Genomic DNA, 72,089 nt, shown 5'->3' with positions numbered 1-72,089 from the left:
TTTTTGTTTTCCTCTGGTTGAAAGCAGAACAAACTCCATGCAGGCTTTGTTTACATGGCCAAGGATATCAAGGTTATTGCGACTCATTTGACATGGCTATAGCGAAACTTTTGCTTATTGTCTGTCCTCGGGTCATTTGGGGGTCATGTACAGGAACATAGGAAGCTGCCTATATCATGCAGTTCAGTATGCACTGGCTGGCAGCAGGCCTCCAAGAATTCAGAAGGGAGCCTTTTCCATCCATTTAAAATAGAGGTCCCCTTCATGAATCACTGCCTTGTAAAAGCTATGGTTTTCCCAGTAGTGATGTATGGAAATGAGAGCTGGACCATAAAGAAGGCTGATCGCCGAAGAATGGATGGTTTTGAATTATGGTGCTGGAGGAGACTCTTGAGAGTCCCATGGACTGCAAGAAGATCAAACCTATCCATTCTTAAGGAAATCAGCCCTGAGTGCTCACTGGAAGGACAGATCCTGAAGCTGAGGCTCCAAGACTTTGGCCACCTCATGAGAAGAGAAGACTCCCTGGAAAAGACCCTGATGTTGGGAAAGATGGAGGGCACAAGGAGAAGGGGACGACAGAGGATGAGATGGTTGGATAGTGTTCTCGAAGCTACCAGCATGAGTTTGACCAAACTGCGGGAGGCAGTGGAAGACAGGAGTGCCTGGCGTGCTCTGGTCCATGGGGTCACGAAGAGTCGGACACGACTAAACGACTAAACAACAATGACAAAATAGAGGTAGTCTGAAGAGACAAAGCCCCACGCAGAGCCATTCAACTAGGCTGGACCACACACAAAAACACATCACATTTTTATTGTTAGGAGTGGGGAGAATGGGCACTCTTATTTCACGATAGCAAGCATTTAAACCTAACTTGGGGTGGGGTTCAACCAATTTTTAGTTGGCTTTGTTTTATGAAACCCACGTCAAAAGAAATTAATTTATTTATCCTATTACACTTAGGGACGCGGGTGGCGCTGTGGTCTAAACCACTAAGCCTAGGACTTGCTGATCAGAAGGTCGGCGGTTTGAATCCCTGCGACGGGGAGAGCTCCCGTTGCTTGGTCCCAGCTCCTGCCAACCTAGCAGTTCGAAAGCATGAAGTGCAAGTAGATAAATAGGTACTGCTCCGGCGGGAAGGTAAATGGCGTTTCCGTGCTCTGTTTTGCCAGAAGCGGCTTAGTTATGCTGGCCACATGACCCAGAAGCTGTCTGCGGACAAACGCCGGCTCCTTCAGCCTATAGAGCGAGATGAGTGCCGCAACCCGAGAGTCGTCCACCTTTACCTATTACACTTGGGGCAGCCTTGAGAATACTACTAATCTGATAAATGAAGGAAATGGTCTCTGCCTTTATATTGTTTTTACATCTATCTTTAGTGGCTGGGGCTCTTTGCAGTTTTAAACTACTTTTAAAGCATAAATGCCAATCCATCCCTCAATTAAGAATAAATACATAAATATGCTAGCCTTTAAAATATTTTACTTTGTTGTACCTTACCTCACGTGTTATTTTCGGGAATGGGGGTTTATTTTTGGAACTGCATCAGGACCCCCAACCACCTTAACCCGGCCTTGTATGAAACAGAAACAACTGAGAACAAATTGGAGGGCTTAAAAAAGCAGAAGTTTTTGCAGAGTATTCACCTGCACAGGTGAGGCGTTCTCAGGTGAGGAACAAACAAATCTGGTATACAGTGACTCTGGTTGCTAGGCTACACACTTTGGGAAGGGAGGGGGGCTATTTTGAAAATTTTAAAGAAGAACAGCTCTTTTTTTAAAAAAAATCTTTATTGTGTTTTCATTTTATTGCATTGTAAGCCAACTTGGAGAGCTGTTAGGCAGGAAAAACATACCGTATTTTTTGCTCTATAAGACTCACTTTTTCCCTCCTAACAAGTAAGGGGAAATGTGTGTGCGTCTTATGGAGCGAATGCAGGCTGCACAGCTATCCCAGAAGCCAGAACAGCAAGAAGGATTGCTGCTTTCACTGCACTGCGATCCCTCTTGCTGTTCTGGCTTCTGAGATTCAGAATATTTTTTTTCTTGTTTTCCTCCTCCAAAAACTAGGTGCATCTTGTGGTCTGGTGCGTCTTATAGAGCGAAAAATACGGTAAATACTAGGAAAAAAGCATCTGAAGGAGCACAAGAAAGAAAAAATGGGAGGAGTCCCTTTGATCACTTGTATTTTCGACATGAGAAAGTGGTACAGAATTGTGACTTGTGACTTGGCTGGGAAATCGCAGGTCTAGACTTTGTTACATCCAAACCTACAAGCATGTAGATGGTTATCTACAGATATCCTACTAAATTTAGTATCTTTTGCTGGAGTCAATACATGCATTCATTATGAATATACGTTTGCCCTTAACCCTTTGTGGCCATTAAAAAAGTTCGCACACCAGAGAAATAAAGAAAGTTTGGTTTATTACATGAAGTGAAAGAGACAGGTCCCAAATACTGTATGTGGGCAGCAAACCATACAGTTAGGCAGGAAGACTGTAACGGGCCCAAGGTCACCCCAAAATCCATGTGATCCAGAGATTTGATCCCTGGTCTCCTAGGCCTGTGAATAGCTACTACACAAACACACTTTGCGTACATCTGTGAGCATTGTTAAAGTGATATATGCAAACGTGAGACAGAAGTTCAGAATCAACTGCGAAAGAATATGGCAGGGGAAACACTGGAGTAAAAATAGTTCTGAAGAAGAAGAAAGAAATCCAGAAATAACCCTCAAGGTATGGTAAACACAGGATTTCATCTTTTCAAAGCAGGAGTCACAGCTTTGGTGTCCCTCCTGCAGGCAAGGAAGCGTTGGCAGCTAGTGGGAACATGAGAATATTTATTGTTGGAAGATGGGGATGTGCTGAAAGTCATCCAAGACTCCAATCAAAGCTCCAAGCTATTGGCAGCACCCGCCTCGTGTCAATAACTTGAACGCACAGCAATCGGAAATGGGATCCTGAGGCAAGGGCACTGGGCGGCAGACCAAGCCGTGTGGGTTCTGTGTTCAGTGAAGTGCTGGGAGACAGATAAGCCACTTCGGCTGTTACATCTTCTGCTCGGGCCTTGAGCAGAGCGGGGAGAGGGGTCAAGCCATCGCAGCTGCTACAGGAGCTGTCGTTGGGCCAAAACGCTTGAATCCACCACGCCACACGTCTCCTGCAAATGTGCATGTGGGGTTGCATTAGAAGAAGAAGAAGAGTTTGGATTTGATATCCCGCTTTATCACTCCCCAAAGGAGTCTCAAAGCGGCTCACATTCTCCTTTCCCTTCCTCCCCCACAACAAACACTCTGTGAGGTGAGTGGGGCTGAGAGACTTCAGAGAAGTGTGACTAGCCCAGCGTCACCCAGCAGCTGCATGTGGAGGAGCGGGGAAGCGAACCCGGTTCACCAGATTACGAGTCTACCGCTCTTAACCACTACACCACTCTGGAGAAGCGGAGACACGAACCTGGTTCACCAGATTATGAGTCTACCTCTCTTCACCACTACACCACACTGGCACGGAAAGAAGTCATCCTGCAACCTATCTTTGAGCATCTGCAATATGGCTTTCCCGCACAAGTGGGTCACCCATTTGCATACTCTGGGATCTGCAGAGGGGCTTGCCAAATAAGACTTGATCCACAAAACCAACTGTGGCGATCACACAGGGTCCCCGGACGTTTGACGGTCTATTGATCCCTGTGCCACCACTGTGATCGCTTCCCTGCTGCCACCAACCCGTTTCTCTCGGCTACACACGGAGTCCAGACAGTTGTTAACATTAAACCAAATAAACAAGTTTATTTTATAAGCATCAACAAGTTTATGGTTTCAGATAATTTTTCTTGTCAGTTTCTTAATCTTAGTTTCTTTACCGGCCTATACCTTCCTAATAACTTCTAACTAATTATCCCAACTGTCTATCTGACTCCTCTTAACAGATTCTCCCACACTCTCACATCAAACTATCCCAACCCACAGACTTATCCCCACCAGATATCAGAAGGGCACTCCCAGTTGTTCCTTGGCAAGCACCCCCATCCCAATAACACACACTTCACACAGAATTTTTGCTTAAGGTTTTTGTCATAATTTTGGCCACAACTTTATTAACATACATGGATGTGAGTGGTTGCTTAGGCATTGGTTAGGACTATCTGTCCCCCTGCCTGGGGACAGAACTGACTTCCAGATTCCAGCGAAAGTCAGTGAGGGGAAACAATGTTGGGGAGAACTGGAGCTGCGCCACAGGCCCTCAGCTTCTCCCTGCATGCTCCCAGGGGCTTACGCGGCCCAAACCCGATTCCAGGGGTTTGGATGAAAGGATGGCAAGCCCCTGAATTCCTTTAACGGAATTCCCTTGCAGCAGCAGCAGCATTGGAGGGGCAGGCCCAGCCAATCCTTACCCCTCCTCCAACCAATTTGAACCAATGCCTAACCGCAACCTTACAAGTTGTGACAATTTGCTGCGCAGTAGGCAAAAACCAAATGGCACCAGCCAATCAGCCAAATGGACAAAATTCCTACCAGGCCCCTGCCGACGCCATGACAGGCATAGCAAGGTCAACGCACAAGACCCAAATTAAGGGGGGAAGGGCGGGTGATCTGGTGCACGCAGCGAAAGAGAAAGCAGATCGCTGCGAGCACTGTTTAAAAAACCTCTGTCCCCCCCCCCCAAATTGGCAACATCAAAATTACCCCAGCAACTCAGGCTACCAATCTCTGCCAGAGCCATACCATCCCAAACTGCCTGGCAACAGAGGGGTGTCTTGGCTGGCCCCCACCGCAACACGTGCTCTCTTTTAATGAGAACACGCTCTATCAGTGCCCATCAGTGGACCAGCGCGGACAGTAACCCAGCTAGAGACGGGGAGGAGAAGGACGTGTTGCTAAATCATTTTAGAAACAGCACCAGGGCCTCTGTTATGCATAGCTGTCGATTCTGCTCTCATGGGCTTTAGCCATGTTCCTCTGCTGGCTCCAGGATTTGGAGGCATACAAACTGAGATTTCTCTTCGGCTGCTTCTGAACTTTGTAGGCACTTCGTGAAAAGTGAACATGGTAGCCCTGTTAAGGCAGTTCTCCCCACTCTCTGGAGCCGATCCATTTCCAGTGTCACCACCCCATTCCTTACCAAAAAGATTACACACATTGTAAAAGCTGCTCTAGGGATGCAGGTGGCACTGTGGGTTAAACCACTGAGCCTAGGGTTCTTGATTCAACAGAATGCAATAAAAAAGAGATCTCAAAATGAGAAAAAAGGAAAGATTTTGGAGAAAATAAAAGAAGGAGAGAAGAAGTTAAGATCAAAACCAAACTCAAAAGAGATTTTAAGAGAAATTAAACTATATCAGGTACAATATATGAAATTGATTAATCAGGAAATAGAGTGGAAAATTAAACAAATGAGACAAAAGACTTTTGAGTCAGCTAATAAATGTGGAAAATTATTAGCGTGGCAGCTGAAAAAAAGACAGAAGTTAAATACGATTACAAATCTTGAGATTGAAGGGAAAAATATACAGAACCCAGTGGAGATCAGAAGGTGTTTCCAGAGATATTTTAAACAACTTTACACGCAAGGGCCACAGAAAGAGACTGATATAGATCAATTTTTAAGAACAAATGGATTACAAAAAATATCTCAAGAAAATAAGATAACATTAAACTATAAAATTACAGAACTTGAGATTGAAGGTGCCATTCAGAATATGCAACTGGGCAAGTCTCCAGGGCCGGACGGGCTAACCTCCAAGTATTATAGGACCTTGAAAGACTACTTAATTCAACCATTAAAGGAGGTTTGCAATGAGATTATGGAGGGGAAGAAGGCGCCAGAGTCGTGGAAGGAAGCATACATCACATTGATACCGAAGACAGAATCTGAGAAGACACAACTAAAGAACTACCGTCCCATCTCCCTTTTAAATGTGGATTACAAAATTTTTGCAGATATTTTAGCTAATAGACTTAAAAAAGTGTTAGCTGAAGTAATACATAAGGATCAGGCAGGCTTTCTCCCAGGCAGACATTTATCTGACAATACAAGGAATATAATTGATATTTTGGAGTTGTTGCAAACGAATATTAATACAAAAGCAGCATTAATTTTTATTGATGCGGAGAAGGCCTTTGATAATATTTCTTGGAACTTTATGAAGAAAAATCTTAAAGGGATGGGAGTGGGACAGGGGTTCGAAAATGGTATAGAAGCAATTTATTCAGAACAAAAAGCAAAATTGATAGTAAACAATGTGGTGACTGAAGAATTTAAGATAGAAAAAGGAACACGTCAGGGCTGCCCTATCTCTCCACTATTATTTATTTCGGTCCTGGAGGTGCTGTTGAACATGATCAGAAGGGACCGGTCTATTAAAGGAATTCAGGTCGGAGCCAAACAATATAAATTGAAAGCTTTTGCAGATGACCTGGTTTTGACAGTACAGGAGCCAGAATCTAGTACAAAAAGAGCTTTGGAATTGATTAAAGAATTTGGTCATGTGGCAGGATTTAGATTAAATAAGTTTAAAACTAAAGTATTAGAGAAGAATTTAACATCAGTGGAAAAGGAAAGGTTTCAGAATGAAACAGGTTTAACTGTGGTTAAGAAAGTGAAATACCTAGGGATTAATATGACTGCGAAAAATTTGAATTTATTTAAAGACAATTATGAGAAATGTTGGTTAGAAGTTAAAAAAAATTTAGAAATTTGGTCTAATTTGAAGCTTTCCTTGATGGGTCGAATTGCAGCTATAAAGATGAATGTTTTGCCAAAAATGTTATTTTTGTTTCAATCATTGCAAATCTTGGACAAGATGGATTGTTTCAAGAAGTGGCAGAGAGATATCTCTAGATTTGTCTGGCAGGGCAAGAAGCCCAGAATAAAGTTTAAAATACTAACTGATGTAAAGGAAAGAGGTGGATTTGCCCTGCCAGACCTTAAATTGTACTATGAATCAGCAGCTTTCTGCTGGTTAAAAGACTGGCTGCTTCTTGAGAACACAGACATTTTGGATTTAGAAGGTTTTAATAATGTTTTTGGGTGGCATGCATATTTGTGGTACGACAAGGTTAAAGCACATAAAGTATTTAAAAACCATATTGTCAGGAAAGCATTGTTCAATGTCTGGATAAGATATAAAGACTTGTTGGAAAGTAAAACCCCAAGGTGGCTGTCGCCAATGGAAGCTAAGGCTCAGAAAAAGCTCAATATGGAGGCCAAATGGCCAAAATATTGGGAAATTTTGGAGCAAGAAGGTGATAAATTGAAATTGCAGAGTTTTGAGAAACTAAAAGATAAAGTGCGAGATTGGCTTCATTATTATCAAATAAGAGAGGCCTATAATTTGGATAAAAAAATTGGCTTCCAGGTGGAGAAATCAAAATTGGAAATAGAATTGTTAGAACCCAAAACCAAGATATTGTCAAGAATGTATAACTTGCTGTTAAAATGGAATACACAGGATGAAACGGTCAAATCAGCTATGATTAAATGGGCGCAGGACATAGGTCATAACATTATGTTTGCTGACTGGGAGCAGTTGTGGACCACTGGTATGAAGTTTACGGCATGTAATGCCTTAAAGGAGAATATTATGAAAATGATTTACAGGTGGTACATGACCCCAGTTAAGCTTGCAAAAATTTATCACCTGCCTGACAACAAGTGTTGGAAATGTAAAGAAGCTGAGGGAACATTCTTTCATCTTTGGTGGACTTGCCCAAGGGTTAAGGCTTACTGGGAAATGATCTATAATGAACTGAAGAAGGTATTTAAATTTACCTTTGCAAAGAAACCAGAGGCCTTCCTTTTGGGCATAGTCGGCCAATTGGTGCCAAAGAAAGACAGAACATTTTTTATGTACGCAACAACAGCAGCAAGAATACTTCTCGCTAAATATTGGAAGACACAAGATTTACCCACCGTGGAAGAGTGGCAGATGCAAGTGATTGACTATATGGAGATGGCAGAAATGACCGGCAGAATCCGTGACCAGGGAGAAGAGTTGATGGAAGAGGATTGGAAAAAGTTCAAGGATTATCTACAGAAATATTGTAAAATGTTTGAATGTTAAAATGATGTGGGATGTGAAGGTAACATGGCATTTGGGACATGGTTAAAAGAGCTATGAAAAAAGAATCTTAAAAAAGAGAAGGGGGGTATGACTAGAATAATATTATGTTAAAGTATATAAGGTGGAGTAAAGGACCAAGATAAGGGAAATTAAAGACATAATAAGTGGGAACACATAATTATAAATGAGGTTTGAAAGAGGGTTAGAATTTGCTGAATTTGACGGAATAAAGAGGAATACAAAAAAGGGAGATGTGAGGAGGTCAGGAAAGAGGGATATAGAACCTTGAAACTTAAAAGTGGATTCTTTTTTTTTCTTTTCTTTATTAAGTGTGTATTTTCTGTTTTCTGTTTTGATTTATGTGATTGTTTGATTTCTATGTTTTGTAAAATCCTAATAAACATTTATTTAAAAAAAACAAACCACTGAGCCTAGGACTTGCCGATCAGAAGGTCAGCGGTTCGAATCCCCGCAACGGGGTGAGCTCCCATTGCTCGGTCCCTGCTCCTGCCCACCTAGCAGTTCGAAAGCACAAAGTGCAAGTAGATAAATAGGTACCACTCCGGCGGGAAGGTAAACGGCATTTCCGTGTGCTGCTCTGGTTCGCCAGAAGTGGCTTAGTCATGCTGGCCACATGACCCAGAAGCTGTACGCCGGCTCCCTCAGCCAATAAAGCGAGATGAGCGCCGCAACCCCAGAGTCGGCCATGACTGGATCTAATGGTCAGGGGTCCCCTTACCTTTTTAAAAGTGGCTCTAGATCAGGTTCAGAACAAGGTGGTAACACGCTTGCATGCAGGAAACATGTTTCCGCCATTTATTTTGAGGACGGAATTCGAGCTTCCTCCATGCAGAATATGGGGCATTTTCTTCTTTCTTTCTGGCTCGTGTCCATGGCTGGAATATCAACAGCTCTGTCTATGGGCTATAATAAATCCGTTCTGTTTATTTAATAAAAGCCAGTCAGTGCCCAAGGATGTCAGTTCAGCATCTTTTCACAACCACAAATTCAGCAATAATATTAATAAAACAGGAGACACTTTCTGTCTGGCAAGAAATGGGATGATTACAGGCTACAGAGCTTAAATAACAGAAACAGCATTAGCACGCCTATTCAAGAAGTGACAGTTGAAAGTACCATTTTCCTTCTCATGCTGCCACTCATTTGAAATTCCTCATTGCAGGACTATTTTCCAATCTCTCTCTCTCTCTCTCTCTCTCTCTCTCTCTCTCTCTCTCTCTCTCTCTCTCTCTCTCTCACACACACACACACACACACACACACACACACACACACAAAAATATACAAACTTCTAGGGATGCCGTTTCTTGTCAAGCGCAATGTTGTGGCTTTCCTATCAGTAGGGATGGGGGGAAAGTTCGATTCAGTTTGTTTTTGATGGCGAACCTACATTAATTCAAACATTCCCAAAACAATAAGCAAACCAAAACACAGCTACCATTCAAACTTAGCATTTCTACGGATTTTGCAATGCAGTTTTCCAGTCAGACAATGCAAGTGAAACTGTGCATGGAAATGCATATATTAGTGGAAATAACGTACGTTTGGGATGTTTAAGGGGAAAGCAGGGAAGCTTGCTTGACAGAAATGCATATATGTACCTATATATGTAAAGCAAAATTGTGAATAAAATTGTGCATGTTGGAATAAAATTCACTCTAAGATGCTGGTGAATTTTCACAAGGCTTGGCTTGTTTGTTTTAATTGCAAACTGATGTGGAGATGAGGATAACTGAATTTAAGCCTGGAAAACTGAGAAACCGAGAGAAACGAAAACTGATAAATTCAGCCCTATCTGTGGTAAGGACTGTTTGGCATGGACTATCCTAAATCCCAGTTCTGGGAAATTCACAACTGGATTTATGGTCTCTCCCATTCTGTCTTTTTGAGCACCGGGGGAAGCAGGGTTAACCTTCCCTCCCCACTGCTGTCTCCGCAACCTAAATAACCTCGCTGGAGATACAATAGTCCTACTGTATTTTTATGTTTTGTGTTATTTCTGTGCACTTTCCGGGGAGCCACTGTGATAGCACTAAAGCAGGTTATAAACATAAACCTGCTTGGCTCCTTGCTGGGAGCAGCTACGAAACAGATGAATGCAGCCCAAAGGCACATACCACAGGTTTCACTTCAAACGTTAAAAGGTTTAACAGGTACCAGTCAAAATTCAGCATGCGAAGAGCTTCGATGCCAAAGTAAAAAAAACAAAAACATGCCTCCTCCTTCAGCATTTTCTCCCCTTTGTTTGGCCTGACCAGGGGTAGGCAAACTAAGGCCCGGGGGCCGGATCTGGCCCAATCGCCTTCTAAATCTGGCCCACGGATGGTCTGGGAATCAACGTGTTTTTACATGAGTAGAATGTGTGCTTTTATTTTAAATGCATCTCTGGGTTGTTTGTGGGGCACTGGAATTCGTTCATTTCCCCCCCAAAAATATTGTCCGGCCGCCCACAAGGTCTGAGGGATAGTGGACCGGCCCCCTGCTGAAAAAGTCTGCTGGCCCCTGAGCCTGACAATAACAATAGGACTTGCATCTAATCTGAGCCCTCAGTTAAATAGTTTCTTAGGCTGCAATCCTATTTATACTTCAGTGGAAGTCAGCCCCACTGAACTCAATGGGTCTTTGGAGTTTAGGCAGGCACAGGCTTGTGCTTTTAACTTTGGGCTGCATTCGGTCCACAGCTACAGTCAGCTACACCGGCAGCCATTGAAATTCCTCGTCATAAATACAGTGGTACCTCGGTTTACAAACTTAATCCATTCCAGAAGTCCGTTCTTAAACCGAAACCGTTCTTAAACCAAGGAGTGCTTTCCCTATAGCCACTTCCAAGCTTGGGAGGAGGTGGGGTTGTGGGCTTCACGCCCACCCCACGTGCACGGGGGCTAGTCCTAGCCCCCGCGAGATCGGGGGAATCCTTGGCCGCGTCATCCACCCAGCCAGCCAATCGGGTGGCTGGGGAGGTGTGGCCAGGCCTATTTAGGGCCAGCACGGCCGAGGCTCGCCCTCTTTTCACCCCTTCTGGACGTTGCTGCTTGTCTCTGAGCAAGCACTACAGCATGACATATATTTGAGAGGAGACTCCCATTCATCAGAACATAAGAAGAGCCTGCCGGATCAGGTCCACCTCCTTCACCTCCTTCCACCTCCTTCAGCATCCTATTCTCACAGCGGTCAGCTAGATGCCGGTGGGAAACCAGGGAAACAAAAAAGATCCCCTGTGTTGCAAACAGAACCATCTGACAATCTGAAAGCAACATGGTAGGCTAATAATATACTTACGCTACTTTTATATCACTACTGAATTATGTCTCAATTTACAATCAGGTATTTGGATTGTCAGGTGGGAAACCAGAGCCAGCCCAAGACATTTTGACACCTGAGGCAACGGCACCTCCCTCCCTGCCATGGAAGAAGGGGTGAATGAACAAGGGAAGAATAAAGATCTACATTGGGATCTGCTGCCCCTGTGGATCCTGCCGCCTGAGGCGGTCGCCTTACCTTGCCCCATGGGTGGGCCAGCCTGCAGCAGGACCCAAGCACGAGAGCCATCTCCCTTTCTGCAGTTTCCAGCAACTCTTCCAACCCCATAGGCACAGCACAGCCATCACAGCCAATAGTCTCATCATCAAATAACGGGTGCATTGTTTCTGTAGCCGTCCTGTTTCCTCTGTCCTGGGAATGGCTAGAATTCTGGTCCTTCCCACTCTCATCTGCTGCTTATTGCCATCCTAACTCCATCTCTCTCCTCATCTGGCAGGCTGCATATGTACTTTTTCAAGGTGACATGCTTGCCTCCTTGCCTCCATCTTAATTGTTCATCTCCCACCCCTTTTTTCCTGGAATCTCTTAAATTGGGAGTCCTACATGCCGGACTTCAGCAACGGTGTGGTTTGCTCCTATTTGCAGAACACACTCAAAGTGCAATTCAGCAATATATTTAAGAGGGGTGTTTTCTAACATTTGTGCTGGTCTCGGTTCCAGGTGTAGCCTGTGAAACAGAATTTAAGCAGGGAGAGCTTTTTGCACAAAGATTAACATTTGCAAAAGCTGGGACTCAGATACATAGCTTGGACTACTGCAATGCGCTCTACGTGGGGCTACCTTTGAAGGTGACCCGGAAACTACAATTAATCCAGAATGCGGCAGCTAGACAGGTGACTGGGAGCGGCCGCCGAGACCATATAACACCGGTCTTGAAAGACCTACACTGGCTCCCAGTACGTTTCCGAGCACAATTCAAAGTGTTGGTGCTGACCTTTAAAGCCCTAAACGGCCTCGGTCCAGTATACCTGAAGGAGTGTCTCCACCTCCATGGTTCTGCCCAGACACTGAGGTCCAGCGCCGAGGGCCTTCTGGCGCTTCCCTCACTGCGAGAAGCCAAGTTACAGGGAACCAGGCAGAGGGCCTTCTTGGTAGTGGCGCCCGCCCTGCGAAACGCCCTCCCACCAGATGTCAAAGAGAAAAATAACTACCAAACCTTTAGAAGACATCTAAAGGCAGCCCTGTTTAGGGAAGCTTTTAATGTTTAATAGGTTATTGTATTTTAGTGTTTTGTTGGAAGCCGCCCAGAGTGGCTGGGGGGACCCAGCCAAATGGGCGGGGTATAAATAATAAATTATTATTATTATTATTATTATTATTATTATTATTATTATTACTACTACTACTACTACTACTACTATTAACGTGCAATACCAGATGGCTCCAGAGAGCAGGAAAATTTTATACTTTTTTCCCCATAGGGTTTTTAATTTTACTTTGTTATAATTTCTGACTTATTTATAGCTTTTTTTGCCTGTGTGTAGATCCACCTCAGTTTATATTTGCATCTCAGGCTGCCATTAATAACACAGGTTGGGGCTGGCATTATAAATCATCTAATTACCAACTTTATGATGGATTCTGCTTTTGTGTCATTAAGAGCAGCTGGCAGAGAGAAATTTAGCAGGTGAAGTTTTTCCTTCAAAGAGGAAACACCTTCACCTGCTTGCTTTCTGAACATCACACAGCTCTGTACTTACTTCCCATTTGACAAAAAGTTTGTTGATGTCCGCATGAAAAAGAATTTGAAGGTCCTGGTGGATTAATACCACTGTTCCCTCACTTCTGACTACAACTAAACAACAGAACCGGGTAAAAGAAATATCTTCGAATGTTCATTAAGTACCAGATGGAGCAGTGCAGCTTTGAGTGCAGACTGAGGCCTAGAGAAGAAATCCGAAAATGAATCTTCTCACAAATGGCCTCTGGAAATTCTCCATCTTATTTGTGGGCTGAGAATGTGAAGACTGGTTCACTGAATTTATGCAGGGGGAGGCTGTGGCGGCGAGATGGCTGCTCGCGCCCCCGCGAGCCCCCGCGGGGTGACTTCTTGTCACCAGCGCAGACATGGAACCCGGGGCGTACCGCCCCCCACGACCCCCCGTTGCGACGCCACTGGGGGGAGGCAAAACTGTCCAAGTTTCCTAGCGGTGGAATTTGCTATTAGAAGCAGCACAGATTCCCTCCATCGCAAGGTTTGGGTGTTTTTGATGCTGCAAGCATCACCATTTTGCATTCTCCACACTGTCCTGGACCCAGCATCACTCCAGAGCATTCTGGGAAGAAAATGGCAGCTCACTGCCATCCCCCGACAAATGAAATAAATGGTGGAGGCGATTAGGAGAACATTGTGCAAAATGGCTTTTTTCTAAACAGATGGGGGGGGAGAGAACCACACGTTTCCTCAGAAACATTTCTTCTGAGAACTTTCAGATCACCAAACTGAAATCACAAAAGGGACAATCTGGAATGACTGTTGCTACTGCAGCACAATGCACTCTAGTCCCAGGCAGAAATTGAAACATTCAAGATTGCATCATTCAGCAATTTGATTTCCACTCCCCTCAAATTTGATTTGTACCAACACGAGCCCATGATGTTACAGAACGGACTTCGGCAGAGCTAGAAATTTCATTCTAGGAGAACTCATGGAACTCTCAATTGACTTGTATGTCTGAATGACAGAGATAAAGCTATCATTGGTCACCACCCAGTTACCTTTCAGAATAAACAGAGGCAGCGGCTACAGCTATACAGTGGTACCTCTGGTTAAGTACTTAATTCATTCCAGAGGTCTGTTCATAACCTGAAACTGTTCTTAACCTAAAGCACCACTTTAGCTAATGGGGCCTCCCGCTGCCGCCACACGATTTCTGTTCTCATCCTGAGGCAAAGTTCTTAACCTGAGGTACTATTTGTGGGTTAGCGGAGTCTGTAACCTGAAGCGTATGTAACCTGAAGTGTATGTAACCCGAGGTACCACTGTACCAGATACTTGCTATGGCATGTGCAGACATAGAATTATTTATTCTACCAAAAGGCTGTGGGGAGCTGGCAAAATTGCTCTCAAAGTTTTGAAATATGTTGCGGTGAGGATGGCAACTGGGCAACCACTGGAAATTCAAGATCATTTTGAAACTTCAGCTCAGTATCATACCAGAAATCTAGGGCTGCTGAAGTTCTGCAACGGGAAGGAGCTGAGCAAAACAGACAAGTTTGCATAATGTGTATAAATGTTTCAAGTGATTTTATTCACCTGGGTTTTAAAAAGAATGTTCATTTCAGCCTTTTATAATCCCTCATGGAGTAAAAATGCCTCTTGCTTTGAACCACTATAAGCTAATCTGCATTGTATTTCATGCTCCTGAGGTGAGCCCTTTGTGCAAGAACATAAAATTTGCCCATACATTTTCCAGGTTCTTCTCCTGAGGGCTAGAAATTTGGAGAAAAACAAAAGAAAATAATGAAACCCCAAATCCTCAGGATTCTGTGAGGACTCCCTCAAGGGAGTTTGAGGCCACATACATAGGATTCTTTGATATAATCACTTACCAACGCATGCCTTGTACGTTATGCATATTCTGAGCACTGCCATTCCAGAGCAATAGGACTGGCCTTCAAAGTAGCAGCTTATAAATCCTTTAGGTGAGGTTTTCACTCTAATAAAATAAACCAAGGCTACTTCACAGCAAGATTTATTAATACATCCAAAAGAAAGAAAGAAAGAAAAATCATTTTCTCACACTATATACAGATAATACATACCAGTGTTTTATACACATATTACATCCGTTTTTACACAAGAATATACATAAAAATGTAAACTTCTGTATACAAAAACCCTTAAACCAATTAAAACAAGGACCAGATAACCAAAGACCAATCTTATAATTTCATTGATTCTTTTTTTCTTTTCTCTTTTTAATGGTAATACAGTACATTCATTGAGAAGTAAGAGGAACATGTGGGTCTTCCAATTTAAAAGGAACGCGCATAGGGCAGCCTCGTGACCCACCTCTGGAATGCTGCCTTGGAACTTGTGTTAAAATGCGGATTTCTAGCCACGCTGGAATCTTTTCAGGGATACAGGTGTTGTCCTCGATTGTTGTCCCCATCCACTCGTATTTAGATTAGGCATCGTATCTGCGGTTTTTGTGTGTGTGTGTGAATGCGTGCCACCTCAACTGAGTAGGTTCCCTTTAAACGGTTGCTTAAAGGTTTCCGTTGCTAAGAAAAACACAAAACGGCATGTGCTGGGATGGGAACCGATGGGCGTAGGCTGCTAATCCTTGCTACCGTGCAGGAGTAACTCTGGAGGACATGTTAGCGTTAGTAAGCTGCACCACCCACAACCCGCTGCTACCTCTCCTTGCTTTTCCACTGCAATGACTTCCGTATTACAAGTGGCTGCCACAAAGCGGTTGTGTTAGGAGGCTTCTTCTGATATCAAGCTGTTAAGGACATTAGCTTTGAAATGACACAAATGCCCACTTTTTCAAGGACAACCTTAAGAATAGACGAGAGCACGCCATCCCTTAGTTTTCTGGCCGGCCCAATTACCGTATTTTTTGCTCTATAAGACTCACTTTTTCCCTCCTAAAAAGTAAGTTGAAATGTGTGCGCGTTTTATGGAGCGAATGCAGGCTGCACAGCTATCCCAGAAGCCAGAACAGCAAGAGGGATTGCTGCTTTCACTGCGCAGCGATCGCTCTTGCTGTTCTGGCTTCTGAGATTCAGAATATTTTTTTTCTTGTTTTCCTCCTCCAAAAACTAGGTGCGTCTTGTGGTCTGGTGCGTCTTATAGAGCGAAAAATACAGTATTTGATGACTTCCTCCATTCCAGCTTAATCTGGATTGCAAAGGTATTTTGGCTTCGAACGGCTCAAACCGGCCGTGCTTTAAGCATATGTTCTTAAATCCCCACCCCTCCCATTCTGTACCTGAACACACTCGTTCGTTCCGTTTGGACGTAGGGAAAGAGAGCTACATAAGAGGATGGTGTAGAAAACAGGCCCAGAAATTCTTAGAAACAGTTCTCGCCGAAGAACTTTCCGACTGAATAAAAAGTATGACTCATTTCCAGACATTTCTTTGTAAAAAATAAAAAAATCGCACCCTTGAAAGGGTTGTTAATTGCGGTAGAACAATGAGGCAATATTGTTTTCCTGCAGAGGCATCAAAATATACCATCTCCTCAGTGAAACCAATGCTAATAAATGCGAAAGGTATACATTGATGGAAGCATGCCGGTTGTAGGAAAATTGGGAGGGAAACCTCTTAACAGCAAAATGCAAATCTTTACAATTTTAAAAATAGGGTTCAAATGAAAGGCAATTTATTACAATCAACGGGATCCCACACTAAGAAACTGGCACCTTCCCTTTTGACACCAGGCAGCATTTAACAAATCAAATTCCTTGTTAAGAGACAATTTCAAATGGCTTTTGATAATCATAAATATTTTCTTCTTTCATTTATGACATATAACTGCAACTGCAGCTTGGCTACTCCAGAAGGGACAGCATTTTGCTAAATGTCAGAATTGGACCAAAATCCACATAAACATAGCTATAATCTCATGTATTCATGAATTTAGAATGAGACTGGGGGGGGGGCGGGAATTGCATACATATATATTTATGCCCTGAAATAGTGTGTTTTTTATATATACATATACAAATACAGAAACATTTAGCCCTACAATATTGACTCTTTTGTTGCGCATGGACACAAAGGGATGGCGGGGGCCAGAAGTTACTTTTAGTGCTGGGGGGAGAGGATACAGATTATATGGGAAGCCCTGAGCATTGAAGCCCAGCAAATGTAAAGGGGTAATTATACTTCGGAAATGGTTATGAATTTTAGCGAGATTTATGTGCTATGGAAGGGGCTGGATCGTTTATTGAGAACTACAGAAATCCAATTTAGAGGTGATTTTCCCATGACCGTTTGGCTCAACATTTAAAGCTTAAGGTGAATTACATCTGGCTGCATAGGGAAGTGGTCCATTGGACAGCCAACACAACTGAGCTCTCCTTTCTGCATGCATCCTTTGTCATGTGCTGAAAAATAAAAATGGATAAGCCAGGGACCACTAGGATGAGACCCACTGTAATGATGTATTCTGAACCATCCATGTCCTACTTTGTCCTTTTGGCCATGCGAACAGGTCTTTAGTTTAAAACCAACACAAGAGGGTCTAATATGAAGAACATATTTGCAGACAAGCAGCTGTGTAACACTAAACTGAACCATATTAAATATCAATGACCCGGACTTTATACTGCCTCTATTCAAGGTGCAATTTCAGGTCTACTTCCAACATCCCAAGCAATGTATTTAGTAGGTAACTGTAAGAACTGGGTATTTTAAGAGGAAAAAGGCTGCCATCTTGTACGCCCTGAAGAAAATAAAGGGGAATATAGAAACAAAAACATCTGAATATATATATATATTTGGGTTTATTTATGCTTCGGCATAATAAACCAACAAGGCATATGATTTGAAAATAAAAAAAAAGTTGATTGGTTAAAGTGACTGGCTTTAAAATTAGCTGCTTTAAGAAAGGAGTAGCAAGACTGGACTTGCCGTATTTTTTGCTCTATAAGACTTATTTTTTCCCTCCTAAAAAGTAAGGGGAAATATGTGTGCGTCTTATGGAGCGAATGTAGGCTGTGCAGCTATCCCAGAAGCCAGAACAGCAAGAGGGATCACTGCTTTCGCTGCACAGCGATCCCTCTTGCTGTTCTGGCTTCTGGGATTCAGAATATTTTTTTTCTTGTTTTCCTCCTCCAAAAACTAGGTGCGTCTTATGATCTGGTGCGTCTTATAGAGCGAAAAATACGGTAACTTGGGTAACTGAGTGGAAGCTCCTGTCTGGTTTGTCAGGACTGGGACACGGCCAGATGAAAGAGGGGGCAGTGAGGAAAGGGCCAGAACTATGGAAAAGGAGGAGGGAATCTGAAAGATAGCTTAGAGGGCTTTCATATTAGAAACAAAAGCAAATACAAAAAGAGACGTCCATGCTAACAAAAGGAGTGGCCATCAAGCAGTAGTTTTAAGTCATCCCAAACCCCTCAAACAGAACTACAATTTCGGCTTTCTACACGTAGAGCTTTATCCCAGACACATACCCATTGTAACATATCTTGTATATGTGTGCCGCATGTATATCTAGCATGTGGACACAAACCTGCACACATCTATAGAACTAGAAGTCTCACATTCATATTATCTTTTCTATATGGAAAGGGCAATTCCACATTCAGCGAAGTGCTGTCACATCTGATATACAACTCTCTGTACACGTATACACAAAAGGAGTCTACACTTCCCCATAAATAAATTTACTCTGGTACTTCCTGTCTTCCCCAACTCACAGGAAGCAAAGACCATAAACAACCCCACGTTTCCTCTTCTTGCTGCATGCATATGTACAAGGAATATGATGTTCATAAAAATAATTGGGGGGTGGGGTATTGGAAGGGGGCGGGAATCAAGCTTAAGAAATATATATCTCCTGTTTTGCAATGAAATCTGTCCTCAGAAACCCTGTAATATACATGTGTGTATGAAGAGTAATTTGGGTGAATGGAGATGTTTTAATGACATGATTTTCACAGCACCAGAAACTTGCAGCATAGAAGGCATAGCTGTTTTCAGCTTGGGTGTTACAGTTTTGTGTATCCAAATGAGAAAGGGACTGAGCGAAAATGGTTTGGGTCTCTTGCGCACAATTTTTAAGGACCGTGCAGATGCAGTACAGTCATACCTCGTGTTGCGTTAGGTTCATGTTGCGTCTTTTCGGCTTGCGAACGCGGCAAACCCAGAAGTGTATACTTTCGGGTTTCGCTGGGCACGTGTGCACAGAAGCGTTCTGCACGCTTCGCACATGCGCAGAAGTGCTCTATCGCACACGTGCGCAGAAGCGGCGCTCTAGTTATGGACTTTTCAGGGTGCGAACGGCACCCCGGAACGGATCGAGTCCGTAACTAGAGGTACCACTGTATTGGCTGCCTGCTAAGTGAAACTAGCAATGTCAAAAATGGGCCTTGGGACACACTTTCCCTCCCCACAATCTCCCTACTCCCTAGAGCCACCCCCCCCCTCTATATCCTTCTACAGCACTTAAGCTGTCTGTCAGCACCTAAAGAAGCTGTGTTTCCACAAAACACTAGACCATAATTCATTCTTACACGCACGATCCCCAGGCTTCCTTTCCCCCTTCTGGCACAGCTGAGAGAAAATGATCAGAGGTATTTGATTCCACTTTCAACAAACTGTGATTTGTCATCATTTCTGAACCTGGACAAACCATGGTTAGCATATAGTTAATGCTTATTGAAACAAGTCGGTTTCAGACAATGTCTGAAGTAGTCAGACATGAACTCTGGAGTTTTAAGAAGGCTGATTTCATAAAGTTTAAGGAACTACAAGGTGAAGTCCTGTGGTCAGAAATACTCAAAGAGAAGGGAGTCCAAGATGGATGGGAGTTTCTTAAAGGTGAAATATTGAAGGCACAAAGGCAGACAGTTCCAACAAGAAGGAAAAGTGGGAGGCAGCTAAAGAAACCAGTGTGGCCACATAAGGAGCTTAGAGATGAGAGGAGATTTAAGAAGGGCATATATAAGAAGCGGAAGAAAGGGGAAATCACAAATAAGGAGCATACATGAGTCGCCAAGAGTTACAGGATGAATGTCATGCAGGCTCAGAATGAGCTCAGGCTTACAAGAGAGGTTAAAAATAACAAAAATAACATTTATTTGGCTATGTTGAAAGTAAGAACAAGCAAGTGGTAGGTCCTCTGCATGGAGAAGGTGGAGAAATGCTGTTGGGTGACAGAGAGAAGGCGGAACTGCTCAACACCTACTTTGCCTGTCTTGACCCAAAAGGAAAGTGATGCCCAACCTGGTGACAACAGAATAAATGATGTAAGGAGGGAGCTGCAGCCCGAGATAGGAAAAGAACAGGTGAGGTCCCTGCAGACTGGAAGCAGGCAAATGTTCTTCAAAAGGGGGGGGGGGAGAAGACTACCAACCTGTGAGCGGGCCATCGATACCAGGAAAGGTTGCAGAACAGATAATTGAACAGTCTTTGAGCACTTAGAAAAGTATTCTGTGATTACTAAGGCCCAGCATGGGTTTCTCAAAAACAAGTCATGCCTGACGGATCTCATTTTTTTTTTATAGAGTTGCATGTTTGGTAGATCAGGGGAATGCTGTGGATGTAGTTTATCTTGACTGCAGTAAGACTTTTGACAATATTCTTGTGGAGCCACTGGTAAAATGTAGACTGGACAAAGTAACTCAGGTGGATTTGTAGCTGGTTGACTGACTGAACCCAAAGCGTGCTCAATAATCGTTTCTCGTCATCAAAAGTGACAAAAGCAGTGCCGCACAGCTCTGTCCTGGGCACACTGCTCTGCAACATCTCTATAAACAACTTGGATGAAGGAATTGAGGGGATGTACAACCAATTTGCAGATGGCATCGAACTGGGAGGGGTAGCCAACGTGCTAGAAGCCAGAATCGGGATTTCAATAGGGACAAAGGTTGGATAGCCATCTGTAGTCGATGCTTTAGCTGAGATTCCGGCATTGCAGGGGGTTGGACTAGATGACCCTTGGGGCAGAGGGGTCCCTTCCAATTCTACAGTTCTGTAATTTGATGGTTCATAATTCTGGTTTGATTAAATAGATGATACTTACTACCATTCCAGATTTGAACATTGGCCATATTTGGATGATCCTATCTTGGCTTAGTAAGTCAAGATATAAGTAAGTTTTTTTTCCCAGGCACATAGCTCCTCCCTTCCAATTTATTGAGGGTTTGTCATTGACCCAGTTCAGATATCTGTATCTGTATAAGCCAAGATATGAATGTTTTTGTCTGCATCCACAGCCCCATTAATTTTTTCTTCAGGAAGACTCTAATTAAACATAGTTTCCTGCTTCATTCAAACTGGAAAACGACGGTTATTAGCTTCAGAACAAGCTAGGATCCTAAACCATTTCCAGACCATGGTTTAACTCCTCATTTGTTCTGAAGCTGCTAACAATAGTTTCTCCGTTTGGACAAAACAGGAAACTGGGGTTAATTAGAACCTTCCTGGTATGGTTGCTTAATCTGTGGAATGAAAAGTCTGTGTACATGGGCAAGAGGCCTGTTCATTTCTTGGCTTATTAAGTCAAGATATGATAATCCCAATCGAATGATTTACAAACTGCAGTTAGTTGAAAATGGAATCAGGTGCTTCCAGCCTTGTTCTTGTGCCTGTGCTGGAGGAGAAGAGAGCTAGATCATGCACAAAATGTTAAATTACAGTTTAGTGTGACACACAAACCACATGTTTGTGTTTAGTGATACGTGCAAACCACATGCTTTTTTGTGGTTAAGGCTATCTGCAGTTTCCTTTAAACTAGAAAGGGTGCCAAGTGAGTTTGAGAACCTGGCTGAAGGCAAATCCTGGATGTGCCTTAACGGTGATCAGTACTGGTGCTGACAAACTGCTTAAATACTATGAAAGGAGGTGAGGCATGCAACTCTTCTCCACTGTGGGATGTGTCGGGGGAAAGAAATGTGCACAGTCTTCTGCAAACCATGGTTAGCAAGGAGCCAGAGTTACACCCACATTGGCCCAAGTAAGAATTCCAGTCCCCTCAAAATATCTTTAACCCAAAGAGTGGGTTTCTTTGGGATTGAAAGTAGCATGCCCCAACCAAGCATTTTTCAGACACTTTATCTCCTTCTGAAATACACTATATAGAGCTTTGATGTGAACATCTACTATGGAGACAAAACATCTACTATGGAGACAAAAACCCATCTACCATGAGGGTTCAAAATAATCTGATAACAAGGACAGTGTTTAAAAACGGGAGGAAGAAAACTCTAGAACTACCCTGAAGTAGTACAGTAGGTTCCCATGGCTGACATTCCCACTAGATATATATCCATTTTAAATTCTCCTTCATCAGCACACGCTTTATTTAATCTATATTTGTAAAAGGCTGTCTTGGAAAAATGGCATTTTCTGTCATTTAAACGGGGCTCAATGCAGTTGGGAGTCAGAGATTAGAAAACAAACCAAGCAAACAAGCAACATGATATCAGAGTTAGCCTTGGAACAGAAAACTGTATGTAGTTTGGTTATTTGAACAACAGTGAGCACGAGAGGAGCCCCAACTAAGTGATCACATTTCCACGATATATTCTATCACCCCTCAACTACTTTTCTCTTTACAAAGCAAAACAAAAACAAAAAAGCCCCGTAACCTACATACAATATACACATTCATGTATCACACATACAGTTCCCCCAATGCATATTTTGTGTGTATACAGTAAACATACGTGCACAAAAGATACCTAAGTTCTATTTATAAGTCACAGTGGGAATTCCTTTGAGAGGAACGGAGGGGGGGAAATTTCCTGAATAAGACACTGTGGATCCCTATATTTTAACATTTCAACCTTTGAACTTCCAACTTGCAGAGCTAACTGGAAATGAATATATTTTTGAAGGTCAAGGGGAAGGGAGTCTTACAAACTTGGTTCGCAATTCCCAGCTGCAGTAATTGGATTTCAAATTTGATCTACTTACCCTGTAACTAAAAGCACCTAACCAGCATAGGTACAAACCACAGATAAATTATTGCAGAATAACAAACGTCCTCAGAGGAAGAATATATGGGTCAAGAAGGGTTTTATGTTTTGTCAATGCGAGAGACCATTTCCCCCCCTTATATGTTTTAGATTTTATTTATATATTTATATCTGCAAGGTAGCAAAGAATAGCTGTACACCTTGACACGGCAAAGATATCCAGTGTAAAAAGGTGCTTCATTGAGGGTAAGGGCAAATTGTTCTTCTTTTTTTTAAAAAATGTGTATAATTTCATAGCTATTAAAACACATATGCAACATAATTCATTACACTCAATAGCTTTTTAGTATAAAACTTATAATTTATGAGGTGATGTTAATAGCATAAATTAATATACCTTTTCTCTTAAAAATCTACAATAAGTATTCTGAACACACGTGGTGCAGGCAGGGAAGAAAGGGAAAGGGGTGTTCTTAAATAAAAGCTTAAAGCTAAGCATTATGGGATGGGGTGGGGGAATATTTTGTACGGTGGACTTGAGCACAGCTTCCACAAGAGAACAGCCACCAGGCCATGAGACCCAGAAACGAATTCACTTTCTGGTGTTCATGCTTTGATGACGCTCTCCTGCAAAAATTTCTTCTTCGCAACTACTTTTATTTTAACTGCCTTTATTTCCACAAGGAATCCCTGAGACATGCCCAAAAGTGGACAGTGATAATCACCATTCAGAGAAACTGGTTCAACCCTCTTCCCTCAACAGAAACGAGATACTCCTTAGCATAACACAACTGACCATCTTTTTCAACCATTTCCTAGTTTGTTTTCTTTTAAGATGCTAAAATCCAGGAGTGAGCTGCACTGTCTTTTTGACAACACAGATTTGGGGACAATGACTGTGGGGTTAAAAAAATTGGGAGCCCACCAACCAACAAGACGGTGAAGACACACCAGCAGACCAAGTTCAATGTATTAATCCAGCTCATACAATTTAAGAGTGTGTGTGTTTATTTGTGTGCGCGCGCGCATGAACACATACATGCATGTGTGTTATAAGGGGTTAGAAAGGAGGAGTTGCACTGAGTTGTTATTTTTCTCTTTTTTTCAGCCCTGAGTTTTCTTGCTCTAGTTCTCACATTCTAGGAAAGATATTTCATAATTATAGACTGTGTGTTATAGACTTTCCTTATGCTGCCCTCTAGTGGCAATGCAAAGCAGATTCCCTTATGCATTACCATGTGTTCTTAGTTCTAAACTGGAAATCTACGATGTACACAACTAAAACAACAGGGTTCAAGCAGCAGATTGTTCACAACAGACATAAAATAAAGCAAGTTAATAAGTTCTTACTTTCAGACCTGGATATCAAGAGGAGAGAACCACCGATTCTACCTCTTTCTTTTTCTTAATGCATAAAATACTAGCTTACACAAACAGTAGGTGTGTTAAACGTTACTATTTGTCTTTGTTCATAAGGCAGGGTTTATTGAGAACCAACAAACAGTTAAGCATCCTGGAATAAAGATTTTGGGGGGGGGGGTTTCATACAAGCACCACACCTTAAGCAGGCATTCTTGTCAAGCGATTTCATTAAACTTTCTGAAATGACGTCCCCGAGGGACATTCCTACTTTACAGGGAAATTACTTTTATAGGATTTTATCCCCGCACATCATCTTGCTTAACCACATATGGAAACATCATGTTCTCTATTAATGAAAACCATGTCATGACACTAGGTACGGTCAAAACTCCTTAAAAGAAAACGAATTCACAAGAACAAGAGATGTGAATTAAAAGCGAAGAGTCATAAACCGAATTTTGCTAGGAACCCTGAAAATTCCAGCCTCTTAACAAGACAGATTATAAAGAAATTATCCATGCAGTACATTTGTGGCCCATAATTTAACTACGAGAGAACAAAAGGGCAATGTTTTGAAAGGGAAGGATTAGTAACGTAAGCAGCATTAGGAAAATGCAATGGAGAAACAGGATCTGCTGCAAGACACTTTTGATACGAACAATGGTGTTTCCTTAAGGGAAATATGAAAACTGTAAAATCCTGCTGTGAGATCAAAACAGGGACCTGCGCTTCCAAAGCTGACTTGATTATAGTCTGTCTTCCGCCTAGATGTGTAGCTGCTGTAGCCTTGCACATTTTCCCACTATGTCACATGCAGAAGGCTGGCGTCTTTGTGTTAAGTTATGCATGCAGGACTTTGCCTTGAATGTGAGCAAGAACCACGCTGGCTTCTTTTTAAAGACAGGCTGTGAACATCACTGAGAAGGAGCAGAAAGGTTTGCTGCAAATTTTGCAACTGATCTGTTTTGCACTCCCAGCCTGTGAATTTTGCCTTCTGGCAGCAACCCCTCAAACTGCATGGAATGTGGTCTTGGAAGGTCCCCCAAACTTTAAGAGGCTGCAACAGGCATGGGGAGGCTGAAAAGCCCTTGCACACGCCCAGAAGATATCAGTCTTCAGATCCCAATCATTCTGCCGTATTTTCAGGTACTGGAATAATATAGCACCAAATGATATTTATAAAGAGGAGTTTTGTAGTTTGCCAAACCAATTTACTTTCCTGTTGGAGCTAATCACTTGTTCAATTTGACTGGAAACAAAAAGAGGGAACTGAACAGGGCTCCCCCCCCCTTTCCTATTTAGCAGAAAAGACAGGGGTTTTTTTGGAGGGGGGGAAATCATTTCACAATACATTGTGCACTAAAGTAGAATAAAGAAAATGCTTTTCTTCATCTCGTTAACTGGCTTAAAACAGATACATTACAAATATAATTTGGAACACACTTAGATGTTTATTATACAGTTCAATTTCAAATGCAGGGAGGGATTTCACAAGGTTAAAAAGCATAAAAATGTTTTCCAGCAACATGTACTTTTATTTCCAGGGGCAAACTCCCTGATCCTCTCAAAATAATAAGCACAGCTTTTTAAAAGAAGGCAATAGTTCAAATTTATGGGATTCAGACAGGCAATTCCTGGAACCCTCTCCTGCCCAAAAGGTCTGGGAGGAGGAGGGCGCCTGTACCAGATTCTCACTTGAGCACCATTTGAAAGCGGAGTAGAAAAGCTAGACAGGAAACAACTGCTTCAGTCACAAAGAGAAAGTTGAACTCCCTCTTCATCCCCCACAGAAGACCAATTAAAATATTCCACTAGAATGTGCCTTCTTCTCTCTTCGTATCTTTTTAAATATATTATAAAAAGTAGATGAAATTATGTACAGTCCAAACCTCTTACCATAAAATATAACGAAGCCCTGCTCTTAGGAGTAGATGGTCGTTCCGTCCATGTCTACTCCAGAAAACAAGAAATGATTGCAAGGATTGGCCTCCACTGAGCAGAACTGGACTTCATGAGAAATAAATGGCATAATCTACTTTTCTTTTGAGAATCAGCACAGCTACAAGCCCTGTTTAAGGGGGGGGGGAGCAGCAGAGACCTTGTAGCTTGCTTGATAAAGAACTTTTTGTGGGGGAAGCAGTCATTATTCTGACAAACTCCTTACAGTTTGATTGCTGTGGATCTTCAGAGGGCATGAAGTGATAACAGTAGAATCTCTGACTTTGAAAATGTATTTATTAGCAAGATCACTGATTAGAGATAGGAGAACGCCAGCACTTTTCTTTTTTTTCTATTAACTTCAGTAGCATGTGTTGTTTAGCATGCCTGTTCTTTCTTCTCAGACCTCACTCTGCACAAAAGATTTCTAAAAATATCTAAATATTCCGAAAGTATTACGGAGCACTGTAAGGGCTCACAGCTGCTGTAGGAATCCCCAGAAGCATTAAGTATCTGGAGACTGCTACAACTTTGTAAGATCATCCAGCAGTTCTGATCTCACATTGGTTTGAGTGGGGAAAGGGGCCCATGACACAATTCTGCCAGTTTCGGTTGAGACTTGGCTATGTTAAAAGTAATGCTCCATTGGAAAATGCCAACCCAACAACACTACTGTAATAATTGATCAGCTTTAGGAATTAGCATATGTTTTATCTGAGCAGGTACACCATTGCAATTAATTACAGTACTCAGTTCTGCTTTCTGTTCTACATACCAATGATATATATATTTTATTTAAAACTCCCCACTGTCATAGATACTCTGAACCAACAAGTACAATCTCATGTCCTACAAATTCATCCTTTCTTCCATCCAACCCAACTTCAAAAACCAAATTAGCTTGCAGTATGAACGGTCGCTGGTTTCAAGATGGTCTTTCAGAACAGGAAAGAAAGGGAGGGAAACAACCTGTCATTTACCCATCAAATACACGCACACACACAAATACACACACAAACCCCTGCGCTCACAGAGGAGGTTAAGAGCCCAGTGTTAAGCTGACAGAATTAACAATTGAACTATGGTGTTGGTTTAAGTCTGCAGTGCCCAGTTACCAAATCAAAATGTTGATCCCCCTTTCATGCCATTTGCATTCTTTGAAATAAATCAACTCCTCACCTCTTGCCCAGGTGCTCACGGGACTGGATACTCTGATTTGAGCCTTAGGAACATGCATTAGTTATATTTGAGGTATCATCTCACTTTTGGGTCTAGAGTCCATTGTATCTAACTTCTCATTTATCAGTCTAAGGCAGGACTAGGGAGTTTGCGGCCCTCCAGAGTTGCTGGGACTCCTCCCAATTTGCACCAGCAGCAGGCAGGAGGGCCAGTGGTCAAGGACTATGGGAACTCGAGTGCGGCAACACCTAGAGAGAGGGTCACAGATTCCTCATCTATGGTCAGTTACATCCGGGACCTGTGCTGTATTCTTTTATCTGGGATATTTAACTGGCTAAGTATAACAAAATCTGAAAGGGGTAAATGAGCACCAATACAGAAACCAGCACATAAGATCAAGAGAGCAGAGCAGAGCAACGGGGAAACCCTGGTCTGCACTGAATCAGGACTTTTTGCCCCCTCTTTTTGTTTTAAATTTAAACGAAGTCTTTAAAAAGGAGATGACAAAAATCAGGAAAAGAGAAGTTGGCCAGGGTGGGGTGAGAGGGAACGTAAGGTCCCCCCAACTGCCTGAATTTTGCAGACAGACGAGCTCAGCTGGAGGTGGTGAAGGGAGCAGATGCGTTATTGGTACTAGTAGCTGTGGCACCTGTTACTGTGAAGCCTGTGGGAGGCGCTATGGAGCTGTGGCTTGGCTGCAGGTCCTTGGGGATGCCGCTGTGGGAGCTCAGCTGGTGGCCAAAGGCGGCGCTGAACTGAGGGAGCTGTTGTTTTGGGGAGGTGGAGGCCATGAGTTCAGAGGACCCAGGGCCCATGCCGCTGAAACTGGTCTGCGGCAACCCCGGGAGCACGCTGGAGCTGTTGGGGGTGACGGTGGCGAAGGCAGGCTGCGTGGTCTCTGAGTGCGACGTGCTGGGTGGCGTGGACAGGGAGGTGGAGAGCAGGTGTCCGTCGGCACCGAGCAGGTTGCTGAACGGAGAAGGGTCGCCCAGGCTGACGGGGAGGCTCCCCCAGTGAGTTCTGGGGTTCACCACGCCACCGAGCGGCACCTCCAGCTGCGAAGGGAGCAGATGTTGTGCTATGATGGGCATCTCTGCGGAGAAGGTAGCTGCCAAGTTATCGCCAGAGAAGGAGGCGGCATGAGGGGACGTGATATGGTCACTGTAGGGCGACGGCACATGCTCGCTGTCGTAATGGCTTCCATGGGGTGAGGAGTGTGAATGGTCACTGCTGTATTGCTGTCGTGAGGTGATTAGGTCGTCTGCCTTGCTTAGCAGCTGGGCAGGGTGTGGCCTCTGGGAGGCATGGCTGCCATCGTGAAGTCCTTGAAATTGTCCGGGGAAGGCTCTCTCCCCAAGCCCACTCTGACTGATCAGAGTGGCAGAAGTAAGGCCAACGTTGGCTGGGGCAGAGAATTGCCCCTGAATCTGCCCTGCCAGGGGCGTAGGTGGGTTGGATAAGGTAGCAGAGCGGAGCAAGCTATCATCCAGGTCCAGGCTAGAGAAATTCTCGTCATGCACTATACGCCCATTCAGCAGCTCACCTAGATCCGCGTTGACTTCCCGGCTCAAGGACTGAATTCCTGAAGTTTCAGCACCCGTGGAGAACACCCCTATGCCTCTGTCCGATAGTTCTTGAACCGGCACGCCGTCTGTCTGTGTGAGCACTCCTATAGTACTCAGGCACTCAAGAGAAGTCACAGCCTGCAAGGCCCGTTCTAGCTCCTCTGCCTCTTCGGTCGTAGGGAGGAGGTCTCCATTTTTACCTGCGTTAAATTAAAGATATGTTAAGCAGTTGGCATACCTCTCGTAGGTGCATTCTTCCACTTCAAAAACAATTCATGCAATGGCTAGTATAACATCCAGTTTGACCTTTAAAGGCAAAGGTAAAGGGACCCCTGACCATTAGGTCCAGTCGTGACCGACTCTGGGGTTGCGGCGCTCATCTCGCTTTACTGGCTGAGGGAGCCGGCATACAGCTTCCGGGTCATGTGGCCAGCATGACTAAGCCACTTCTGGCGAACCAGAGCAGCGCACGGAAACGCCGTTTACCTTCCCGCCGGAGCGGTACCTATTTATCTACTTGCACTTTGACGTGCTTTCAAACTGCTAGGTGGGCAGGAGCAGGGACCGAACAACGGGAGCTCACCCCGTCGAGGGGATTCGAACCGCCGACCTTCTGATCGGCAAGTCCTAGGCTCTGTGGTTTAACCCACAACACCACCTGTGTGCCCTAGTTTGACCTTTAGCTGTTCATTTTTTTAATTAACTTTATATGTGAGTGCATGAATTTATTTCCAGCCCATTGGAAGTGTTACCAGCCTGTTAGAATGAACCTACATGTCATAGGGTGGCTGGAGTGTATGTCTACCAAACAAGGCTATGTTCACACAGACAGGTTGATTACTTGATGACTGCAGCACCAAGTGGCAACTTGCATGTGTGAAAGAGCTGCCAAGGCAGAACTTTCATACCACTTCATTTTGCCTTAACAGCAGGCTCTGTTTCCACCACGTCATGCTGCAAGTCATCAAATGCATAAAACAAAATAAAACTGAGCGGTGCACATGCAAGCCCCTGGTCAGGCCTACCACAGTTCAGAAAGGAAGCTTAAGTGGGTTTAATACAAAGAAGAAAGCTCCCCCCTCCCAATTGACATTAAGATCTTCAGAGAATCATTTTTTTTTAGAGGAGATGACATTCTTTTAACTGAAAATGCAACAGATAAAAACCAAGCAACATACATTGGAACATTATTTGTCAGGGCTATGTTTCTTCCATGGGATTGTTGCAAAAAATATGTAATACACTATCTACTGGAGATAGTATATTTATGTAGTATATTTATATCCTGCTCTTCCAACAATGCCCTTCAGGGCACCTGATAATGAAAAAATAAAAACATGCAATGAAAACCCTCAATAAAAAATACAGAAGGATTAAAAAAGAGCATGTTAAAATTGTATTGATGGTTAAAACGGGCTTGTAAAATGAAAATGGGGTGGTATTGAAGTAATGGGAGAAAAAGAACACGAGGAGCCTCTAGATTTGCAAAGACAGGGCACTGCAGCTAAAAAGTCCTTAGTCACCCCCACCTTAGTTCAGAAAGTGGGCAAGGGAGGAAAATACCCAGATAAAAGACTGTTGTTCAGATATTTGAGTAACGCAGCGTGGAATTGTTATGTTTTTAGGCAGTGGAGCAACATGGACAAACACTCCTGGATTTTTCAGTTCATAATGTAGGAAGCTTGGTCTTTTAAAAGTTAGTTTTTATCTTTTCAAGCTGCACTGGCTCCCGGTGGAGTACAGGGTCAGATTTAAGGTGCTGCTTTTGACCTTTAAAGCTCTTCACGGCCTAGGACCCTCGTACCTACGGGACCACCTTTCCTGGTATGCCCCACGGAGGACCTTAAGGTCCATAAATAGCAACACCCTAGTGGTCCTGGGCCCTAAGGAAGTTAGATTAGCTTCAACCAGAGCCAGGGCCTTTTCAACACTGGCTCCGGCCTGGTGGAACGCTCTGCCTCATGCGACCAGGGCCCTGCAGGATCTGATTTCTTTCCGCAGGGCCTGTAAGACAGAGTTGTTCCGCCTGGCCTTTGGCTTGGAGCCAATTTGATTCCCTCCCCCTCTTTCTTTTTTCTTTTCCTTCTCCTCCTGCGATGAGGCTACATTTTAATATTTTAATGTTTCAATGTTGTATTTTAATCTTGTTTTTAAGTTGTAATCATTCAACTTGATTTTATTATTGCTTGTAAGCTCCCCTGAGCCCGGCCTTGGCTGGGGAGGGCGGGGTATAAATAAAAATTATTATTACTATTATTATTATTATTATTATTATTATTATTATTATTATAGTTGTGCTCTCTCTTTCAAAAGCTGCTCTTCCTAATAGCAAGCTTGTAATCCTTTTCAGTACCCTGGGTTGTATCCAACACTGTCGTTCCACTTGCAGAACAAAGCCTCCCCCTCCAGAGCAGATTTTAGGATTCAGAGAGGAGCAGGAACTCCCATTGCATGAGCAGAACTCCGCCCACGCAGTGTTGGATACTGTCAGGGAACTGCCATCGGAGAAGCAGGAGGTGAAAGGGCTCACAGAGGCTGAGAGAGACTATTCAGCTGAGGAGGGAACCAGCAGGGGGAGAGGAGGAGGAGTTCCAAGGGAAAGTGAGTCGGAGGGAGGGCTCAGAGACACTTCAAGCGAGAACAGTGGGGAGGTTTCAGGACCTCCCATAGGGACACCTACTCCTCGCCGGAAACTGTCACGCCGAGAGTCCAGAAGACGCGTTTCCGTTAAGGAGCTTTTATGCTGGAAGAAGTTCCGTAAACGCCCACTGTCCGATTCTACGAGCGACTGATGGAGCCATGCTTAAGGAGCTCCGTCACAGACAGAGGTTTGTGGACTTAGCCAAACTCTGAGGGACTAGGATTTTACGCACAAGCAGCTCACCATCCCATCACAGATACAATCAGTGGTTAACCTTGTCATAACTGCTTAGGAGGCTGGAGTTTTTTGGGGGGGGGGTTGCCCTTTAAACTTTTTTTTTTTTAAGTCTCTTCAAATTCACAACATTTAAAATTCCCCCACAAACACAAAAATTAATCACCAAGTTCAAATTCTGGTGCTTAGACAAACATAAAACTGGAAGCTACACAGTATTTACATTTATGTATTAAAAAAAAAAATCCTTTCCACAAATGGCTCCGTGGAATAGAAAAGCGTTAAGGGTATATGATCGTGCAATAATTGCACACCTTTGAGTTCTCTGCAAAACAGGATTGAAGCAATTGAAACGAGAAAAGTATCTGCTTGACATTCAGAAATACAACGTACAGTGGTACCTCGGGTTAAGTACTTAATTTGTTCCGGAGGTCCGTACTTAACCTGAAACTGTTCTTAACCTGAAGCACCACTTTAGCTAATGGGGCCTCCTGCTGCCGCCGCGCCGCCGGAGCACGATTTCTGTTCTCATCCTGAAGCAAAGTTCTTAACCTGAAGCATGATTTCTGGGTTAGCAGAATCTGTAACCTGAAGCGTATGTAACCTGAAGCGTATATAACCCGAGGTACCACTGTACAGGCGAAGAGCATTTCGCACAGGGGTTCCGTTCATAACTATGCCCTTCCCTCTGCCGGATCCAAAAGGACCTACATGTTGGCAATCACGTGTCATTTGGACACACCTAAAATGGTCACGTAGAATCCTGGCTGACAGATTGACTAGAAATCTGAACCATCGTTTTTCATCCTTGCACGTTTCAGCATTTTCCTTAATTGTACATTTAAAAAAATAAAAATAAAATGAAGAAGAAGAAGAAGAAGAGTTTGGATTTGATATCCCCCTTTATCACTACCCGAAGGAGTCTCAAAGCGGCTAACATTCTCCTTTCCCTTCCTCCCCCACAACAAACACTCTGTGAGGTGAGTGGGGCTGAGAGACTTCAGAGAAGCGTGACTAGCCCAAGGTCACCCAGCAGCTGCATGTGGAGGAGCGGGGAATCGAACCCCGTTCACCAGATTACGAGTCTATCGCTCTTAACCACTACACCACACTGGCTCTCAATGAATGAATGTCAAAAATGTTGCCATTTCCTGCCACAGCACTGAGTTTTGTCTTTAATCGAGAGAGAAGGTACCTTCAAAGAAATCAAAGTCTTGCAAGTCATCCGGCAGCCGTGGCAGGACGTCAGAGAAGTCCTCCTGATTCAATTCGAGGTCGTGTGGAATGTCTGTGATTTCATTGGCGATGTCATCTGGCAACTCATCTGTACTCAGCTCCGGTGTGGAAGGGCTCCTACATAAACAAGGAAGACATTCATCCCCGCCCTTTGGTCTGGCGCCGTGCTGGGCTCTGATCTATTCTGGGATGCATATGCCCTTTCTCCACTCCACCCCCCTTTTTTATTTTTTAAACTGTTCCCTCACCAAACTCAACTCTGAATGTATGGAGCCGTTGGAGCTGCCATAGATAAAGCTACTACAGGATCTGGTATGGCTACAACTAAGATTTATGTCTCCTTTCTACCTCTGCAGGTGCACAAAAGATAGTACGGGATATTCTTGCTGGTGCAAGAATGCGCATGGCACACAATCCTATGAATGTTGACTCTCACGCAGTGCTGGGTGATGGCTATACCATGACAGAAGAAATCCCTGCACAGATGTGATTTGCAAGAAGGGCTTAAACATGCCTTGAAACTTAAAACTGTTGGCTGTTTGCAGTTTAGTAGCGCAGAGAGCTTGCTGGGGAGACCATGCATTAAAAAAGTAAAGGACTCAAAAATAACTTAAGCAAGGTTTTAATAAGAAAAACAAAGACTCCTTTTACACTAAATACATTAACAACCAAACCAGACCCAACCACCAACCCATCCCCCAGGGTAATGGGAGAGCTAGGTGCTGCTCCTTATATACTACACCCAAATGCTGACACACCTTAATCAAATACAACTCAGCAGCACCTGCTACGTTTCACAGCTGTAAAGCTGGGTCTCGTTATCTTACTCTGGCCCTTGCTCTGGCCCCTTAAAGACATACACATCGGGTGCAACAATGATGAACCTTTACATTTAAATAAACCATTCAACATTTCCCCTGCGGTTCATCATTGTGGAACAAAAACATAAAGCATATTTTGTACATGTCTTTCATGTGTAACCTTTGGAAGTGCTTTAGTAAAAATGTCTGCAATTTGATTGTCACCTGGAACATATTCAAATACAATCATTTCGTCAGCAATTAGTTTCTTTACAAACTGTAAACGTAACCTTAAGACTCTAGTGTGCTGCGTATTGGTCTCTGAACACAGGATAGCAAGTCCGCTCTGGGAATCAAGGTAAACTTTTACTGGTAGTGTTACTTGCATCTGTAGGTCTGCAAATACTTGCAGATACCATTCTACATCACGAGTGGCCTGAACGCATGCACATAATTCACTCTCTGTTGTGGAGAGACAAATAATGGTTTGTGTCTGGGACTTCCATTCAAATGGACAACCGTTATAACAAAACACCATACCAGACACACCCCTGCAATTATTTTGTTCCACTGCATGAGATGCATCGCAGAAAATTTCAAAACCTTTGTCAATACATGTTGTAAACTGCAACCTATAATGTTTGGTGTGTTTAAGGTAATTTCTGAACATCATTGTAGCTTTTTGGCTCAAAAACTGCCTTATTGGCATACACAGTATTAAAATGTTCATCTGCAAAACGTTGTGGCTTCTGTCTCTTTCTATCTGAACGTCTCAGTCCGGAAGGAGAGTCAGACTCCTCAGACTTAATGGGACTAAGTGAACCACTAGTTTCAGGTTGTAAATCATTGTCAGATTGAAGAGATGCCTGTAGGCTAAGCTCACGATCAGAAAACTCAAGAGAATCTAACCTCCCCTCGGGTGCCTGTGACTTTAAATCATCAAACAAATTATCAGATTCAACAGGCTTTTTGTCTTTTTCCATTAATTCAGAAGCACCATTTACTGCTGCTGCTGCTTCCTCTTCTTCCTCAGTATTATCTATACCATCAGTATCTTGGAAGACAGCAACTCCATTCCAATTTACAGTTTGTATCATGCTTCTGGTAATATGAAATTTGCCAGTTGCTGGTATGTAAATTCTGTACGCCCCCTGCTGGTAGCCCATTAATTTTCCCTGGACACTACGTTCACCCAATTTCTGCTTAGCGGGATAATGCATAATTACATCTGAACCCCAAATGCGTAGGTATTTCAGATTACGGCGTTTTTTAAACAGCTTCTCATAGGGGGTGACATCTAAACCAGAATGATAACTGCGATTTCTAACATAACAAAACGCATTAAGCGCTTCAGCCCAAAAGTCTTTGGGCAGATTAGCATCGTGCAGATACGTTTTAACCCCTGCTTGTAGGTCACGCTGCACAACTTCAACAAGCCCATTTTGCCAGGGACTTCGGGGGCAAGATAACTCATGAGTAGTCCCCTGCGCTTCCAGGAATTTCTCAAAATCCTCAGAAACAAATTCCCCACCCCGGTCAGAAAACAGGTTCTTAATTGGTTTGTTAAAGTGCGTTTTTACCCAGTTGCAAAAAACTTTGTACTTCTCAAATGCTTGGGACTTCTCAGCTATTGCATAAGTCCAACAATATCTACTATACTGGTCTATCAGAGTAAGCCAGTACTTAGAACCTCCTAATGATGGTGGGAGTGGCCCAACTAAATCACAATGTACACGCTCAAATGGCTCAGTTACTTTCCTATCTGAGCACCTACCCTTGCGTGCAACCTTAATCTTATTCTTGCAACAGGATAGACATTGCATAAAGAATTTACATGGCTTTAAGTTGAGGCCATTAACAATATTCTTTGTCTTAATTACATCAGCAAAATTCAGGTGTCCCAGAATTCTGTGCGCCTCATGGACACACCCGGAATGTGGCCTTACATTCCTCAACCCCTGGCTTGACTGTGCTGCTCTGCAATTTATAGGCGATTGGGAGTAGGTGCGAAAATACAGTCTATATAAACCATCAGATTCCCGGGCATATAATAGACGTTTGTTCCCATCGAAAAACTCACACATTGACTTTAAGAAACGCACAGTTATGCCTTGACGAGCAAAACACCTTACTGATAATAAATTGTCCACTGACGGGCAGTAAATGCAGTTCGCTATTGTAATGTTTAAAGAGTCAAGTTTAACGGTACCCCTGCCAAGCGACTGCAAGACTTGTGAATTGGCTAAATGTACATTACCAATTTCCTCTTCGAAAGAAATAAACAAGCTTCGATCGTTGCAAATATGCTGAGATGCTCCTGAGTCCACAACAAAAGACTTCCACGTGGCACGTTTAAGTCTTTTACGATCTGTTGTCCTAGCATGGAAAACTCGCGGCTCGTTTCTGTCTCTACTATACGATGTCGGCTGCTGGGCTGATGACTGTGACTGACGAACAGAAACAGGCTTGGGAGTACTTTGCTTTCTTTTGGATCTGCAGTCCTTTGCAAAATGTCCTTGCTTATTGCAGAACCAACAACGCTTGGCAGCTTTAAATGCAGTTGTATCACCACAGGTTTGCATATGGCGTTCCTCATTACTTCTGGAAATAGGAGTGCTTATGGCACAAGCCTCCCTTCTGTCCAACTCGCCCATTAATCTTGCCGTTACCCCTTCCACAGTTAATTGTGCTGGTGGAACAGCAGATATCTGGCTAGCTATACCATCAAAGTCCTCATTAAGGGAACATAGAATGATAAAAACATACTGAATATCAGGTATGTCCATGTCCCTTCGAATTAATTCGCCGCGTATTGCCTCCAGACGTCTCAAGTGTGCTGCCAAATCACCACCAGGCTGCAACTTCGTCTGGTACAACTGCTTGAAAAACGTCAATGCAGATGCTGACTCTTTTCTAACATGCACTGCTGCAAGACTGTCCCACATTTCTTTGGCAGTTTTCTTATTTCTTATATACACTACTTGCTGGTCGCTGACTGCCAAATTAATTATCGCCCTGGCTTTTGCATCTCCTTTCGACCAAGCATTAGTCACAGGGTCAGGAGGGTCATCAGTTACATAGGTCCATACTTCTCTAGAGGTCAAAAGCGCCTCCACCCGAAAAGACCATAAACTATAGTTCTCATCTGTTAGCTGTGGGAAGACCAGAGCCTTCTCAGCTTCAGGAACCCGGTCAACCATTCTGGAACTCTTCCAGACCCACAGAACTACGCTAACAGGAGAAGGAGTTTTCAAACCTTTCTCAGAGTCCAAAAATATGCAGTCATCCACTCAGCAGCTGGGCCCATAACCAAAGATGTTGGCTGTTTGCAGTTTAGTAGCGCAGAGAGCTTGCTGGGGAGACCATGCATTAAAAAAGTAAAGGACTCAAAAATAACTTAAGCAAGGTTTTAATAAGAAAAACAAAGACTCCTTTTACACTAAATACATTAACAACCAAACCAGACCCAACCACCGACCCATCCCCCAGGGTAATGGGAGAGCTAGGTGCTGCTCCTTATATACTACACCCAAATGCTGACACACCTTAATCAAATACAACTCAGCAGCACCTGCTACGTTTCACAGCTGTAAAGCTGGGTCTCGTTATCTTACTCTGGCCCTTGCTCTGGCCCCTTAAAGACATACACATCGGGTGCAACAATGATGAACCTTTACATTTAAATAAACCATTCAACAAAAACAAGTTGCATGCTTCCGATCCTCAATGTTCTTTGGAAAACAGGGAACCCAGGCAGCAGGGATTCCTCCCCCCTGCTTTATCCACTTTTGGCTAACATATGAGCAGCAAGTGATGATCTGCTGGGATTCCCCAACTCAGGTCCTTGAAACGTCTGCATTGCTCTGAAAGCATAGCTCCATCCCAGGGCCCCAATGGTCTTAGTGGTAGTATTGGTTCCAAGGCAGTTCCCTCATTGCGAGAAGTGAGGTTACAGGGAACCAGACAGAGGGTCTTCTCGGTAGTGGCGCCCACCCTGTGGAACACCCTCCCTTCAGATGTGAAGGAAATAAGCAGCTATCATCTTTTTAAAAGACATCTGAAGGCAGCCCTGCTTAGGGAAGTTTTTAATATTTAATGCTGTATTGTTTTTAACACTTGATTGGAAGCCGCCCAGAGTGGCTGGGGAAACTCAGCCAGATGGGCGGGGTATAAATAATAAATTATTATTATATAAGAAGGATGTCTGACCCAAGGTTCTGGGAGTTGACCTAGAAAATGCACACACACCTCTCGATCGTAAGAATTAATTGTTATCTCCAGTTTTGAAACCCAGGATATAGTTTTCCCCTGGATTAAAAGTCTGAGAGACCCACTTTTAAACAATCTTCCTTCAAACCATAGTTTGCAGACAAGTGTGAATACATCCACTGACTTGCATAATGCTCCTCCAGCTACTATTTAGACTGGCTTATTAAAGTACTAGAATGGAGCCATTAAGCCGAGTTCTTTCACACTAATTTGTTCTACAGACTCTTCTGGAAAGATGTGAATCTGTCACCTATTTTGGCTTTTTCAGTAATCTGAGACAGTTAAGGGCTGTAAAAAATGCACCATTCTGGAGCAAAAGTCTTCTTACTTGGTATGTCAATTTATTACAGTAGAAGAGAGCTCTAATGCATGAAAAGCGCCGTTACATCAGTAGCAGAGTATATTACGTCAGGTCATAAAGACTGGCCAAAAATGTCTACAAGTTGGCATGATAAATGCCCCCTGGGGACCTGGCCAGGCAGCAAGGCAGAGCAAACTGGAAAACAAACAAGTGATCGCTCTGCAAGTGTGCAGAATGAGTGCGCGCAACCTTTCCCCCTCTCTGCCGCCAGCCATAACCCAGCACTTGTGTGAGCATAAATGTTCATAGGATTATGTGCCATGTAAGACCCACTGTCCTCAAGAGGGCTTGTTTTCAAGCAAGTATGTACAGAACATCAGAGTTGGTTCTCCTATTCCTCATACAGGTAGCGTAGACTATGGCTGGAATTCGAGCTAAGGCAATAGTTCTATCAGCGCAAGTGTTTTTGCTTGCCAGACAGAATTATATACCCTCTCCTCATCGCCATATGCTGTTCAGCCGGGGGGGGGGGTCCCAATCCTGCAGAGCCAATTTAGTGGGGAGTGCAAGGGGAGGAAAGCCCTGTTGTGTGAGCATCACTCGTTCTGGATCTTGCTAGCACAACTATTTAGCTGAATCTGGACCAATACTCATTTACGTGGCCTATTTTTTTCCAACCATATAGTTAAAGCCATGGTTTTCCCAGTAGTGATGTATGGAAGTGAGAGCTGGATCATAAAGAAGGCTGATCGCCGAAAAATTGATGCTTTTGAATTATGGTGCTGGAGGAGACTCTTGAGAGTCCCATGGACTGCAAGAAGATCAAACGCATCCATTCTCAAGGAAGTCAGCCCTGAGTGCTCACTGGAGGGACAGATCCTGAAGCTGAGGCTCCAATACTTTGGCCACCTCATGAGAAGAGAAGACTCCCTGGAAAAGACTCTGATGTTGGGAAAGGTTGAGGGCACAAGGAGAAGGGGACGACAGAGGACGAGATGCTTGGACAGTGTTCTCGAAGCTACCAGCATGAGTCTGACCAAACTGCAGGAGGCAGTGGAAGACAGGAGTTCCTGGCGTGCTCTGGTCCATGGGGTCACGAAGAGTCGGACACGACTAAACGACTAAACAAAAACAACATTCTTTTCCAACACTACGCTGTCAACTTAGAAAATTAATCATAGCTGGGCTCTGACCGTATATGGGAGATTTCCATTGGCAGTGCGACGCTGGTGGGCATACTGAGGTTTCCTTGGGGCACAGCAGGAGGAATCGGTTTTTGGGGACGTCGTGGCCCTCGCCTTCTCTTTTTCTTGTGTTTTTTGGTAAGAGCAGGTGGCTTTGTTTTTTTCCTGGGTTTCCTCTGCTGCTGGTGCTGGACTTTGCGGGAGCTGTCTCCTCTCAAGAAGTTATCCTGTTTAGAACGAGAATGGAAAACACCAACACTGAACTGAGAAGCACTTTTCTTTCCTTGCCATTCCAAAGTGTGAACACACTCTATGGCATGCAAGTCGGAACACCTTGACACCTTGACACACTATGGCATGCAAGTCGGAACACGCCTGACACCTTGAAAAGGGAAGCATGGTGCTAAGCAAACCGTACTGCCTTTTGTACCACTGGCGGGAAAGAATCCAAAACACATTCAGACCAAACTATTTCAAAATTCAAATCATACGGGTTTAACATGTGGCCTTCAGGAAGTTTAGGATAGCACTGAATCAGAAAGAATGTTCATCAGAGTTCAAGGCAAGAAATGGTCAATTACTTCTCTTTGAAAACAGCTTGGAGCATCACAACGCCATGTCACCAGGAATCACAGAATTACACACACGAATTCAAAATACAGAGAAGGTATTACTTCCAAATGAGTTAACAACCTTCGGATAATGTAATTTTCCGTAGATGGCGTTTGCCATCTTGATGTTGCAAGGTTTCACAAGGTGCTATAATTAAAGGGGGTGGATCTTCAAAGTGGATTACATCGGGGTGGCTCCCAAGGGCTGTATTCCCTGTGGCCAAGCTTCCATGGGCAGGGCAAAAATGAAAGTGAGTGTGGGTGGAGCATGTTGGTGGGGAGGGACCCACAATACACAAACACACGCACACTCTAACCTTCCCCCGCCCCTTGCCAAAGTTAGGGATGAAAAGGCCCCCATTAAAGCCAACTGGACCTCCATGAAAATGCCCCATGTTGCATTTAGGCTTGAAAATCTCCTATTGATGGTGTGCAGAGGCAAGGAGGAAACACAGTGGGAATGACAGGGAGCTTCCATGGGTTGAATTTAGCCCACAGGCTAGATCCCCACAGGTAGTTTAGGGCAGCCAAAAAACTGAGCTTTGTGCCAGTAAGAAACTGTCTGATGACAAAATGTGAGTGTCATCTGGGAATTAGCCAAATTCAGATGCCAGCTATTAGCTTGAGGGCTATGGTGTATGACTCTTGTGCCTACCAAAGGGGAAAGGTAATGTTCAAACCTTTGTGAGGCAGTTTGCAGATTGTCTGGGGAAAGAAGTTAAAATGAGGAGAGCTGACCGACGCAACTGGCAAAAATAAACTGTGTGAACAAACTGAAATGCTCACGTTTCCACCTTGACAAGGCCTTCCAGGAGAATATCCTATAAGCCTATGAGAGGTATCCCAACTAACTTCATCCATCAGTGCAAGGATTTCTGCTTGTGCAACAGAACTCCCCCTACCCAGTCTTCTCCCACTGTGTACTCCCTGAATCCACCTGGGGACTACCCAGAATCAGGAATAAAGTTTTAGGGAGGGAGTGAGAAGAAGTTCCACAGCGCAAGCTGAAATCCTTGTGCTGGTGGAACAAATTAGTTGGATACCGCCAACAGTCTCTCTGTGTTCTCACGGCAGACATGACAGAGTCACAAAAGAGGACAGACATCATTCTTAAATGCGATCCTATGCACCCTTAACTGGGACTGTTAAATTCAGGGAGACTCTGTTCCGCATAAGCTTGCATAGGATGAGCGAAGGAGGATCTTTGAAACATTTCCCCATAATCCTTTAGATGAGTTCAGTCAAAGAAAGGCTGCTGATATAGCATTTTTCTTTGGTTATCATCAGAGCTCACCTTACAGCTTTCTGAAGGGGCCAGAAGCGAAAGCTGCATGCTGATGTCATTCCCCGGCTTGCTGGAAATACTGCTGCCGCTGTTCTTCAAGTATTCTGACTAGCAAATATACTTACCATTTTTTTGGCGTGTTCTTCACACAGGGGGGTCTGGTGCGTAATGTCAAAAACTGGCACAGAGCATTGCTGTCCGTCTGCAAACTTGGCTGTGCAGCTTGAGAAAAGCTGCTGGGACCGGTTCAAGAGGATATCTGGGTTTCTCTGTAGTCAGGAATAACACACAAAGGAGGGGCAGGAGACTGCATGATTTACACAGAGAGAGTAAGATACCGAACCTTGAATTCTATTCCCAACTAATATCTCACTTTGGAGCAATTCCTTAAATGTCATTCATGCTGCAGCTACAGAAGATGCAAAGTAAACAGTTAAAAGCAAAAAAACCAACACACACACACACACACACAAACTGCCATCAAGCAGAATTACTAATGATTTTATAAGTTATTAAGATGGGTTTATGGAAGCAGCTATTTTGCTAATGGGTTTGTGTGTCTTGTTTCCTGGAGATTCTTAATCAATACTGTGATTTTTGGGACAATGCAATCAATAGATTTGCTTTCTAACCAACTAATGAGAATCCATACACAAATATTAAAAAGAGGATTTCTGTCATCCACATATGACAGCACATAAAAATTGTAAATTTCTTCCTGCCTTTTTGACAGATGACGCACAGAGGAAGTCAATACAGTGAATCCTGATTCAAAATTATTTTGTTCAGAAGAGATATATAAACTCAACGCATTTTAGACTCTCTCTCTCATCTATTCCTCCCCTCCCTAAATCAGCAGTAGGCATTTTCCTTCATCATGCAAGTTTACATGATGCAATTTCCTGAGAGAGCCACTTCACTTGCTTTCTCCCTGTGTTTATTCACCACCATCGTTCCCGCCATTGAGGGACACGCTCAACTTTCTGCTTAAGGCAGCCATTCTCAACCTTGGGTCCCCAGATGTTGTTGGACTACAACTCCCATCATACCTAGCTAGCAGTTGTAGTCCAATAACATCTGTAGACCCAAGGTTGAGAAAGGCTGGCTTGAGGCATTGGTGGGGCACCTACAGCCTTACACTGTTGAAATTCTAGAATGGCCAGTGTTCAGGGCTGGTGGCCATTGTAGCCCAGTAGCAGCTGCAAGGTTCCTGGTTCTCCTTCAACTCTTTAAGAAGTAAGTCACAGTCCTAGTCACTCACACAGGTCAGGAGTGGGGAGAGTGGGGAGCAAGGCTGAGCTTTCGGCCCTACCTCTGATGCTGCAATTTTTTCCTTTCAACAGCTGCCTGCAACTTTGCGATGAGGAAGACCAATGCACAACTCCCTGCTTCCACGTAGGGGCTCTGCATGTTCTGGTCAGCAGCACAATCAGGTGTCCTGAACATGGAGAAACCTCTACTCACCATGAACAGAAACTTCTGCATTGTTTTTTCTTCTCACACAACCAAGCGCAACGCTTGGCTACTGGGAGAAAGAAGATACGATGTCGGGTGTGGAACTAAAGGCATGGCTTTTTAAACTTAACAAGTTAAAAACTAAGGTTTTAGAGAAAAATCTAACATCAATTGAAAAAGAGAGGTTTCAGAATGAGACGGGATTGACCGTGGTTAAGAAAGTGAAATATCTGGGGATAAATATGACAGCTAAAAATGGGAATTTATTTAAAGATAACTATGAAAAATGCTGGATGGAAGTGAAAAAAGATTTAGAAACTTGGTCAAATTTAAAGCTTTCCTTGTTGGGTCGAATTGCAGTTATAAAAACGAATGTATTGCCTAGAATGTTGTTTTTGTTTCAAACGTTACAAATTGTGGACAAGATGGATTGTTTCAAGAAGTGGCAGAAAGATATTTCTAGATTTGTCTGGCAGGGCAAGAAGCCCAGAATAAAATTTAAAATATTAACTGATGTAAAGGAAAGGGGTGGATTTGCCCTGCCAGACTTTAAACTTTACTATGAATCAGCAGCATTCTGCTGGTTGAAAGATTGGCTGCTACTTGAGAACACAGACATATTGGATTTAGAAGGTTTTAACAATGTTTTTGGATGGCATGCATACTTGTGGTACGACAAGGTTAAAGCACACAAAGCATTTAAAAACCATATTGTCAGGAAAGCATTGTTTAATGTTTGTATAAGATACAAGGATTTCTTGGAAAATAAAACCCCAAGGTGGTTGTCACCAATGGAAGCCAAAGCTCAGAAAAAGCTCAATATGGAGGCCAAATGGCCGAAATATTGGGAAATTTTGGAACAAGAAGGAGATAGATTGAAATTGCAGAGTTTTGAGAAACTAAAAAACAAAGTGCGAGATTGGCTTCATTATTACCAGATAATGGAGGCATATAATTTGGACAAAAAAATTGGATTCCAGGTAGAAAAATCAAAATTAGAAACAGAGCTGTTAGAACCTAAAACTAAGATTTTGTCAAAGATGTATAACTTGCTGTTGAAATGGAACACTCAGATGAAACGGTGAAATCTGCTATGATTAAATGGGCACAAGACGTTGGACACAACATTATGTTTGCTGACTGGGAACAGTTATGGACCACAAGTATGAAGTTTATGGCATGTAATGCCTTAAGAGAGAATATTATGAAAATGATTTACAGGTGGTACATGACCCCAGTCAAGCTTGCAAAAATTTACCATTTGCCCGATAATAAATGCTGGAAATGTAAAGAAAATGAAGGTACATTCTTTCATCTTTGGTGGACGTGCCCTAGGATTAAGGCTTTCTGGGAAATGATTTATAATGAAATGAAAAAGGTATGTAAATATACCTTCTTGAAGAAACCAGAGGCCTTTCTACTGGGCATGGTCGGCCAATTGGTGTCAAAGAAGGATAGAACGTTCTTTATGTATGCTACAACAGCAGCAAGAATACTCATCGCAAAATACTGGAAGACACAGGATCTACCACTCTGGAAGAATGGCAGATGAAGGTGATGGACTATATGGGATTGGCAGAAATGACTGGCAGAATCCGAGACCAGGGAGAAGGGTCGGCGGAAGAAGATTGGAAGAAATTTAAAGACTATTTACAGAAATATTGCAAAATTAATGAATGTTAGAATGATGTCGGATAGAAACTAAGTGGTTTCCAGCTGTAATGCCTTAAGAGAATACGGAAAAAAAGGTTTAGAAATAGGTTTAAATCTATTGATAAGGATTTGCTGAACTAACAATTTGAATTGGAATACAAAAAAGGGAGGTATGAGGAGGACTGGGAAATAAGTAAATGAAAAATAAGTAATGATACTTTATGTGTTTTTAACCATTTTTATTTTTTGTATTTTTGTTATTTTTTCTTTTGTCTTTTTGATTTTTATTGTATTATTATTGGAAACTTTAATAAATATTCTATTAAAAAAAGGAACTAAGGGCATCGCTTAATGAGAGCAACGCCTGAATGGAGCCAATGTGAACAAGGGAATGATCATTATTGCAGGTATACAGGGAGCATCATATCTAGGGACTCTTTAGTGGGATAAACACGGGGCAGTGATTTAGGAGAGACAGACTGGTGAATTATCTCTATGGCAGCTCAAGCAAGGGCCTACGCTGCCTCCTTGTGGCAGTGCTGGCTCATTACAAATGGAGCCTGTGAACTCAGTGGCCTTTTGTGGTGTCCAATCCCAAAGAGGCTGCAAGGTAAGTTATGTCAGTGGCCTAACTCACATAACTCGCCAACTCTAGTCTGCAAACAGCCATACCAAGACCAGCACTTGAAAGCATAGTCAATATTCTGCGTGGCACTTTTCTTTCAAACGCTCTGCGCTTGTCGTATCTACAAAAGTCCTTTCACTGATCCCTTTATAATTCTCAGTTCTTCCTCAATGCCTTAGAGGAACCTTAAAATTAAGGCTAAAGTTGCAATTAGGAAGGGGCAAGGGGGAAAGCTGCAATAGATTTAAGTGAATTTTGAAGTTGAGGGAGGAGTGGGAAAGAGAAATCTCATTAAAATTCCGAGCTTGCAGCATTTGGAAACTTTCCTTTCTTTGCTCCTGCAATTTCACGTACTCATGCTCATTGTAAGGGCTTCTAACATAAGGACTTTCATTCTCCCTGATCTCTGCCTCTTCTGTCGATACTGCAGAATTATAGGTCTTTCATCTCTTATTCATTCTAGGTCATTGTACTACCTCACAGTGCAGATTTCACACCCTGCTGAAACCTTTATAGCAATTTAAGCTATAAGATCATTCAGACTTTCTGCAGAAACTGACAAACCAACCTCACACAGGGCAATGCCAGGTGCATGTGTCCAGTACAGGGACATTTCTAGAAAGCTGTTTGTTCCTCCACCCTGAAGGTCTACCATAGCCCTAACCAAACAATTCTGACCTGATGCCAGTGATTTGAAGTGAGGACAGATTCAAATGCTGGCTAGGCCCCTGGATTCTACCTTTGTTTCAGGGTCTCTCTACTGCTTCAGAGCTGACACAACTGCACAGGCTTAAGAATGGATTTACCAAGTCTCTCCCATAAGTTGCTAGCTTGAAAAGAAGAACCAGGCCAAGAAGCTAGCAGGAGCGCCCCCAGAAATACTTGTTGGGAATAGAAGATGGCCAGAATTAATTACAGTCGTGCCTTGGTTGTCTGGTACTCTGATGTTTTGGCTCCCAAACGCCATAAAACCCAGAAGTGAGTGTTCCGGTTTGCGAACATTTTCCAGAAGCCGGACATTGGACGTGGCTTCCGCAGCTTCCAATTTGAGCGCAGGAAGCTCCTGCAGCCAATCGGAAGCTGTGCATTGGTTTTCGAACCGTTCCGGGAGTCGAACGGACTCCCAGAAGGGATTATGTTCAACAGCCAAGGTATGACTGTATTACGTTTTTAGCCCACAGGAACACAGTGAAAAAGATACGTTGAAAACAATGTTTAGTGAACGGAAGAGCCTTGTTGGTGCATGGTTCGCCCTTTGTTGTCCCTCTACATGGTGACACGTCCCTCTGCTTCGCTTGGCTTGTGCTGAAACAAAAGGACACCCAAGAAGATTAGCACCAAAAAACGGAGAAGGCTGGGATATAATGTGCGCGCTGTACGGCCAGGTGTGGGTGGTCCCTCACCTGTTCCGAGTACACGAAGCTCTTCGGAGCTCTCGTAGCAGCTGCCCAGCGCACTCCGGCTCTTGGCTGGCTGCCCGCAGCAAGGCTTTCCGGAATGTATGTTGGCATTTCCTCTGGCGAGATTCTGCCCGCTCCAGGCGGCAGAGGTGCTTGTATTTCTGCTGAAAGTAAGTGCAAAGTTGGGAAATGCGGGAGCTCCTGCCGCTGGCGTCAGAGTCATCATCTGGCCTGTGAGATTGTGTGGGGAGGAAAAAGCAGGTAATAAAATGGCTGGCACTCAAAACCCAACCTCATCATTCTGCAAACTTGCACTACTGCTATCTTGTCTGTACAGCACAAGTCCTGGGTACCTGAAGAAATGTCAGTTTCTGCGTCAACCTCCCTGAGCTCTGCGTTCATTTTTGGATGGTTTCCCCCACACACACGTTGGCTGGCAATTAGGGAGAAGGCTGCAGCACACCTTTTATGAAAATACCCCCTCTGACAATCTAGCCGACACTAGAGTCCACGCTAATGTCTTTCTATTTTCTCAGACTCCTACTATTTGAAAAGCTTTACCGTCTGATTTTATTGCTGCTTCTGCCCTTCATGATTTAACTGGGGTGTTTTACTGAATTTGTCATTAATTTTGGCTTGGATCCGGAGTTGTCCCTCCATATATGGAAGGGCTCAGCTCCCCCTTTCCCCTGCAGCTTGAGCACCACTTTTCATGCTTTTCTAAAGGGTTTCCCCTCCCTCTGGAGCAAATTCTCAGGGGGAGGGAGTCAAGGGGAAGAAAATTGACTCCCCCATCCTCACACCAGCAGGAGCATCCTGTAAGCAAAGTTCTGCTGATGGGAGAATAGGACCTAAGCACTTACATTTTTTTATTATCACTATAAAATTGTAATTGTTGTAAATATACCTTGAGAATTACAGAACTGATGGGAAATATAGAAAATAAATGAAATAGTACCCCCACCCACTATGAACAAACTGTTGTTGTGGTGCGATGGCCATACTAGTGAAATACCACAAGTTGTGATACCATGCAACACAACAGTTCTTGTGACCAATCCTCTGTTTCTTTGCCATGGTAGCTGCTCCTAGGAATGGACTATAAAATGATGCTTTTGAGATAGGAAAAGCAAACACCTCCACCGAGGGCAAGATCACTGATCAAGTTTTGTTATTCTGATTCCGGCCTCTGTTTCTACGTTATACATATCTCTTTTTCAGGTTCAACGGACAAAGTTCACCAGCTATTTCTAAAATGTCTGGAGTAAAAATTCAGTGCACGAATGGACTTCCTCTTTTGCCACGGGACTTCACCACCCTCTCATCTCACCTGCAACCCACTGTGTACCCCCAAAACCTGCACCAGAGGACCCCCAGTGCTCCAGAGAAGATTTTGGAGGGTGTTCAGGGGAGGACAGTGAAGTCAAGTGGCCCAAGTAGACCTCCATTCTGCTTACAGACAGAAAGCTTTGGGGATACAAACCCAAGTCTCTATGAATACCCTCTTCCACTGTACCTACCCTCACCTACAGGTAACAGTTTAAAAAACAGCCTGATCTCTGTATTATTTCATATTCTGCACTTAATTACTCAGTCTTCTGTTCTGAGTTGTATGCACTTACTCATTCCTGTCATATCTGAGGGCTTCCCGAATAGACCATGCAACCTGGTATGGCGAGGTTTGTTCCAGTTCTTCCAATTCTTCTCCACTGTCTTCCGACCAGTCCAACCCTGGAAAAGCATGGAAGGAAGCGAACAAACAAAGTAGTCAAATAAAAAGCACTGTTGTGATAGCACAACAGAGGGCCTCATCATAAAAGGGAACCTCATTGTAAGTGCATGAATTAGAACAAAAAGAGAAAAAGATGTACCACGCGTATGGAAGTTTCCCAAACAGCTGCCATCTCACCCCACCCCATCAAGGCTATATGGCCACATGTAGGGTTGTTTTTCTCACATATGCCTAGCTGGCTGTCACATGGAAGACGTAGCAACCTTGTTTTCTCCTGCTCTGGAGGGTAGGACCTGAACCCATGGATTCAAGTTACAAGAAAAGAGATTCCGACTAAAAGTCAGGAAGAACTTTCTGGCAGTAAGAGCTGTTCAACAGTGGAATGGTCTCCCTCGGAAGGTTGTGGACTCTCCTTCCTTGGAGGTTTTCATGCAGAGGTTGAATGGACATCTGTCTTGGACGCTTTAGCTGAGATTCCTGCATTGCAGGGGGTTGGACTAGATGAGCCTTGTGGTCCCTTCCAAACCTATGATTCTTAATCACCTCTGCCCTGCAAGTCTAGCTATGCCCCTTCTTTCCCTGGCACTAAGTCCTGGTCTTCTGTGGTCAGGCTTACTAGCACAGACATACTCAGCCACTGTGGGGCATAGGGATCAGAGGTCCACATCTGAGGTGGAAAAGAGTAATGTGCTCTAGGCTAATTTCTGGCCATAGGTCAGTGAACAGCGAAGCATATGAAGATAATCTGGATGGAGGGGTCCGTATCAGGAAGAAGCAACACATTGTTGCTTCATCGTTTTTTGTCAGTTAGGTAAAGGGACCCCTGACCATTAGGTCCAGTCGCGGACGACTCTGGGGTTGCGGCGCTCATCTCGCTTTACTGGCCGAGGGAGCCGGCGTACAGCTTCCGGGTCATGTGGCCAGCATGACTAAGCCGCTTCTGGTGAACCAGAGCAGTGCACAGAAACGCCGTTTACCTTCCCACTGGAGTGGTACCTATTTATCTACTGGGACTTTGACGTGCTTTCGAACTGCTAGGTTGGCAGGAGCAGGGACCGAGCAACGGGAGCTCACCCCGTTGCGGGGATTCGAACCACCAACCTTCTGATCGGCAAGCCCTAGGCTCTTGGTTTAGACCAATTATATATCCATAATTGCCGTTACACTTTCTGCTACTTCAGATTGCCTAACCACTAATGTTTGTACCATAGCAACAATCTGAATATCCTAAATTCCTGGTTTATATACATGACAAAAGCTAGAACTGGTCCTCTAGACTTACAGCCATGCTCCCTTTTTTCGTGTTCTTAAAAGAACTGCCTTGAAAACAAAATGGCAAACCATGTGATTTTAGTAGTAACGAGCTGAATTTTACAGGACTTAACTATGAGGCAGGATGCAGAAACACCTGCCCATGGCCTAGTTTGCCCTTCTGCATTAAAAAGCACACACTCGCAAGGATACAGTTTACTCAAGTACTTCACTTGCGCACTGTTACCAATCTACAGCAAATTTAGACTTCCAGAGGCGGCGCCATCGGCAATGGCGGAATCCCTCTAGTTCTGAGGGACATAGCTCCGTGGAAATTGGGTCTTGCCGCTACGGCGAAGCGGGGAACCCTCTGAAACCACAGGCGGGTGAAGCCTGTGACCGTGGGACTCGGCGGGCACCTTCAGCGCCCCCCCAATCTGCAAAGGAGCCCGGTTACAAGCTCCAGAGTGTAACGGGGTGTTTGGCGCGGTGCTGAGAGTCAATTGCTTCTTCCGTGGAGTGAAGCCGCACAGCTGTTGCCGGAGATTGCTGACCTTTTTCCTGTGACAATTTGGCTATCAAACAACTACCCGTGAGTAGGTCAAGCTTAAAGACCGGGGAATAAGGGGGGAAAAAATACTAATTTGGTACCGAAGTGGGAAGGTGTAAACAGGAAGTCCGCCTTCTGTTTCTTGTAAACAGATCAAAGCAAAGACTGTTTCAGCTAAGACCCTGAAAATTGCGTTAAAAAAGACTCAAATCCTAACATCAATATAAGAGAACTCCCTCCCTGAGGTGCAGGAGAGGGGAGGGAGAAGGGGAAGTACTTTTTGCCTGCAAAAAAAAGAGAGAAAAGGGAACAAAGACCACCACTTAATGCCTGGGAACGGACTGCCAAGGGAAATAGAACTGCCGTACTGTGAATCGCGCTGTTTATGGACAATGCAACTTTTTGACTCTGTAAGAGAGATACTTTGATTCTGAAGGGTTTCTCCGGACTTGAAACTGTTGTTTCCTTCGTTAAAGGGGGGATTTGTGAAAGTTGGAAAAGTTATTTTATTGTTACAAGTTTTGATTATTACTGTGTCCCCCTAGAGGAACTTTGAAGTGGCTACAATTGGCCAGGGAATTTTCTACTCTAAACCGGCCAGGGGAATTTTCCACTATAAAACAAGTTCTAACCGTGGGACTGACCTTGATCCTTAGTTAAAGTGTTATGGCAAATTTGCCTCAGGAAAAAACAAGAAGATCGGGTAAAATTAGACTGCAGCAGCGAAGAGCATCAGCATCTGGCCCTTCTGCTCCACCAGGGGAAGATTCTGCTCAAGTTGGGCTTAAAGGAATGGCATCTGAAGAGGGTTTAGCTTCAGCATTAGGAAAAAAAATTTGAATCTTTGGAAAAATTAAGTAAACAAGTTGCTGAAGCGACAACTAAAATTGACCAAAACACTTCAAGCATCAATAACTTGGGGCAGAAGGTGAACTCAAATACAGAATCTATTGAGAAACGGATGCAGGAATCTACTTCGAATCGAAAGACAGCTGAAGAAGCAAAGGAAAAAGTATTGGCTGTAGAGGAAAAGATACCACCAATATGTAGGCAGCTCGAGGATCACAAGTCATTGCTATCTATGATTGAATTAAAAGAAAAACAGACAAATTTAAGGATCAGGGCTGTACCTGAACTTGAGAAAGATAGCTTGAGCCATTTTCTTACGCAGGAATTTGCAGACTTTTGGAACTTAGATTCAGATAAGCTAGATTTCAAGATAGTAAGTGCTTTTAGACTTGGAAGAGGGGGGAGAAAGAACAGGGTGAGAGACTGTTTGATTACCCTCCGAACAAAAGAGCAGAGAGACAAAATATTGAGTCTGCACTTCCAGAAGACCTTGGAAATAAACGAATCAAGAGTGGAGATATTTAAGGACATCCCGAAATACCTTTTGGATCTTAGGTCTAATTACGGAGATCTGGTGGCCCTGTTGAGAGGAAATAGAACCATTTTTAGGTGGGAATTCCCCCAAGGCCTATCCTTTACCTTCAAAGGGAGAAAGTTTAAAATAAGATCAGTGGAAGATAAAGAAAAAATTTTGAGAGAGCACGGAGAAGACCTGCAAAAAGAAGCTGAAGAAGAGCCAAGAGCATTAAAACCAGGACTACAAGACATAGCATCACTACCTTTGGGATTGGACAAGCTAGAAAAAGTATTGTCAGGAAAGCATTGTTTAATGTCTGGATAAGATATAAGGACTTACTTGAAAATAAAACCCCAAGGTGGTTGTCACCGATGGAAGCAAAGGCTCAGAAAAAGCTCAATATGGAGGCCAAATGGCCGAAATATTGGGAAATTTTGGAACAAGAAGGAGACAAATTGAAATTGCAGAGTTTTGAGAAATTAAAAGATAAAGTGCGAGACTGGCTTCACTATTATCAAATAAGGGAGGCTTACAATTTGGACAAAAAAATTGGCTTCCAGGTAGAAAAATCAAAATTGGAAACAGAACTGTTAGATCCCAAAACAAAGATACTTTCAAGAATGTATAACTTGCTGTTGAAATGGAATACTCAGGATGAAACGGTTAAATCTGCTATGATTAAATGGGCACAAGATGTTGGACATAACATTATGTTTGCTGACTGGGAACAGTTGTGGACCACAGGTATGAAATTTACGGCATGTAATGCCTTAAGAGAGAATATTATGAAAATGATATACAGGTGGTACATGACACCAGTCAAGCTTACAAAAATCTATCATTTGCCCGATAATAAATGTTGGAAATGCAAAGAAAATGAAGGTACATTCTTTCACCTTTGGTGGACGTGCCCAAGGATAAAGGCTTTCTGGGAGATGATATATAATGAAATGAAAAAGGTATTTAAATATACCTTCTTGAAGAAACCAGAGGCCTTTCTCCTGGGCATGGTCGGCCAATTGGTGTCAAAGAAGGATAGAACTTTCTTTATGTACGCTACAACAGAAGCAAGAATACTCATCGCAAGGTATTGGAAGACACAAGATTTACCCACCCTGGAAGAATGGCAGATGAAAGTGATGGACTATATGGAACTGGCGGAAATGACTGGCAGAATCCGAGACCAGGGAGAAGAGTCGGTGGAAGAAGATTGGAAGAAATTTAAAGACTATTTGCAGAAACATTGTAAAATTAATGAATGTTAAAATGATGTTGGATTGAAATCAAGCGGTCTTAGCAACAAGGTCAATAAGAATATGTAAAAATGGATTGATAACGGATGAAAATATAAAGTTATAATATATTGAGATATAGAGTTAAGATAAAAGAAAGAGGGTAAGGATTTGCTGAATTAACCATGTGAACGGGAATACAAAAAAGGGAGGTGTGAGGAGGTCAGGGAAATAAGCAAACGAAATCTAAGATATGAAAAAATTGATTTGTTTTTAATTATTTTTTATTTACTTTTTCTGTATTTCTATCTTTTTTTCTATGTATTTTTGTATTTTTTGTATTTTTTTCTTTTTTCTGCTTTCTTTTTATTTTGTAATTTTCTTCTTTTTGTAAAACTTCAATAAATATCTTTTTTTAAAAAATCTACAGCAAATTTACTGGAACGAATGATCAAAACGTTCGGGTACCATTAATTCTCCACTTACCTAAATGCGGAAACAGATCAGCATCCAGCTGCTGTTTCTGAGTGCACAGTTTCACCAGTCTCTGTAGCCGGCTCATACAGGATGAGTGCGGAGAGAAGGCTGTGGCTTTCATAAGGATCCTGTCCACCCCGGGCGGGTCTGGGCCAGGAGCCCTAGTAGGGTGCAGGGGAGGCAGCGGCCTTTTGTTAGACAGCTGCCTGGCTTGTGCTATAGTGTACGTGGTGGGAGCCACTCCCTGCACTGGTAGGCTGGTGTTCTGAGGTTGAGGTGACTTGCAGACTAAGCCCTGCTGTAGCCCTGCTGGCTTTAGAGAAGTTGGTAATGGCGAGAGATGGGAGTGCTGTTGCTGCTGCTGCTGCTGCTGCTGCTGCTGCTGCTGCTGCTGCTGCAAAGGTGCAGGAAGAGGGCTAAAGTGCTCTTGGCGTACTTTCAGAATCTCTGTTTCTCTCTGGCGCTGCCGGTTCTGGGCTAATTTGCTCTGCAGCTTCTTCTTCACCGTTGCCCCTTTCTTGAGATCTTCATCTTCCTCGTTGAAAGCAAAGGGGTCTTCCAGTTCTGCTTCCAAGTAGTGGAGAGGAAGCCTGGCACCCGGTGGAGAGAGGGACATCCCGTCTAGTCCATTGGGCATCTTCAAGGCCAGTGGAGGAACTGTCAGGCTGAAGGCCACAGAATCCATCTGGTGCCGAACTTTTACCTCCTCGACGGGGTCATTCTTTTTCTTCCTCTCCTTTTTCGGTAAAAAGCCAAGTACCTGCAGGTGACTGTTGCAGTACCTTTGAGAAGCAAGACCATCAGAATTATTTTCTCCTCACCAGCTCTTAAGCATGGTGAAACCAGAATTCATGAGAAAGTAGCTTAAATGGCATAAGTATATTTTTTTGTGAGAAACCTCAATGGAGAACGTTTAAATGAATATCTCATAGCCAATTATAAACTTTCAAAAATAAAGATATTATTTGAATTGCATATTACATTAACTATATTATAACTATAGATACAATGTACTTCCAATTGAAGTGCACATCAGAACATTTGCAGAATTACAGTCTGCATTTCAATGGAGTCCATATATGGAAAAACTGTGACATAAAAGCACAGCAGATATCTTTCAAGGCGATCTCTTTTCTTACCCTAATAAAAATAACTGTGTTAGGTTCTACACGTTTCTGTGAAAAGCTTGCATCCCTAACACTTCAATCTTATGCTTGAAAAGGATGCAAAGCAGAAAATTTATTAGTAGCCCAAGTGATAGAAAATGGTTTAACAAAGAACAAGAGTGGGTGGTTTTTTTTCTTTGAGAATTATGAAGTCAAAGAGCAAAGAGGGAGTATGTTTTTTGGCTTGAGGCAAACAATTTTAAACCTGGAAATATTGGACTTGGGAACAGGAAGACCAGGGTTTAAATCCTCACTCAGCTATGAAACTCACTGGGTGTCTTTGGGCTACCCTCTTTCAGCCTAAGCTTCCACACACAGCTGTTGGGAAGATAAAAAGTGGATAACCTGTACACTCCGGCCAGCCTTGGATGGAAGGTGGGTTATTGTTATAATCATCACTGTGGAACACTTAATGGTGAAACACATTACTATTAGGCAGGTATATTAGCTGTGCTGCTTTCAGAACCCACTAAAAACTTTTTTTGGTTAGGCAAGCATGCCCCCAAACATATTTTTAATATGTAATTTTTTTGTGCATATTCCTTGAGAAAAATGCTGATTTTATATATGCTTCAATACATTTTATGTCAATTTATTTTTAACATTTTATTTTATTGGTAGTTTAAATATACATTTTATATTGTTTTAAGTACACCACTTGGAGGTTGGGGTCAATTAAGCGCTATATAAATCTTGTTGAATAAATGAACAGATTTCTCACTGTCTTCACCTCATTTAATTTTTAGCAGAAGGTGCAATTTAAAGTTCAGTATTAAAAACAGCTTAATACTGATGCTAACTGGGGACTTGCAGAATTCAGATTTCCCAATTTCAGAATTTAGGATTCTGGCTTACAGATATAATTCATTTCTTTAATACTGTGTTTCTTTTGAATCCTTTTCAAAATCCTTTGAATCCTTTTGAGTAGGCAGCGCCCGCTTCAATCACAAATCTTAAGGAAAAATAACTCTGAAGGGAAAAACACCGTCTTTTTATACACCTCCAGTTATGAATAAGTCCACAGTCTGCCTCTTTAATGTGTTAAACTGATACGCTTATGCTGCTTTCTTCTTGCTGTCCTCCATTTTCCAATGTTGTGACATGATGCTTCACACCTAGTTAACTTCCCTTGCCTTCCCAAAACACGCATACTAGAAAGTTATACACTTCATCTTGTGAGCCACAACAAAGCATTCCTACTGCCTATCGCATCAGCCGCCCCAGAAAAACTGGCAAATTATGCTAATTCAAAGCCCAAAGTATTCGCTGCTAACTAAAGAATAATCTGAACAGAAAAATATAGGGGGGGGGGACCTGCTTTGGAACAGCACAGGAGGTGGCACATAGGGCTGCTGGATAAAAGAGGAAACAGTGAAAATCATTTCCTCCCATTTTATTCATGGGAACCTCCATGGGACCAGAGAGCACTTCCATCACTAGAGGGCCACACCTGGATACATCCCTAGGAAGGCAAGGCTGGAATTCTACTTGGGAGCAAAATTCCTTCATTTTGACAACCAGCAATGTCATCTTAGAAGAACTGCTGCCAGGTGTCTACAGAAACCACTGTGTGCACAGCAGACAGCGTTTCTCCAGTGATTTCCGAAGTCACTTTCATTAATGTTGGCTCACTGTCAAAACTTGTGGTACTCTGCCTCACAAGTTATGCAGATGGAACAACTGGGCAAATATTGCCTCAGTCTGCATAATTTATTCTGCTCCTATTCATGAGGGGCAATGAGATATGAAGGGCTGCGCTATAGTTTCACACCACAGATACTCTACAGCAGGCATCCCCAAACTCGGCCCTCCAGAAGTTTTTGGGACTACAACTCCCATCATCCCTGACCACTGGTCCTGTTAGCTGGGAATGATGGGAGTTGTAGTCCCAAAACATCTGGAGGGCCGAGTTTGGGGGTGCCTGCTCTACAGAGAGGCCCTGTTTTTAAAGATTTCATCGGGTAACATCCAAGCACTTCAAGGAACACGTAATTCTCTCTTCTGCAAAACTAGTAGAGATGTAGTACTTGTCCATTTTCACATCCGGCACACCAAACACTGAAGTGCCCTGATCTAGTTGTCTTAGCAACAAGGGACATATTCCTTTCCATCCTCCTTAGCAAGAACAATATGGTCAATTGCCCTCAGTGACGTTGCCATGTAAACACATCTGATTATGGCACAGTACGACATTATCAAATTCGCATGTGATCTCTGACTGGCTGGGATCATAGGATGAAGGATAATTTAGAAACAGGGGCTGGATTTCAACATATATGTACAGGGTCTGCACATGCAATGGGACTCCCTTTCCCCCTTATTCCCCAGTGCATACCTTAAAACTATTCTGGGTTTTTCTCAATGCTCCAAAGATTTTGGGGGGGGAGAGTCTCACTGTGAGAATGGACCTTATTCTGCACACACAACAACTTAATTGTACACCACCCAAGGTGATAAAACGAGGCAGTGAGGGGGGATCCAAGTGGTCTCCCATTCAAACTGTTGACCAGATATTGACCTGGGGAGCTTCTATCATGGTGCCTCCAAAACCATGCTTCAGGCCACCACTGAGACTGTCGCTGTTTTCAAAACTGTGCTTCCATTACTTACCTACGGTCCTCAGATTTGGGGATGGGGTTGGTGCAGCGTTGGCTATTGTACTTGGCCACATATTCACATTGCTTGAAGGGAGCAGTCTTATCCTCCAGAACGTGCCTGATACAGAAGGCGTAGCCGTTAAGTCGTCTCTGCTTGCACAGTTTGGGGCTGTACGAGCACAACGGCTTATTGTCAACCTCAGAAAAGTGTATGTGTTTGCCTTCATACATCACGTGACTCTTTTCCTTGTGAACATCAGCTGAAACAAGACCCCACCACCACCAAAACAACAAAAGTTAAAAACGAGTTTCAAAGTCAACGAAGACGATAAAAGTTTTAGTTCTAATCTAGCTGAAGAGGACCAGTTACCCAATTTTAAATCTTCTCTACCATGTCAACGTCAGCAAAGAGCCCCGCAGACACCACTATCCCGGAATGATGACGAGTCAAGATGAAGCAGATTGTCTAAGAGGAATAACACAGAGAAATTGTGTTAATGAAAACATATGAAAGAAACAGAACTACACTGCTCACAGAGCACAAATGAATCAATTTGATCTCCCCAGAAAAATCATCAGCTGGAACACCAATTTAACAATCTGAATGTGAAATACTCTTTGCACAGGATTATCTCTAAGGATATTATCTCCATTTCCTGAAGAATTTGCTGTGGTGAATTCTACCAGCAACTTATGGGAAAGCATTCACTGATGTCCTCCCTTCTAGGTACACTGCAAGTTTTAGAACTGTTTTAGCTCCAGCCACTTTAGCGCCAAATCATGGCAGCAAGCTGGCATCATATGCAAAATGGGGGTAAGCAAATCCCAACACCCTTTGCCAATCCTGGAAAAGCAATGTTGAGAGAGAGCAATATGGAGCAGACTGACACTAGGTAAGGGCAGGGGCGCTAATTCCCCATCCATCACTTCTCAGCTTTAAATCTCCCCTTCATCTGAATTTCCACCTTCAGAGATTATGCTTGACATTATAGTCAAATTGTTGCTTTTTAAGGTATTGGTGCAAAACCCAACTAACTATCATTACAAGTGAGCAAAAGAACTTGGCATGAATTTTAGACTGATAGCAAAACGTGTATCCTGAGGTACAGTTAAGCTCCTACTTTACACTTAAATAATAATCTGATTTCCACACAAAACATGCAGCTGGTGACATTCCTTTTGCAAATCAACAGCTCGGAGGTTCATAAGAGGTTTAAAATTATAGACACAAATCGACAAACACCTTGCTCCAAATATGTTTTGACTCAGCAATGTCTATGGTGGCTTGGCCATGTCCACAGAATGGAAGATGGCACAATCCCCAAGGATACGCTCCTCGGGAAGCTGGCTTCAATCAGCTGGCCTGTTGGCAGACCAACTGTGTTACAAAGATGTCTACAAACATGACATGAAAGCCGACAACATTAACACCGCCGCGTGGGAATCCCTTGCAGACGACCGCAACACCTAGAGACCATCTGTCAGGTCATGTATCCACAGCAGTTACCAGAGGAGCAATGACAGCTGGGAGGAGCGCAGAAAGAAGAAATGCCATGGTGAATCTGCAGCAGCACAACCGGACGCCTTCATCTGCTCCAGCCGCAACAAAACATGTCTCTCCCACATCGGTCTCTACAGCCACAGCAGGCGCTGTAATTCTGATGGTTTGACTTCACCCCCAAAGACGCACTCTTCCATTATCTCTTGAGACAGGCGGATGCCAACCAACCAACCCCACTCGCCCAACCAGGCTTCCTGCCTCCCAGACAGGGTTTGAAATTAGCAGGGTGCCAGGCGCACTTTGCGCCTAAAGATTCTCCATTCGCAAGCACCTCTAAAAGTCTGGGTGCCATTTTTTGTGCCTGGCTGCCACTCAAGGATTACTGAAATGTACGTGCTTTGAAGCCTCCAAGTATATGTAAAGATAGTCAATATGTTAAGGAGTTTAACAATAGAGTAGAGTGTTTAGAACACTAAAGTATGGTGCCAATATTTTTACTGTAAACACCAAATTACACTTACGTATTAACAATTTCTGCTAAAAATGTGATAGTAACAATGTGACTCTTATGTGAATTGCATATTAGTTCATGCTTATCAAAATAATTAATAAAAAGTGTTGCTGACCCCCCCCCCCAAATGGCAACTAGACGTTCTGTTTTGGTGCCCACAACCCAGGTCCCAGGGTCCCAGCAGGCACCATGTAACACCAGTCCTGAGAGACCTGCTTTGGCTCCCAGTACATTTCCGAGCACAATTCAAAGTGTTGGGTGCTGACCTTTAAAGCCCTAAATGGCCTCGGTCCTGTATACCTGAAGGAGCATCTCCACCTCCATCGTTCTGCCCGGACACAGAGATCCAGCGCCAAGGGCCTTCTGGCAGTTCCCTCATTGCGAGAAGTGAGGTTATAAGGGAAACAGACAGAAGGCCTTCTCGGTAGTGGCTCCCACCCTATGGAACGCCCTCCCATCAGATGCCAAGGAAATAAGCAGCTATCCTATTTTTAAAAGACATCTGAAGGCAGCCCTGTTTAGGGAAGTTTTTAATATTTAATGCTGTATTGTTTTTAACACTCAATTGGGAGCCGCCCAGAGTGGCTGGGGAAACTCAGGCAGATGGACAGGGTATAAATAATAATAATAATAATAATAATAATAATAATAATAATAATAGTTGTTGTTGTTGTTGTTGTTGTTGTTGTTGTTATGCTCCTAGCTTTTTTATCCCAGTTTCTAACACTGCATTCAGATGCTCTCGGTATCTGACCCATCCACGTACATGGAGTTGCAAGAATGCTTCCCTCAACCTGCTGCCATCTCATGTGCCCCCTTCTACCTTCCTTCACTGCTACTCTTTCACATGTTGGAAAAGGGAAGAAGGGTCAGACATCCTCTTATTTCTGAATAGTAAACAAGCAGAGAATTGTTTGGGATAGTTCGGAAAACTGCTCGCACTTTGTCACCAGGGGACATCAAAGCCTCCCTCTCGACTCCTGGCTTATGCAGCCTTAAAGGTAAAGGGACCCCTGACCATTAGGTCCAGTCGTGACTGACTCAGGGGTTGCGGAGCTCATCTCACTTTATTGGCCGAGGGAGCCGGCGTACAGCTTCCGGGTCATGTGGACAGCATGACTAAGCCGCTTCTGGCGAACCAGAGTAGCACACGGAAACGCTGTTTATCTTCCCGCTGGAGCGGTACCTATTTATCTACTTGCACTTCATGCTTTCGAACTGCTAGGTTGGCAGGAGCAGGGACCGAGCAATGGGAGCTCACCCCGTCGCAGGGATTCGAACCGCCGACCTTCTGATCGGCAGGGTCCAAACTGGAGACTGGACAAGTAAACTGGGGGGGGGGTGGTCTGGAGCAAAATCTGGAAGGGGAACTCTGGTCCACTGTTGCCAAGCAAATGACACATGTTCCCTAGTCACACAGCAGTGGGAGGCAGCATTTAAAGGCTACTGATCAGCCAGGCCAGGTAGGATTCCTTCAGAGGATGCAAGGAATAAAGAAAGCTCAGGGGTGGCTTTTAAAAAATAAACGCCTTGTCTTGATGTCAGCAGTGAGTGCCCTGGACCAAAAATGCTGCACACCTTTCTGAGTTGTGTGGAATGGCCTTAAGTGAGCAGGGCTGGGTAACTAAGAAAGGAAGAAGTCAAGCTTGTTGGCAGCAGCTGCAAGAAGTGGAGGAAGGGGGTGCAGGTGTGCTGTCAAGCTTCCCAAAGGATGGAAAGCAAAGCCCCAAGAGCCTTGGGGTGGTTTTGCTACAAGCCAACTCAACTGCAGACAGCGGAACAACACGGAAGAATGTAATCCTCTATGCCAGCACAGGGAGCACCTCTACTCTCATGCAGGGGCGCTGCAAATTCCTGGTGCCATTCTCACAGGATGGTACTTGTATACTGATACTCAAAGTTATGTTTAAGAATACAAGGAACCAACGCATAATTTTTGATATGATTTAGAAAGCTTGATGGCAACACAGTCTAATTTCCATAGTGGATGCCCTCTTATTTCACAACCATACAATGTTACCTTTCTGATCTGGTAGCCCATGGTTCTTTCACCATGTGCCATGGCTAACCGTAACCGTTTGGCACCCGCTCACTTATATTTTAGGGAATGAATATGATTTACGCTGCAAAATAATACTGCAACTAGAAATGATTCAAGAATCCAAATTATGAGTGCGTTTATTCCACAAACGTTTTAAAAGATTCAGTAGTATAGATACAGCAGATCCAAGTAGCAATCAGATCTCACTTCAGTGTGTGTGGTTCCTTAAAATATAGCACTTTGTAGGCCACTGTTTTACTTGAAGATGACAGTGCGCTGTTAACATGTTTGTAAGGATTTGATGTTTTATATGGACAATAATTGGTGCTGGAGGAGACTCTTGAGAGTCCCATGGACTGCAAGAAGATCAAACCTATCCATTCTGAAGGAAATCAGCCCTGTGCTCACTGGAAGGACAGATCCTGAAGCTGAGACTCCAATACTTTGGCCACCTCATGAGAAGACTCCCTGGAAAAGACCCTGATGTTGGGAAAGATGGAGGGCACAAGGAGAAGGGGACGACAGAGGACGAGGTGGTTGGAGAGTGTTCTCGAAGCTACCAGGATGAGTTTGACCAAACTGCAGGAGGCAGTGGAAGACAAGAGTGCCTGGTGTGCTCTGGTCCATGGAGTCACAAAGAATTGGACACAACTAAACAACAACATGGACAATAAACATTCAAATCAAACAAAAACCCTTGTCAAGAGGGCCTGGGAGGATGGATAGAAGGGCAATTGCCAAAGTGGGGAGCCCAGGCCTGCTTTTCAAAACTGTATCCCTACAAATTAAAACTTTGTTTCCAGGTCCTGAAAAGGTGAGGGGAAACATTGCCTCCTTCCCAAACAATATTCCTGGGTGGGTTTTGGGTTTTTTTGCTGGGGGGGGGGTTGTTGGAAACAAATTGCATCTCCTCCACAACTCTTAGAACTGTCTTCAGAAGAGAAAGGCAGAACATTATTCTCCCTTGTGGTCTACCTGTCAGTGGTGGCTGTGGACAGGTAATGCCAGGGGTAGAAAGCAGGATTTCCCTCACTTCAATACTGTCTCCAAGTGCAATGATTTACATTCCCACAATATAAACAAACAGCATGCAGGAAAAAGCGATACGATGCACCTGAAGGGATAGGAGTCAAAACCTGTTCCCTGTCTCTGTGACCGCAGCAGCCAATTGACAGACACATTCTGACCGGGCTCTGTTGCTTGGTCACGCAGGGGTGTTATGAGCTGGTTTTCATATGAACAGATGCTGAGCATTGTTCCTTGATTTAAAGGCCAGAAAGAATATTTTTACTCCTCAATGCATAGCTTTTTTATTTTTACAAATTATGACAAACAAGATTAGACTAGCTTGTGTGTTCTGGGAGTCATGGTTCCATGGCAGATTCTTTTTGGATCAATTCGTGATTAGCAATTTATTAAGGTTTTCAATCGTACAGAAAGTGCGAACAAAAACTAGGTTATTCCTGCATATACCGTATTTTTCGCTCTATAGGACGCACGGGACCATAGGACGCACCTTGTTTTAGAGGGGGAGAACAAGAAAAAAAATTCTCCCCCCCCCCCTCTGCTCAGTGCACCTTCAGCAAAGCGGCAGGAGAAATGGAGCCCCTTCCATTTCTCCTCCCGCTTGGCTGAAGGGGCGCTGTGCAGCTCTCCCTCTCTGCTGAAGCCAGGAGCGTCTTGCTCTCCTGGCTTCAGTAAAAGGAACCTGAAGCCTGCGGAGCGCAGCGGGAACTCACGCTGCGCTCCGAAGGCTTCAGGCGGCTATCCCTGAAGCCTGGAGAGTGAGAGGGGTCGGTGTGCACCAACCCCTCTCACTCTCCAGGCTTCAGCAAAAGCAACGCGAAACCTCCGGAGCGCGGAGGGAGCGCTCCCTCTGTGCTTCAGAGGCTTCGCGTTGCTATCGCTGAAGCCAAGGAGCCTGCATTCGCTCCATAGGACGCACACACATTTCCCCTTAATTTTTGGAGGGGAAAAAGTGCATCCTATAGAGCGAAAAATACGGTAACTGAATCCCATCTCTCTCCTCACCCTCACGCTCATCCTCTGTATGTATAGTATGAGGGGTTGACTGAATGTTCTCAGGCATGGAAAGGAACAAATTAAGCAAGATAAAACCTTTTTAAAGAGAAGGATAGTACATAAAAAAAGCTGCTTCTCTCCTCAGCCGCTATTCAGCTTAAAATAATTGCCCTATACTTCTGTAAACCAGTCTTCATTTCCCCTTCACATCCGTGCCACTCACTCCTGAGTGCCAACGGGAGCAAGTTTTGTACCTAACAATCCACCTCTGGCGGCTCCTTTGAGTCCTGGACCAATTGCTTCACCACCAAAGTTGCTCTGCAGACACACACTTGCCATGTTCAGTCGCAATGCTGACCATAAGCCAGTTATGCAAATTATTCTGTGCACACTGCTCTATCAGTCCCTGTTTTGCTCCTCCCTTCCTAGAGCTGGGAGGCAAACCACAGGGTGCCTGGCTTAGCATTAACATCCAAGCCAGCACTTGTGGTTTGTTTCTCCAAAGCAAACTTGCTTAGGCATTAATTGACGTCTGACCAGATGATTAGCAGCAAGGGACAATCCTGCATCATATGGTGCAGTCTTGCCCTAAAGTGTCACAGCAACAATATTTTGAAAACATCTACAAACTAACAGTACTCAAATGTTGTGTATGTGTGTTTATGTATGGGGTAGTACCTCTAGCAACTCTTGGAGCCAAGCTGGTTCCAAACGTATTGCTCTGTTTTCTTTTGGACAACATAAACGAGGCCAAGAGGGGTGTCTAGCTGTCTGGTCAGCCCAGGACCTCCATACAAACTGCCCAGACTTGCACCCTGGGGAGGTCACTTTGATGCTGCTAACACAGTGGTTTGACTTCACCCCCAGAGGAGTACTCCACTGTCTTTCAAGACAATGGAGGCCAACAACCCTCTTCTCTCTGCACACGCATACACTTGCCTAAGGCTGTTGTCATACCATTTGCTTGACTTCCAAGAAACGGCGACTTGAACTACAATGCAATTGGCATCTGAGAGCTTCTGGCCATCATAGTAGCATTAAATGGCCACGCTGGTGACCAGCCAAGGTAAAGCTGCAGAGGGACAGTCATGACAGCCCTGAGCAACTCCTCAGCAATAATCCTGTCCTTTAGTACTCTTCCCAAACACTGCTTCTTTCCGACATAGTTCAACTTATAATTTACTTTTTAACCTATATGTGTCTCTATATCCAAGAACTGAGTGTACAGGCATCTACTATAACCTCCACCCACCCAACCCCCCAAAATTCGGAGCTCATATAGAATCTTACTACAGTGGTACCTCAGGTTAAGAACTTAATTCGTTCTGGAGGTCCGTTCTTAACCTGAAACTGTTCTTAACCTGAGGTACCACTTTAGCTAATGGGGCCTCCCGCTGCCGCCACGCAATTTCTGTTCTCATCCAGAAGCAAAGTTCTTAACCCGAGGTACTATTTCTGGGTTAGCAGAGTCTGTAACCTGAAGCGTCTGTAACCTGAAGTGTCTGTAACCCTAGGTACCACTGTATATGGAAGGAAGCAAGGCAGGTCCATGGAAGAATCTTTTATCCTTCTGTTGTAGGAGCATTTCTCGTGGTAATCCCTGCTGCAAATGGTGGAGGAATACAGTGGTAATCCTCACCAGAGATCAAGAGAGTTAGTAAACTATCGCAGCTCTGAAAAAGGAAAGATCTGAATACATTCCAAAGCCTCCACAACTGTCATGTGTGACAGCTCATTGCGCAACGGAGAAATTCAGTCACAGTACATCTAACCAACTGAGATCTAGCTTATGCTACATTCCGACAGCATGATCCTAACTGTGGACAATTAAAGCAGTATCATATCACTTTTAACAGTCATTCCTTCCCTCAAAGAATCCTGGGAACTGTAGCATGTTAAGGCTGCAAAGAGCTTTAGGAAATCTCTATTCCCTTACAGTCCTACAATTTCAGAGTGGTTTAACGATCAATCGCTTACCCCAGAAAACTCCGGGAATTATAGCTCTGTATGGGAAATAAGGGGTCTCGCAATCAGTGTTAGAAACTCAGGTATATAAGTTTATCACCAAATGGCACTACAACAGAATGTCTAGGTACCTTTTTTGCAGTGGTATGTATGTATGTATGTATGTATGTATGTATGTATGTATTTTCAATTCATTTCTATACTGCTTTATATTTTTTTAAAAATCAAACCAGTGTACAACACATTAAAACATCAAATAAAACAATCCAGAATAAAACAAACAAATTCAAGCTTCAAAGAAATTATTTCAGATCCTTCTCGAAGAGACAGTTTGCCTTCCCCATATTTATTTACCTACTTAATTTATAGAGCTGCCCCATAGCAGAAGTACCGTGCTCTAGGAAGTCATTGTGGTGTAGTGGTTAAGAGTGTTGGACTAGGACCTGGGAGATCAGGGTTCAAATCCCCACTCAGTCACAAAGCTCACTGAATGACCTTGGGCCATTCACAACCTCTTAATCTGCCTCGCAGGGTCATTGTAGGGATTAACTAAGGAGGGAGGTGAACCATGTACTCCTTGGAGAAAAAGATGGAAAACTGATGCAATAAATAAGATCTACTGCTTACCCGCTTAAGAAAGCTGGAGGGGCCAGCCAGGTGGAGATGTCAGTCGCCAACCTTGCATCCAGACATCTCCACCTGGTTGCAATTGGGCATGCGTCAGTCACAAAACGCACCTGGCGCCTGGGAAATCTTGAACACTATATCAGCATCCTCCCAGTAGTGATGTATGGAAGTGAGAGCTGGACCATAAAGAAGGCTGATCACCGAAGAATTGATGCTTTTGAATTAAGGTGCTGGAGGACTGCAAGGACTGCAAGAAGATCAAACCTATCCATTCTGAAGGAAATCAGCCCTGAGTGCTCACTGGAAGGACAGATCCTGAAGCTGAGACTCCAATACTTTGGCCACCTCATGAGAAGACTCCCTGGAAAAGACCCTGATGTTGGGAAAGATGGAGGGCACAAGGAGAAGGGGACGACAGAGGAGGAGATGGTTGGACAGTGTTCTCAAAGCTACCAGCATGAGTTTGACCAAACTGCGAGAGGCAGTGGAAGACAGGGGTGCCTGGGGTGCTCTGGTTGATAGGGTCACAAAGAGTCGGACACGACTAAACGACTAAACAACAACATATCAGCATCCTTAACAAACTAAACTTCCCAGGGTTCTTTGGGGGAAGCCAAGACTGTTTATAAAGAGATATGATACTGCTTTAAGTGCATAGTGCAGATGGAGCCCATGCTTACTAAGAAGATCCAATGAATTTAATGGTGCTTCCCTATTTGCTTAGAACTGCAATCTTTGTTTTCAAGGTGCTAGTGACCAAGACAGAAACCCCTTCTACATCATGTTCTAGAGGTGACGTGAGGAACTTTCTCAACCCAAGGGCCACAGTTCCTTTGCCGAAAACTTCCAAGGGCCACACACCTAAACATTTGGGGTGGGAAGTAGAGCCAGCGAGGGGTGTGCCCTGGGAAGCATTTAAGGGCTGGATAGAGATGTCCAGAGGGACACGGGTGGCGCTGTGGGTTAAACCACAGAGGCTAGGACTTGCCAATCAGAAGGTCGGCGGTTCGAATCCCCGCAATGGGGTGAGCTCCGGTTGCTCGGTCCCTGCTCCTGCCAACCTAGCAGTTCGAAAGCACATCAAAGTGCAAGTAGATAAATAGGTACCGCTCTGGCGGGAAAGTAAACGGCATTTCTGTGTGCTGCTCTGGTTTGCCAGAAGCGGCTTAGTCATGCTGGCCACATGACCCGGAAGCTGTATGCCGGCTCCCTCGGCCAATAAAACGAGATGAGCGCCGCAACCCCAGAGTCTGTAACGACTGGACCTAATGGTCAGGGGTCCCTTTACCTTTACTAGAGATGTCCAGAAGGCTGCATTCGGCCCCAGACATTCCCCACTGATTTCTAGAGATTTATACTGAAATCACATGATAGTGTGACCTGCTGCTGAGCATTTTATATCCCATCAGCCATGGCCTATACACAGCACCCCCAATCCCTTTGCCCAGGGTTTCTGCTGAAATCTTCCATGGCAGACGCTAACTCATGTGAATTTATAGTCAGCCTTTCCTTGGTTTGCTATGTTTCAGGAGGGATCACCTAGGAGCCAATACTGGTGAAACACAAAGCCCTTTGAACCACCACATTTCTCTCCTCCATGGACCTTGGGATCATGGCAAATTGAGTCCAATCTTATGGACGTTGACAGCACTATCCTATGGAATGTTTATTCCAAAGTAAGCCCGGTGCATTCAAGGGGGCTTGCTCCCAGGTACGTGCAGAGGACTGTACCCCTAATGTGAAAACAAGTTCCCCTGAAAGTCGTTGCAACTTACTTCCACATCCTGCATTTAGGATCAGAGTGAAAGTGACTCATATCGTCTTGCTCTCAGTATTAACACCCACATATCAGAAAGATGTTAATTTAGTCCCAGCAGCATTTTTCTCATTATCATCAGTAATTCTATATTTGAACACTTCGAGCCACTTTTTAAAAAATCTCCAGAAGCTAGATGTGACAAAACTGCTCCCATTCTGTCTTTCTAAAACTGATACAGTTTTAGAATCTGAAGACAGGGTAGGCTGGTGGAACCAAAATATTCAGTACTAAAGGGGAGGGGGAGCATGTGCTACCTCACTGAGAGAACTGTCAGATAACCCTTATTTTAGAGTTCCTTCCCTCAAGCCCCCCGCCCGCCCAGGAAATATGATAATACTCATTACTCTGAAATATTGTATTTATGTACCACTTTGCAGAATGAAACCTTCAACTTTAGATTGTCTCTCATTTTAAAATTGTAGTTCTCTGCTTTGGAAGAGTAACTACCACTTACTAAGTCATAACATTTCTCAGTGCACATACACCCATGTGGTGAGATTTTTAACACCTCCTGATTGCCGGGATGTCTGATTGAATGTGGATAGTAAAGGTTCTTCGCTCCATGCGGACAGGTGGCAAAAGCAACTGGCTATGTGGTAGTTATTTGCCAATCATGGAAATTAACTACTTTATAACAGTCAACTGTATTCAACCCACATTTTGCAATTATTTAAGATGTACTGGCATTCATGAAAAGCTAGCTTTAATTCTGTTGAAATCAGTAAGACAGGCAGAGCAATTATTTGGAGGCATGCAAAAAGCTACCTAGGTAAAGGTAAAGAGTAAAGGACCCCTGGACGGTTAAGTCCAGTCAAAGGCAACCATGGGGTTGCGGCGCTCATCTCGCTTTCAGGCCGAGGGAGCCTGAGTTTGTCTGCAGACAGCTTTCCAGGTCATGTGGCCAGCATGACTAAGCCACTTCTGCTGCAACGGGACACCGTTACGGAAACCAGAGCGCACGGAAACGCTGTTTACCTTCCCGTCGCAGTGGTACCTATTTTTCTACTTGCACTGGCGTGCTTTCAAACTGCTAGGTTGGCAGGAGCTGGGACAGAGCAACAGGAGCTCACCCTGTTGTGGGGATTCAAACCGCCGACCTTCTGATCTGCAAGTCCAAGAGGCTCAGTGGTTTAGACCACAGCGTCATCTGCTAACTAGGGCCCCCTAGTCAGCACCCTATACTGTATTTGGGGTAAGGAAGGGTCTTAACATTAGGTAGTTGTGTTTTAGATAGTAATGTTCATATTTGTATAACTTTTTTTTGCATTTCCACCCTAAGCTACTTATTTAAAAGTAAAATTTACTTATTTTAATGGAGTAAGAGTCCAGTGTGAGGGGAGGGATTTAAAAGGCAGTTCCTATGAAGATAAGGCCATGTTCAATTTTGCCAAAGCTAAGTGCAACTACTGAAATACACTTAAGAAATGGTTGTTGCTGGTGGTGATGTTAAAATTGTAAGCTCCTTGGAGCAAGAACCTGTCCTCTTATACTTTGGAAAGCACTATGCAGCTTGATGGTTATATTTAAATAATGAATCAGAACCCAAACACATGGTGACTTTTTTGAGAATGTGTAAACTAGGCCTCAGCCTTGAAGCACTTACTCTAGCACAGACAAAACAGCTTTAACAAAACACCACCAAATAATGCATAGGGTTATAGTGTCATAGGTTGCAGTTTTGGTCCATCATTCTACAGAGTGACAAAGTTGTTGTTACCTCACCCAGCATAACAGCACTCTTGAGCGTTGGGAAGTCCATTCAAGGTACAGTTCTGTAATGCATTTATAACAGAATGCTTGCATGAGTGCTTTGCAGAACAGACACTTGAAGCCACACTCTTTGCCAGAACTAAAACGAAAATGTCCCACCAGTCATCTAAGAATAATGGAAAATTGCCTATATAGGTACTGTATTCCATTTGGAATCTCAGAAAAGCTCACCTGACACATCTGATTTCAATTCCCCCATGCAATGGAGCTTCTATTCTGCATGCAAAACAAGGACAGAGATCCAAAAACATACTTTGAGTGCAGCCAAGACCTTAAACTCCAGCACTGTTTTGTTTTGTTTTTAAGCCTTTCAATTTCTGTGAATGGCAGGTCCCAATGGCAAGTCCCAAACCGCATTCTAAACTCCTTTCAGTTTCAGAAACTGTTTTGACAAGTGGCTTGAAGAGGCACACCATGAGAAACACAAATCCAAAGCTCCCTTCATGGATACACGGAACTAGATTCACAGCTCTTGCAATCCTGGCCAAAAGTTCACCTGGAGATGGAGGTGGTGAATGTACTGTAAGCATTCAAGCCCAAGTTAACTTTTTGCAACATTGGCCTAGGAATCTGGCCATTGCAGACCTCTCTGCATTGATACAGTCCAGCCTCAAGGACTTGAGTTTATGCCTACACACAATTATCTTAATCTAGCCACATTTCCGAACTGACATTCCTGAAACTCATCTCTTCTGCAACAGCTTTCTCCTGAAGATTTTACGCTCAAACACTGACCATAGAAACAATTTCGCAAGCATTTACAGAACGCTATCTGCGTCCTTGTATAATGTGTTTATGGCCTAACACCCCCCCCCCCAAGACCCTGGCTTGGGTAGTAAATTGTTTCCAGGCTACGAACGGCCAGAAACGACGAGGCTAGCCTTTACAATTCCAACCCATTCACAAAAAACCAGGGTTTCATACACAAACCCAGCATGCCTTTGCAAGGCTGGACTATCTCCCTCTCTGACAGCACCTACGAAAGTACTGAAGTGGTAAGATCTGGTAGCCCTGGCCAAACGGACGCCAGAAGTCAGAAGCTGGGCGACAGCACCCTCCACCCACCGACCTCCCACTCCCCTGAAACTAATCTTAAAACTAACCAAGGTTATTTCTAGGCTTTTCCCTTTCTTTCTTTCTTTCTTTCTTTCTTTCTAGTGGGACCTTGCAACACCACCTCTGCAGCATGATGATGCCCTTCCTCGCCTCGACTTACCAGCCTTTAACCCTTCGCCTACCCCGCCAGCACCACGGAAAAGTTCCCGCTGCCCCATAAGCATTTAAAATCAGGATTTACGTTCATACTTGTGGGGCAGGAGGAGGTGGGCTTGCAAAGCAGCGTTTGGAAAAGGGGGAAACGCTTCTCCCCCCCCCCCCCAATCAGCCACCCCTTTCCCAATGCAATTCAGGAGGGAGCGCCAAAATGTTCTTGCACTCATTTCAGGTCGCATTAAAGCCCAAATTGTAGGACCCAAATTGAAAACCCAAATTGAAAGAAGGGTCCGAGGTGGCGCTGGAGGGGGGCTCGGCGATGTCCAAAAAGCAAAACTTTAAAAGGCCGGTGGCGTCGGGGGGGGGAGATCCCGGCGGACGCGCTTCCCCGGGACCCCCCACTCCTCCAGGTCTAAAGGGGGCGAAGCGCGCCCCAAACTCGGGAGTGAAACCGTAGTGGAAAATAATAACAAATAACCCGCTTCCCCCTCTCTCGCCACCCCCTCCACCACCATCGCGCCCCGGAGTCTCTGCTCCGCGGTCCGCCGGCCTCCCCCCGCCTAACCCCCGCTCGGGCTTCGGAGCTCCCCGGCCGAAGCGCCTTCCCCGCCACCTTCCGAAACCCCCTCTCGGAGGCCTAAGCCCGGCGCCCGGGGCCTGTCCGGCGCTAGGCCGGGCCCCGTCGCGGGGGGCGGGGAGCCGCTAGGCCACAAGGCCCGTCTCTCTCCCGCCTCGGCCGGGCTCCCCTCCGCTCCATCCCCGGCGCCCCTTTCCCTCGCTTCCCCTCCCGCGGGTCCCGGAACCCCCACCCCCGTTCCCACCCACCCCCCCTTTCGAAACCCGCGCGGCCCGGCTCTCCCACGCGCATCCCCGGCCTCGCGTAGCCCACCCGGCGGCTGTCCCCTCGCGCGCGGCGCCGCCTGCCGCCCTAGGCGAGCCCGGGGATGCAGGCCGGGCCTGGCTTACCTTTCCAGCTGGCCCTTTTTTTTTTCTCCTCCCTCCTCTTCTCGGCTCTCTCGTCTCTCCCCCCTTTTTCTCCCCCTCTGTTGGGCTGGCAGAGCAAGAGTTTCCTCCCCAGCGGAGGGAGCGGGGAAATGGGTCTCGGAGCTGCTTGAAGCGCTGAGGAAGCTCCGCTGCTTGGTTTGCTGCTGCCCCCCTGGCTCTGAGGAGAAAGATCCCTGCTTTTTCTTTTTCTTTTTTTCTTTTTAGGCTTAGAACGGGAGCTCTTTTATTATGAGGGTGATTTAAATAAAATTTTAAAAAATATTTTTTTTTAAAAAAAAAGCAAAATAATAAAATAAAACAAACGCTTACGAAAGTGCTCGGAGAGGGTAGGTGATTATGAAGTTGGGGGTGGAGGTGGCGGGGTGGGGGGTGGAAATTCCCTGAATATATTCTCCAGCAAAGAAGGCAGGGCTGCTGGGGCTGCTCTCGAGAAAGGAGGAAAAAAAGAGAGCTTTGCAGCCCTCCTACAGCACCACTACAGGCACTGAGAGGA

General features: G+C 44.0%; 1 protein-coding gene across 2 annotated transcripts; it reads right to left on the bottom strand.

The window, feature by feature from the left end:
• Positions 1-25,807: 25,807 nt before the first annotated feature.
• INO80D (INO80 complex subunit D) lies at positions 25,808-71,880 on the bottom strand. 2 transcript variants are annotated; one of them, XM_053362175.1, is made up of 11 exons: positions 71,558-71,880; positions 57,515-57,589; positions 57,137-57,383; positions 53,370-54,142; positions 48,375-48,483; positions 46,756-46,983; positions 46,554-46,657; positions 41,745-41,878; positions 39,733-39,950; positions 33,129-33,286; positions 25,808-29,258 (listed from the first exon to the last, which is right to left on the bottom strand). In XM_053362175.1, exons 3-11 carry the CDS (start codon positions 57,352-57,354, stop codon positions 28,087-28,089), a joined length of 3,114 nt encoding a protein of 1,037 aa, XP_053218150.1. In that variant the 5' UTR covers positions 57,355-57,383; positions 57,515-57,589; positions 71,558-71,880; the 3' UTR covers positions 25,808-28,086. The 2 variants fall into 2 exon arrangements, with proteins under 2 accessions (XP_053218150.1, XP_053218142.1); XM_053362167.1 differs by having other exon boundaries at positions 57,494-57,589; positions 71,558-71,879.
• Positions 71,881-72,089: the final 209 nt, after the last annotated feature.

Source organism: Podarcis raffonei, chromosome 1, assembly GCF_027172205.1.
Source record: "Podarcis raffonei isolate rPodRaf1 chromosome 1, rPodRaf1.pri, whole genome shotgun sequence".
Lineage (NCBI taxonomy): Eukaryota > Metazoa > Chordata > Lepidosauria > Squamata > Lacertidae > Podarcis > Podarcis raffonei.
The sequence above is the reverse complement of the archived record's forward strand: the minus strand, read 5'-3'. Positions and strand labels throughout refer to the sequence as shown.

Coding starts and splice junctions, on each gene's coding strand:
- INO80D (XM_053362175.1), bottom strand. CDS start 57,354: ATGTATGAAGGCAAACACATACACTTTTCTGAGGTTGACAATAAGCCG. Junction 39,951..41,744: donor AAGAACACGCCAAAAAAATG/GTAAGTATATTT, acceptor CGTTCTAAACAG/GATAACTTCTTGAGAGGAGA. Junction 33,287..39,732: donor ATGGAAATCTCCCATATACG/GTCAGAGCCCAG, acceptor TTGTTTATGTAG/GAGCCCTTCCACACCGGAGC.